A 72,089-nucleotide genomic window follows, 5' to 3' on the forward strand; every position below is an offset into this window, starting at 1 on the left:
TGCCTTCATGTCACATAAACAGAATAAATCCACCATGGAAGTTTCCCGCTGACAGGTATTGAATGTGATGTGTCCCATAAACTTCCACTGGTGTCCAAAAAAACGACTAGAAACACATCAGTGAACCACACTGTTGCACTGAGTGATACGTTCCTTCATTACCATAAACACACACTGCTGTTTATTTAGAGTCAATCGCACATACACTCACTAAATCCACTAAATGTGGATTAATCCGCCACTGAAAATAGTTCTCAGTAACGACACAATATATAAAAAACTAAAGTGGGCAGCTGTTTTAGTAAATTACTGAGCTTTTAATGAAAATAAATAAACCTCAGTACATCACCGTCATAAAGGACGTGTTGTGTTTTCTCCAATAAATGAATATTAGAAGACAGAGTTAATAAATAAGTAATAATTCTTATTTCCACTAGCAATTCCTGTCTCTTTCTCTCCCTTTGTGTGTGTGTGTGTGTGTGTGTGTGTGTGTGTGTGTGTGTGTGTGAGCGTGTGTGTGTGTGTGTGTGTGTGTGTGTGTGTGTGAGCGTGTGTGTGTGTGTGTGTGTGTGTGTATTGATTCGTTTACAGCGTGTCAGTCGTGTCTCTCAGCCTCAGTGTTTGCAGCCGTTGGACAGTTGACCTGTTATAACACTGAGAACAGTTACAGTGACTTTATGGGGAAAGCTTTTGGGAAACTTTGAGGCCTTGATAGCGAGTTTGTGGCAAAGACTCATGGGAGTTGTAGTTGTTAGATACTAGTAAGAATGATTTGGGTTTTAATCTTTGATGAAATGACAAAAAGATGAAAGTTCAACAATCAGACCGTCGTTTATAAACTCCAGCATGTTCCCAAATGATTGAATAAATCCTCAACGAGGGGGCGGAGCTTTAGTCAATGCCAGGCAGTGATGTCAGTGTTTTGTTTACACCAACGTATTGACTCCAAACTCTATCACTTCCTCCTCTGTCTCCTCTTCCTCCTCCTCCTCCTCCCCCTGCAGATGCTCCTTTACAGTCTTCCTCCCCCGTCTCCTGCCCCCCCCAATTACTGTGTCACTCCTCCTCATCCTCCTCTCCTCTCTGCTGTCCATCTCCTCTTCCACCGCCTCATCTCGTCTTCCTCCTCCTCCTCCTCCTTCTCACACTCTTTCACTTTGTTATTTTTCTTCCTCATCCTCCTACACCTCCCAATCGTTCACTCTGTCGCTTCTTCTTCTTCTTCTTCTTTTTCACCCATATGCAAATGTAATATATGTAAAAATTTCCATCCATTGAATATATGTATATACATCTAAAAATTAAATATCAAACCAAAGAATTTCATATATTGACATATATGCCTGGTGCATACAAATATGTATTGTAGACATATGACATAAGATGTACGATACGATACATATTAAAGTTATATCCTTGGCAAATATGTTATACCATATATATATTTATATATTAAATATAAACCTATATATATCCAGAGGATGTATACATGTGATAATAATACTTCAACTTATATACTTCATAAGTACTTATATTTCATAAAGTATTATAACAACAGCATCTCGATATAGGGACATATACTGTAAGTCATATATTACACTTCTGTATGGGCTCCCTCTCTCTGCACTGAGGAATGTCAGGTGGAACATCAAATGGCAGCTGAAAGTTTTAAGAAAAGACAGACAGACAGACAGACAGAAAGACAGACAGACAGACAGACAGACAGACAGACAGACAGACAGGTCTTCCCTCAGCAGACCCCCTGCCTATCTCTCTGACAGCTGATCAAAAGGAGAAAATGGGTCAGGCTTCTGTTCTTCTGTCCTTAATTACACAACAGTCTTTAAACAAAGCAACATCTGCCCAACTACCCATCCCTGCTCCTCCTCCCCATCTCTTCCTCTTCCATCTCCTCCACCTCCTCCTCTCCTTTACGCATCCCCTCATCCACCGTCTCATCATTCAAGCACAGTCAATTGTGTAACATTTTACTTGACACAGTGCACAATTTAACAATCACTTTCCAAGACATTTCCTGGAAAGAGCTGCGAGGTTTGGTAGGGGACGGTGTTTACAGAGTTCAGCTGGGTTCACTTCCAATTAATTCATTACAAATAACTGCTCGCATAAAACGTAGAGTCAGTGCACAGCAGGTCGGCTGAACAGGCAAAAATACACTTGAGTATGTGCTGAGGCTGATTGTGTGTACATTACACACTAGGTGGAATTATTAGTTATTTAATGGAAAATAAGTCTCTAATTGTTTTTTTTCTTGTTGTCTTTAACCTTAATATTTTATGATGATGGATGAGTGAATGAAGGGGAGCCTGTGAGAGAGGCAGACAGAGTTATTTAGCAGCCATTTGTCCTTGGAAGTGTAATGAATTGTAAAGTGAACAGGCTACAGGCCATAATGCTCTTTGGGTGCAGCTCCCAGGCTCATCACTCCGCCCAGAGACTGTCGATAGCGTCCCAACATGCACCGACACATCGCTGCAGTGTACACTACACAGCTGCAAACATCTGTCCAGCACCACACACACACACACACACACACACAACGGTCTGAACTCTGTGCTCTGTATGTTGTATCGTGTCATGAGATGCCGTGGTATCTTCTGTCATGTCACATCACAACATGTGTGTATGTATTTACATTTTTGATTTACTTCAATTTATGAAACAGCTTGAATTGACTTTACTAATAACCTAAGTGATGAGAGGTGGGGAATGGAGATTTATTTAGCGATCTATCTTTATTTATATTTTTTCTTTCTCCCTTGTTTAGTTGTCTTTTCATGTTTTGTAATTATTTTTTATATTATTTTTTTGTATTATTAAATAACTTTCCTTCATTCTGTAACTTGTTCTCATCGCCTGCTTGTGGGTGGAGCTGGGAGGGCTCTCAATATCTCATCAGAACACTTGACTGTACTTGTACAATACTTTATGTTTCGCCCCTCCGGTAATATGTCATTTTGTGTTGTTACTTCCTTATTCATGCAATTCAAAACAGTTATGACATGCCATGTTATTAGCATGTTGTGTTGTGCCATGTCATGTGCATTGCTTCATCTTACATCACATTATGTCACAGTTCATGTCATGTAATGTGACATTATGTCCTGACATTAGTCGTCATGCCTTGTCATTTCATGTTGTGCTATGCCGTGTCATCACATGTTATATTCTCCCACGTCATGTCACATTGTCATGTCACGCATCACACTACCAGATATGTCACATCATACTATTCTGCATCATCAAGACACGTATAGTCACATTATCTCATTTCAGTATCATATCAGTACATTTCCCATCATATTATTAGATGGTGTTTCATTTCATTTTATAGTGTCATGTCACGTGACATGACACTATGACACACCATCTCATGATAATATACCATGTTATGATATCATATGTCATGTTATGATACTGTGTCATCCTATATTATATGCAACCTGTCACGTTGCATCACGTCAGGCTGTGGTGTGTCACTGTTAATGTGAGATACACTACTGGTCTGGACCACCGATTTCCACTATTTGATGAGTTTCACTTTCTATTTGTCCTCAAGTTGCATTCAAGTGCTGTGGGGAAGTCCAACATTAAACACAAAAGTTGGAAGCTGGCACTTTGTGACGAATAAGAAAAGGGAAATGTTCAAGATTCGGGTCGTCTGTCACATTAGTCCTGGTTTCATCATGTGTTTGTTATGTGTTATTTCCTGTCACCTCAACAATCAGAGGCAGCAGGTGATGAGAGGTGAGACCAGATCAAATTTTAATGAACCCTGTGGGCAAATGGCTTCTCTGCAGGAGCAGCAGAGGACAACAAAAAGCAGCGTCCTCGGTTTGCTGCAAAGAATTCACAGATTAACGATGGATTGTGTCTTTTTCAGTGAAGGAGAATATGTGCAGGATGTAAATGTGCATCACTGACTCTCCACACAGACACTGCAGGATGCTTTCAGCCTCCCGGCCGTCTGCATAAAGGCTGAATTAATATCACATTCATTTCCCTCTGACCCCCATAAGTAGACTGCAAATTTTTCCTCACGCCTTTTTCCGCAGCATGAACATAACAACTCCCTACAGGAATTTTACAGCAAAATTATATGAATATTAATGATTGTTGTGAATTTTCAGTAGCTGATCATTTTCTATATTTCCTTTGAATTTCAAAAATAAAAACATTGAAATAAACTGCCTTTCTTTTTCTTTTTTCTCAGTTGTTTTATTGATTAAATGATTTATATTAAAGGATTTAAAAATAAAATGGGATAACTTTGATCAGTTTCGATGGAGGACACCTTGAGTACGTGCCACAAATCTCTGTATAAAATACGACAGAGAAAGCTGAGAAAGCTTTTTCACCACATGATCCATTCTGTAGCTTTTGATCATCACATATTCTTCAAAAGCAAATTGTAGATATTAAGATTGACACTTAAAGGACTTCTCATCCATGTTTGTCTTAAAAACAAATGGTCAAACTCAGTGGCTGATGAAGATCATGTGATATGTTCAAAAGCACCAGAACAGCTACTAAATGCACTGGGGACATGATACTGCTGTTTCTGATGAGAAGAATAAACTGTGAAACTCTCTAGCTACAGAAATACTTTGATTAATCCCATTAAGATTTGACCAGTAACAACAGGAGAAATCAGTATTTATATGCACAGAATGAATTTTCCTTTCAAAACCAAGAAGAGATTCAAACAAGGACACACACTCACGTGGTGCCATACACATGGTATAAATCTTTATTGTGATATCACAGAAATGTTATAGGAAAGAATCTTGATAACTCCAATGTGAATTTATAAAACTATCAATTAGAAATAAGGATAATATAGGAGAAAATGAAATGTATAATATGATCGCTTTACACTCACATTTCAGTCCTACAGACAAGTTACTACAGTTATATTAACAGAATATTATAAATACTGTACAATAATGATGTTTCATTCAAATCCCACCCGGAGCATCTTCACTGTCCACGCCGCTGCATCCAGCAAAGACGTTGATTGGCCAGCCGGTCCGGGAGCCACGCCCTCCCTATCCCTGCCGGCCACTATCATCGGCCGCTGCCCCATCAGTCAGGAGGGTGCAGCCCCTCCATCCGAGCCCGCTTCCCCCCCTCCTCCTCACGCAGCACGTTGGGTTGAGCGGTCGGCTAGGGGACCGTGGACAGCTCCCGTCTGAGGAGCAGAGTAACGCAAGAGGAGGAGAGGGCTGGATATGGGGGAGCCACCGCACAGGCCCGTATGATCGAGATAAAAACACTTTTTTCATGTGCACACACCGGGGAAAATACACAAAGACACGGAGCTGGAGAGGCCTTAGGAGGACGGGGAAACAACCGAGGGAGTGAAGGAAGAGGGGGAATACGACTACTGACCCATCCCGGCGCATCAGGGGAGAAGCGGCGAGAGAAAGGAGGAGAAGGAGAGATAATTCCGCTCGACCTGATGGACTGAGAGGACAGATGAATGAAGACTGCCTACACTAACGCCTATAGATGCCTGGCCAAGGATCTGGACGCTTACGCCATGAACACGGACATGACAATGGACGGCATTGGCAGCCTGCATGGCGGGGTGGCGGTGAGCTCCGTGGCCCCTGATGCTGAGCTGATGACCGGCCACAGCCCGCACCACGGCCGCGGGAGCTCGGTAGCAGCGGGGGGACACGGGGCGGCGGCGGCGGCAGCGGCGGCGGCGGCGTCCACCCTGCGGATACACCAGGACCTGGCCGCCGCCGCCGCGTCATCCCGCTCCGCCATGGTGTCAGGCATGGCCACGATACTGGACGGCAGCGGGGAGTACCGGCCGGAGCTGTCCCTGCCGCTGCACCACGCCATGAGCGTGCCCTGCGACACGTCCTCTCCCGGGATGGGGATGAGCGGCACCTACACCACCTTAACCCCGCTGCAGCCGCTGCCCCCCATCTCCACCGTGTCGGACAAGTTTCACCACCATCACCATCACCACCACCACCAGCGGCTCTCCGGGAACGTGAGCGGGAGCTTCACCCTGATGCGGGACGAGCGGGGACTACCGGGCATGAACAACCTCTACAGCCCGTACCACAAGGACCACATGTCCGGGATGGGTCAGAGTCTGTCCCCGGTGCTGGGCAACGGCCTGGGCTCCATACACAACACCCAACAGGGTCTCCACAATTACGGCACGGCAACGCACGGAGGCCACGACAAGATGCTGAACTTCGACGCGCACCACACCGCCTCCATGCTGGCCAGAGGGGATCACCACCAGCACCGAGGCCTCGGTGGCCCGGCGGGCGGGATGATGCCGCACCTGAACGGGATGCACCACCCGGGGCACCCGGCTGCCTCCTCGGCGGGTCACCACCCCCACTCCCACCTCCAGTCTCCATCCCACGGGCCCGTGTTGGCTTCCACCCGGGAAAGACCGCCCTCCTCCTCGGGGACGCAGGGGGGGAACAGTTCGGGGCAGCTGGAAGAAATCAACACCAAGGAGGTAGCGCAGAGGATCACGGCGGAGCTGAAAAGGTACAGCATCCCCCAGGCCATCTTCGCCCAGAGGGTGCTGTGCCGCTCCCAGGGGACCCTGTCGGACCTGCTGAGGAACCCCAAACCCTGGAGTAAACTAAAGTCAGGCCGGGAGACCTTCAGGAGGATGTGGAAGTGGCTGCAGGAGCCCGAGTTTCAGAGGATGTCGGCCCTCAGACTGGCAGGTAAGAGCAGAAATACCTCTCTGCCGGGCTGGTGTTGTGGTTTACTTTGTGCCTCTGGACAAGAAAAGGAATTTAAACTTACCACAGGAAAAAACAAAACGATTTTTCCCACAATCACTAATTTTCTTTGGTCTCTCCACCTTTCTCTGGCTTTGTTTTGGCGCTTCCTCGTGTTTCCTCTTCTCCAATTTAGGTGAATGAAATTTATTTAGAATCACTGGTGTTATGATTACCATTATTGATCAATAACAAAAAGAGATCGATACGAAATGACAAGGTCATGGGATTTCCCTCCAACAGTCCCCCCTCTCTCTCTCTCTCTGCTCTGTTCACTAACCCATATTTTATTTTCATGTCCTGCTCACAACACATTTCACTCACATCACTTCACTATCCTGCTCTTAATTGCTCTTCATTAAAGACTTAAAATAAACTGTGAAGATGTTAGGAAAAAAAAATTTTAAAAGGGAGGAAAAATAGGAAAGATTAGATTTGGGGGATTTTGCACAGAATTGAAGGATTAATCCATTTAACATTCAAGCTGTTTGTTGTTTTTGGATGATTTAAATCACTGGGATACAGTGTTTATTCTCAGTGTTGTGTTTTTACTTAAGGGACTGCATTATCCAGCTGGTGTTATTACTGCCATTAGCCCCTTAACAGCTCATTGTATTATGGCATGATCAGGGAGAGAGGTGAGAGAAAGCATTCAGAGATGGCCGCAGGAGCGTTTCTGATTGATTGTGAGGAGCTTGAAGTGATCAGAAGGCTGTGACACAAACATGAAGGTTTGTAGCATCAGTGGGTCTGGTGCCCCCTCTAGTGAGAGACTTGGTTTCTGTCCCAACAACATGCCTCTATTGTCTGCAGGGGACAGCAGCAGCAGCAGCAGCAGAATAAAAAGGATCAGGTGGCTCTTAAAGATCAGGTTGAGAGTGGATTATATGGAGCCCAGGCCATTGGCCAATTTGCAGGAATATTGTAACATAAACAGTTTTAATGTTGTTGTTTGTCATTTAGTTTTTAATCATATGTGATGTTTTTTTTATGCAGATTTTAAAATCTGCAGGTGATTAATGAAGCTTTCATTTCACATGGTCTGTAAAAGGCACAAGTGAAAAAAGAGCATTTGCATTCATCAGATTTATTATGAGGCTTTAACCAGTGTGAAAGAATTTGTTCTCGTCTTCAGCTCTTTTCTAACAGCACCGTTTAAATAAATCTGCTGTTAATGTGAAGCAGCTTAAAGACAACACGAGTTCAAGTTAATGCTGTTTCCAGTTTGTGACTTTCCCGGCGTTGTATCAACGGGCCTAAACTGAGTGGATTTCAGCGTGGTGTCCATGTTTCCTTTCACATTGTTTCCCCCTTTTGTTTTCAACTTATACTTACTGCCAAGCTCAGCATGTTGCACAGTATAAATACAATATCAGTTCAATTTCATGTCAGTTTTTCTTTATTCACTGTCCTGCTGCCTTTGTGTGGTTTTTGCTGCATGTGCATATATATAGATGTATATAAAAAACAAGTCATTCAGTGACACAGAAGATTAAAAACAAAAGCTTAATTAAAATAATAAAAAAAAGGGTCATCTGATAAAGAGAGGGAGGAGTGTGAGGGAAGTGTATAGTCAAAAACAGTGAAGCATGTGTTGAATAATCTTCTTGCATTAACAGGCCTATTGTTGGATTGTTGGATAAAACCTGTTTTGCTTTGTCAAATTATTTATTTATTTTAAAAACGAGGGGAAATGTTCTCAATCACCAGCAGAACGTTGACTGGACAGTGATTTCAGTTGCCGTTAGTTGTAAAACTTGTGGATGTGTGTGGGCCCAGATGGAATTAGAGCCTCGGGATCGTTGGGAATATCACCATCAAACCTGTTTTCCAGTTTGAGACAAACAGCAGACTGAGCAACTTTGCTTCAGAGTATTTTATTGATTGAGGGAAAATGGTTCAAAACTTGAGACTCAAAAGCAAAATGAAACAATCTGTTAAAATAGAGAATCGCAACATTGTGTGCGTATGTGAGTCTGGTTGTCAGGAACCGACAAACAGTTATTATGTGCAGACACACAGGAGGCCATACACATAGGAAAATGTAGGTACAGTGGCTGTGGTGGGGTTGGTCCAAAAGTACATGGTGGTGCTGGAATAAATATCACATTTATATCTAGTTATTTCTTTCTTTGAATAAAATGAGGACTATCAAATAATGCTGTCAAACAGTAACTAGCAGTGTTCCTTTCCTCAAAGATTATGCAAACAGCGAAGAGCGAGAATAATGTAAAGTGAGAAATCCACTTGACTTCCCCTTTCATTTTATATGTTACTGTTCAGTGAAAACCACGTATCTCTGTGTGTGATCTGGAGTCTAGTTTTCAGATAAACAGGTGGGTTGAAGCCAACGTCTTTGGCAAAAAAAAAAAAAAACCTTCTATAAGCCACTAAATGACCCTAAAATATACGTTTTCACGAAGCTTGAACTAGATATAAAAACAAGAATTTGTTTAGGCTCCATTTTATACATGGATGTTGGAGATACATGGTTTTCATTGGACTGTGCATTACCGCAATTATGACTCATGCAGAGTAGAGGCTGACTGTACAGCTACAGTTAGTAAAAGACTTCCATTATCACACTGTGATATTTTTTATATTGAATATTAAATGATTTTTTACATATTTTCAGGCAGCAATAACACAGTCCTGTGGTGTGTCAATATGGTATCACAATAAAAGCAATTAACCATTAGTATTATATACAAATGTATGAATAAATATCCTGTATATATATTTTAAACAAAACATACACATCAAAATGACAGCATAGAAAAATCTAAAGTATATAAAAATATATTTAAAAATGCAATGATGATTTAATGGACACAAGGTGAAGTTTAACATGTACCATGCCATTCCTAAAATATTCCTAAATGGAGAGTTATGGTGTGTGTCTTGATTTTAATGACTATAATACTAACCTTAGAAATGACCTGACTCATGTTGTCGTTGTATTTCATAAAGTATCAATAATTTTGCTGCTATAAGATAAAAACTTTATCGATCCTCAGGAAGGAAATGTAGCATTTCAGCAGCAGAAGAAAGAGATGAGAGACCGGAGAGGGAGAGAGTGGTAGAAAAGTGTGGCCTATAAAAAACAAATATCTGACAGAGTAGATACTGATACAGTATTTTATACAGAATATACACCCATCAGCCACAACATTGCGACAGGTAACTGGTTTCTAAGAGTTCATTCTGAACCATTAGTAATTTGATTTAAAAAAGTAATTTGTAGTTGCAATTATTTTCCACGGCTTCATGGCTTCACCCAGTCAAAAAACACACAGATCAGTCACAACATTAAAACCACTCAGCTGTTTTAATGTGGTGGCTGATCAGCGCACCGTTGTATGAATTGATTTTACAGCTAATTTACAAAGTGTATTCCCTATAATATTTGATTAAGGGAGATTTAAAATGTCACTGAAATAACTGTAATAATTCTAAAATGACCAACTCATCATTTCTTACTTTGTATTCAGTGTTACTCTCAGTATTAATTGATCTAATGTGTCTATTTTATTTTCTATTTAGTGAATAAAACAAACAGCAATATTTTTACTTAATATGTAATATTCCCAAATTATTCCTAAAATAACTGTTTTTGTTTTTATGACATCACAGACAGAACTGTACAATAGTCCTTCATTTTACCACTGGGTCTCAGTGTGTTTGTGGTGTTTTAATAGTTTAAGGAGATCGTGTCATATTCCAAATCAATTCTTTTAAACATGCACCACAGTGTCATGTGACATATCACCACTGAATCTTCTGATATTTTGTGGCTGCATCATATCACAGTATTTGGTCATAATATCTGTTCAGTATCTTTTTTTTCTTTTTTTTAGATTTAGTGTGGTTGTTTCTGAAGTGAGGCAGAAGAGGCAGGATTTATGGTGTAAATGGAACTTGCTTTTTGCTGAACAGATTCTTATAAAAAAAAAAAAAAGAATCAATCCAAAGCGGTGTTTTCTTTTCTTTTAATTTTTTTCATTTATTTATTTTGTTAATTAGTAGATATCCTGGTTGTCAGAAAACGGATTTGAAATCTGTATTTAAATGGTTCTAATTTCCTGGCTTGATTTGACCTAACATATTTTAAATGTGTGTTAACATGCTGATGTGGATATGGAGATTATCTCTGCAGGAGATTACTGTTTTTCGGAGCTGCTATTTGGTGATATAGGTTAATAGGAAATGACATGAGTGATGTTGAGTGGAGGGTGGAGCTGGAGGAGAGGGGGGGGGGGGGGGGGGCATTCATGCGATCTGCACCGCCGTGTGCTGTACGATGTCAGCATGCAGATACACACTGAACAGCCTCACACTGACAACAAGAAGCTCTCGCCGGCTGCTCCGTGTGACACGCTCTTTTGTTTTTTAAAGGGTCCTGCATCCACTAATCAATCCTCCAATTATTCACTCCAGCTGGATATTTATATATATATTTTTTACATTAGTGCCAGTACAATGCAGTACCTGAGCTCTGCTACAATACCAGATATCTTTCTTTTTCATTTGCTTCATTTTGAGGAACAAAAACACAAACTGGCATTGCACTTATGTTTTCACCTTAGCCATTAGGTCAATGAGAGACCTGTTGTTTTTAACTTTTTAATTTATGGGATTAAAGAACTAAAAACATTTCTGATTTACATTCTGTATCGTCCCAGCAAACTAGTCAACAGTGATGTCATCAGTAAAGCCATTTTTTTGTATTTATTGTAAATCAGTTTTCACAAATTTGATCATTTTATTGTCAAATTATTATTATTATTAATCTATGTTCTGAATTGAAATTTTAAGTAATAATTTTGGATTTATCTTTGGATCTATATCTATTGTGATTAATCAGATGATGATCAGCTGTGAGAGAAAGAAGGGGTGGGACTGAGTTTTGGTTTTTGTCTTGGCAAACGTGTTGGGAAAGTGTGAGAGACGGGGAGTCAGTACAGTCTTTGACCTCACGTTGGATTTTGTGGGAAGCGTAAATAAATCGGCCAAATGAAGGCAACAGAATGAGCGACTGAAGCGTCGTGGTTTGGGCTGTTTAACGAAGGGGATTAACAGATTAAAAGACGTAAAACGAACAGGCCACCACAGTCGTTATGTCATTATCTAAAAGAAAACTTGTATTGGGAAGTCTTCTGTGCAGCGACCCCCAAACCCCCGAGTCTGAAGGTAAAGAAATAGAAATGTAAAGGTAAGGCACTAGGTTGCAACTTGCATTATACAGAAACCTTTGATGAGTTAAATCCAGCCTCTGTTGCTGCTTGGCTAATGGTAGGATGAAGTTAGGTTTTCCTTTGTTAAGCTTTAAATGAAGGAAATTGAATCAAGTCACTTTTGGATTTTTGATCAATTCAGCAGTTGGTGCAGAGTTTTCCTTTTGATTTCAACAATAACCAAACGTGCTCAGCCTGGCCAATCAAAATGACTTAACTGGCAGTAAGACGTCGCTGGCTGCAGGATGGTTGGTGACTGCCTTGTCAGATAACAAGAGGAGTTTGGCTAGCGGCTAACATGATCATTCACAGCTTTTGCAGGTGACTTCTTCCTCATTGTTGTGTCTGCTCTTTGCAGATGTTCATGGTGCAGCGACAGTTCTGATTGGTTCAACTTTGACCAGTTCTGCACAGCCACCGACATTTCGAGGCTGTCCTGTTAAAAAAAAAAACAGCCCATGGGTCACCTGTGCAGCAGGTTATTATGACCCATAGTTACGTTTTGTTGCTAGGCGACATCTAGTGGTGGTAGTTATGATGACAGGAGCAAAGGGAAAAGTGCGGAGACGTAGTTTAAACAGAGACAAAGGCCACGTCAGGAGGAGGAGGTGGATGGATGAATATGACACATGAGAGCGCTGCTCCATTCCCATAACAAACTAGCTGTTCATGTTGTTGCTATTATCTATGAGCGTTCGACAAAGTTAATTACGTTGTTATTGCTGTAACCATGACAACAAAGATTGTCTAATGTTGAGGCGGTACTTATTTTAACCCATATTACGATCTTTTTCTAAACCTTACCAAGTCAGTTTGTCGTTATTATAGTAACCGTGATAACCGAGGTTCGGTTCTCAGGAGTCGTATCAGAGGGTTGAAAAACACAACCTGTGCGGTTGTTCAGGTTGGAGGATTTGCAGAACAGTTCATCACTACTTGAACTGAAAGATGGACAAAAAATAATCACTTATGTTTCTGAATTTCCAGAACTGAAACTGAACTGAAATTGGCCTCACATAGATAGATAGATAGATAGATAGATAGATAGATAGATAGATAGATAGATAGATAGATAGATACTTTATTTATCAACTAAGGGAAATTCAGATTCACATTGAGACCAGACAAAAAAATTAACTCGGAAACAGTGACTTACTGCTAGCTACTTTAGCATTGCAGCTAAGGGGGTGCTGTTTTAATTTCACAGTGGTACAAGACCCTCGTTTTTCCACTGTAATGTGAACACATGTGCTGAGTTAAGCTAAGCCTGTCCTAGACCTGTCTCGATAGCATATAAAAGAGACAGCTTTGGAGATAATGGCCTAGTGATTCCTCCATGTTTAAGATATTTTTTTTACATACAACAAAAATACTAATTGGTTCCTTTGAGGTTTTAATCTGGAACTGTAAATAATATGAAAATATGCTTTTATATTCAGTTGAACTCAGAGCTCTCTAAAATTACTGTAGAAACAGAGGGAGCTTCAATTCCTAGATCAACAGCACTACAAGAAACCAATAGAGCTGAGGTCAAAGGTCAGAGCTGCAACACTCAGACAATAGATCGAGCAAATATTCCCCTGACCCTGAGACGAGCACAGAGGAGGGAGAGGAGCAGCGTGCAGGGGGGGGATATAAGAGAGCTGGGAGATGAGGTTGTTTTTGGTTTTTGTCTTGCTGAGTCTGCTGTTACATTAGCTGCACTCACGTTCTGTATGTTCATAACAGGGGAAATAATAACGTGGTAATAATTATGTTGTGAATCCCATCACATCACATTCTCTTTGTCTCCACTCATCTCTCTCTGCATCTGTGTCCACCTCTATAACTGAGTCTCTTGATGTAATCCTGTGTAGACGTGAAATGGTTAATGGTTGATTAATCAATTAGTTGACCAACACAAAACTAAAGGGTTGTCTGTTTTGCTAAATCATCTATCCATTTACTTTATTGATACTTTGGGTTGGGGGATGGTTTTATGGGTTTGGCTCGGCCCCTTTAGGCTGCTCCTAGACTTCTGAATCCTCGCCCGCATCCCCACTGTTTTTACAGCGATTCAGTTAGAGCTGGTGTTGTGCTCATTGAGGACTGTTGCTGACTACCTATAGCTACATCCATGGAAAACTGTAACAGACACAAATGGCCAGAATAAAGATATTTCAGACTGGTTTGTAGTGTTGGTCCAGTCTTAGTTTTGCTCTCAGACCAGTCGAATGAAAGTAAAAAAAACAAAGACAGACTAATTTTAAGACAAAAGCATTAGACACCTTACCCCCAGGGTAACTCAGGCCAAAGACCAATGTTACCATGGTAACACTCAATGACACCTGCACTGACCAGTAGCAGCAAACAACAAAAAAACAAGAACACATGGCTCATCATTTGAGGTTTGCTGACATTGTCATGAAGAGAGAAGCCATTTTTTTTCCAAATCAGGTTTTTTATTTTATTGTTTCACTTTTCAAACACTTTTGTAACTGTTGAAATCTTCCAGTAGACAAACGTTCGCTGCTGTGGTAAATGGAGATCAGTGGTTGGATGTGGTTCCCCGGTCGGCCATTTTTGTAATATTGAAAAAAAAGTCTTAATTTACCCAGAATTCATTGTACCACAGTCTGGCTTAAGATAATCAAGAATGAAACTGCTTTGTACGACAGGATTTAGACGTCTATCTGAAGTCTGACTGTTGTGTTCAGAAGTCACAAACCGGGCCCCTGATGTGAACACAATGTCAAACTGAATAATGAAGTGAAACAAAATGGCATTTTAATCTGATTATCAGCCCCTTCGTTCCAAAGAATAGAAATCTTAATGCTACAGCTCCAGTGAGTGTTTGTCCCTTTACTGTTTCAACATGGCAGTGCCCCTGCACAAAGCCAGCTCCATAAAGAAATGGTTTTTCACAGTTTGATGTAGAAGAACTTGACTGGCCTGCGCTGAGTTCTGAGCTCAGACCCATTCAACACTTTCCAGATGACAGCCAGGTTACAAAATCTTGTCGGCATCCGCCCCATAACAACGGAGGCTATTACAGCAGCAGATTAATGCCCATGGTTCTGGGATGATATGTTCAATCACAGGTGTCCACAAACCTGTGGCCACCTAGTCTAAGTGCAGTACTGACAAAACAGGCTCCATGAGGTTTACAATGTGAGTGTACAGCCATTAGTGCACAGTAGAAAAACAAATCTGTATAAATATCACACCCTGTGTCTCCTTCTCCTTCTGCCTCATTGTGAATCTGTTTCTTTTACTTGCCATCTTTCTCCTCTCCCTTGGACCTGTGTCTTGCTCTCTCTCTCTCTCTCTCTCTCTCTCTCTTTTGGGGGGAGGTATTATGTGATTGTCGGGGGAATTGAACACAAGAGCAGAGGCAGCAGCGGCCCAATGAATTATTGATGGGAATCTCGGCGTGACCCGCCTCGGTCTGCTCACTTCACTTCTTCTTCACCTCGCAGCCGGGTTAACCAGGCAAAATGGAGGGGGGAGAGAGAGAGAGAGAGAGAGAGAGAGCGAGAGGGAGAGGAGGAGTCCATTGTTTGGTTGGAGGATGCTGCCTGCCTGTGACTGCAAGTGAATTATGGATGAAAAGAAAACGATGCTCAAATCAGTGTTAGAATAGCTCACATAAAGGCTGAGTACAAATAGCAGATTGCAGCAGAAAACAAACCTGGACTCTTATAGTTCACATGATAAATTCACATTCCCACAGCACTAATTCCATCAGTTCACCAACCGAGCCGTTTCATTCTATCTTCCTCCTTTGAGCGTAAATGCTGCTCTCGTTGAAATTCAAATCACTTTTACTATCCTGTATGATCATGTGTCAGTGTTGTGGTTCCCTGCAAGAAGCTCATAATTGACTTTTATCTGGTTTTAAGCCTCATACACTTTTTACACCTTGGTTTTCAACTCTATATTTGATCTAGGGCTGGGCGATAAACCGATAGCAATAATTATTTTGAAATAATTTTCCTCAATAGAAACATTAAAAATGTTTGATAAATGTTTGATATAATTCATTTCCATGTGTATAGCACTCAAAAATGAAAAAGATTTTGATTTCAATCATGCATATATTATCATATTTTGAATGTTTGTACATCACAGTTTTTAAATGTTCTGCTGTTTAGCAAGTGTTTCTCATGTTCTGACTAAATAGAACAGTTTAAAACCACAATTGAGTGTCTGGTTTCTTCAGCTTTCACTCAGGAGCAAAAATCAGCCTTTAAACCTGAAGGAAATAACAATGTGGCATTTATCTTGATAAATATTGATATTGACTGATATGGACATTTTTATCGTGATACCAATTTTGGCCATATTTCCCAGCCCTAATCTGAACCAGATGAAGGATTTTAGTCGTCGGACGCCTGGATCTGAAGTTATCAGAGAAACAAGCTGAGGAAATGTTAGTTGTGGAGAGGAGGACACCTCTGTGGATCATTCAGCTGCTGGTAAAAACCTGCTGAACGTCTGCTTCATAAGTTTTCAGAGTAACAATCAGAACAAAGGTTAGCATCAATCTCAGCTCCAGCTCTTCCCTGAGTCTCTGTCCTCCGTACAGCGTCGCTCAAACTCTGACTTTAAATGTTAAACTGCTTCATTCAGTGTTTTTAACGGTTAAAATCACAGGGTCTGTTTGATTTCCTGAACCACTGACACTGAAGGAATCCAAACCGGGAGGAGCTTACGGTAATGGTGGGGAAGACAACAACTCCCATGATACCACGCTATTTTGTGACATCACCCAACACCATCTTTTGATATTGTTTTGATTTAAACCCCTAGAGGCAGAAGTAACAGACTGTGTTTTTAAGTTGCAGTCATTGAAACTCAACCCTTCCTACATGTTTCACATTGAAGGCCAACATTATAAACTCTGAGCTGCTGGAAGACTTAGTGGCAATGAAGGAACAAGGCTCACTGATGAAGATGGGATTTGTCCACAAAAAGAAAAATATAGATTATCACATGACGTATCCTTTAATGTCCACTTAGAGTCAAATTGTTCAGAAAATCTGAATGACTGAACCTAAATATTTTCCATTTTACGTATCCTGCTTCAAGCAGACATAGTGCATTATTAATGAGTCGGACTCTGCTTTATGACACGGATTACCAGCAGTTACTCTGTGTGTGTGTCTTACAGTCTCAGACTGTGGGAATACAGTCTGTGTCCGTTTTCAGGGTTTGTGTTCTGACCTCTGCATATTCACAGGCTGCTATCGATCTGTAATAATGGATTTAAGGCTGCTGAGAGGAGACTTTTGATGTTTGTTTGTGTGTCAGCGTGAGAAGATTTGACAGAAGCTGTTATGCGGGCGCTGGGGAGTACGACTGCATATTTGAAAAAAAGTTGTATAAAGCCTTTTGTGTCTCCAGAAGGAGCTGTGTGAAGTTTGATAAATGATGATGAAGTCATTGTTCTGAGGCTGAAGACTACGAGTTTGAAAATGTAAAGAGTCTCGGTGTGTGCGAGTGAGAAAGAAGTGAGTTCACCAGACCTGTGTAGCCCGCTCCTCTTCTCTGGCTGATGCAACCAGCACAGCACACTAGGGATGGGCATTTTCAGTCATTTCAATATTCTAGTACTCTCATTACCTTATCAACGAGTACTTCAAGGAGTACTTGAGTATTCGCAATATATTTTATTTTACCGTCAAAAACGGAATACTGGAGGTCAGCGTCCGACCACGCCAGGTTTAACGCCTCATATCTTGAACTGCACGGTGTTGTCTTCTTTTCTATCAAAGTATTACCCGACATCACTTTCCCTAATCACGGCTGCCATGATGCACGTAACGCTACCTTAGTAGAACTAATGTAGCCAAAAAAAAAACACGTGCGCAGGTGCGCGAGTAATGAAACGCTTCTCAAATAATGACGTCAACAGCACACACAGTCCATTAGCATTTTGAGTAATATGGCCACCAGGTTTTGACAAGAAAGAGGAATGTGTGGAGTGTGAGTGTGTGAGTACTCTGTTAACCAATGTGTTTTAGTGCTTAAACCTAACTGAACCTTATCCATAAAGGATTAGAAAATGTTATGTTTATATTAATTATTTTTATATTATTTTAATATGTTTTGGAATTTAGTGACAGCATGATGCAGGAGTGAAGACTTGTTGCTTTGTGTCCATGAACTACAAGATATTACACCGTTACCACCTGGAATCTGTATCCTCATATCTTACCTGGATCAGGTAAAACACCTGTAAATGCACAAAGAATACACTGCAGTCAGAATGTGATCAGATCATCCACCGCACATCTAATAGTGTGTGTAAAAGACATCTTTACAGTTTGACCACAGTATGCTTGTCTTTGTTTGGCGTAGACCTCATACAGCAGCACTGCTTCAAGAAACAAGTTTCCTCAGTTCTGATTACTCTCTAACAGTACATGTTATGCTGATATTCTACATTGCTTCACTAGACCTAAGACAGTATATCCCCTTTTCCACTGCTCAAAAAACCTGCTAAGACCTGCTAATATTTGGATTTTGTTGGCAATGGAAAAGGGTTCAATCAGTTCAAATGGCTCTGCAGTAGATGCAGGTATTTATCGGCTCCAGCTCCAATTGGCATTGATGTAAACACAAGCCCCTGATGAACACGCTCATTTTCGCTCCTTTTCCTGCCCTAACATCCTCAGAGACACTGTAGACAGACCTGTCACCTGTCCAGCACAGTGCTGTTAAACCGGAAACACTGAGGCAACACTGCACCCTGGCATGAAAGAGTGAGCTGCAGCCTCGACATAAGTTTTAAAAACACACAATCACCGATCTAAGCGTCTCACACTGAGGCTCCGACACTCTTACAGTAACTTTTTGCAGTTGTGTCCTCAAACCGAACAGAAAGGCTAACTCAACTGGCAGTGCTTTAACAGGTTTACCTGCGTTTAAAGAACCCACTTATAACTGCTAAATTTAGTGGAAAATTTGGGGTATTACCGTACAATGCCGATGCCTTCTGCTATCTTTGTCAGTCATATTACCATCATCTTGCTCATTAAAGTGGTCCCACGAGAGTATTCCACATTGCTTCCTTTGACCTAAGACATTATGTGTTGTCTCCCAGCTCTGCCTACCTAATTTGCATATTGAAATCACAGTGTGGTCAGAATTAAGATACCAACTTCTGAGTAAATGCAGAAGTTAGAGATCAGATATCATTATCTAGCAGGTGAACAACAGGGGAAGATTCCAGCCACACATCTGCATGATTTTGCCTTTGTTTCATTTATGTAGAGACGCTGGCTGCAGCAAAGCACCGACCTCTTTATCAAATCTGTAAACTCCAAACATCAGCCTCGTGTGTTCAGAGTCTCCACAACCTTCACTGTAGCTCCCAATAAGAATATCAAAGGAATAGTGTAGTGATTTTTCGTTAAGACTGTCCACACCAATTATGGTGCTCCGGCGATGTTGGAGCAATAGAAATGCGGCTGGGGCCGTCTGAGCGGCTCGGGTTCAGAGGAGAAAATGGTCCTGTCGCTGCTTTATTACGGCGGTCAAATCAAACGTGACACCTGGACTCTGAGCTCATCGAGGCGGCGCACAATCAGCCAGAACTACATAATACAACACACAAACATATGCAGGGAGCTGCAGGGAGAACAGGCACACTATTCTCAATCATGTTTAAACCATATATGTTTTTATTAAAAATGAGTCTTTCTCAAATTAAAGCCTACATTTCCCATCAGTCCTGTTGTCTTGTGTGAGAATAACCATGCCAGGAAGAAATTTTTCTCCATCCTCCACCTCATCAACAGAAAGGTACATACCGTAAACCTAACACTGTATGTCACACTGGAATTGTGTATTATTCCGCTGCTGAAAATAGTCCCCGAACAAATGCACTATGCACAGCATGGATTTGAATTTTTTGATCGTAAGTGTGTTACTAACTGCAGACGAGGAGTTTGAAAGACTTGGGTCTTAGTGTCTAAGAAAATACACTATTCAGTTGCATTATGGGAAATTGATTGATTGACTGATCCCATCTGAAACTAAATTATTCTTTCTTCTTCCTCATATTTTAAACCTAAATTTAGAGTCAACATCAACTTCTGGATGTTTAATATTCCACATGTGGTTTTTATTATAATAATAACGATTAAGTCTTTTATTTTAGTTGTCTTTTTAACCCTCTCTCTCTTCATTTAGAGTTCCTGTGCGTGCACAGTCTAGTGTTGGATAATTTGTGAAATGTCTTGTTTTTTCAGGTCCGAAAACAGCTTGATGCATCTCAAGAGGCTTATCTTGTAAACAATACAATTTGTACAAGGTTTCAGTATGCATTCAGTCTCAGGTCCAATCAATATTGGAAACCTGTAGAAATCTAGGTCAGCCCTGACCTAGAATGGATGTGGATGAGAGAGTCTGGATCTGAGACCTTATTTGGGTCGTGTTGGTATTAGGAGGACCGTGTAGAGCACTACGTGATAATTTATTTACAATATATCCCAAACATTATGTAGGATTGATTTACTGATGTTTATATAGACCAAGCCCACTGGACATCACTCCAAATTTCTTTCTCTAGCTCTTTCTGTCATTCCTCTCTTATATCCTCCCTCTCGCCGTCTCTCCCTCCCTCAGGTTAATTAGTATTGGTGTCACCGTGCGGCTGAAATAACTCTGTCCGGAAGCATAATGAACGACGACAGGCCGGATGGAGTCGTCAGGCCGCAGGCAGGGTTTATGGTGAAAGACAAACAGTGCTACAAAAACACAAAATAAGCACAAGGTCAGATTTCTGGACCAAAATCATTTTTTCACCAAAGAAAATGACAAACAAATAAATGAAAATTTAGTAATCATCGATATTATTATTACAGTTGTTGTTATTATTATTATAATCCTTATTATCAGTAGTATTGATATATAATAATAAATCAATAAAATGTAAAAGTAGATAATAATAAATAGCATACATATGATAAATGAATAAAGATTATTATTGTTAAAAATATAATAATAATAATAATCATAATCATAATAATAATAATAATCATAATATAACAATTCTGATAGAATAATAGTAATAGTACCCAATGGAGATGAAATAAATGAATGAATTAAATATATATGTTATCATTATTAATAATAATTGATAAGACAACCAACATTATATGAAATCTAAAACGCGGAAAATTTATACACATTTAAAAAATAAATTAACTATTAAGTACTAATTAATATTGATTTAAAAAGAACGTGAAGTTAAAAGTAAATACATATTTTTCCTGTCCCGACTCATGTTGTTGTTCTCTCTTATTTCGGTTTCTCTCTCTCTCTGTCTGCGAGTCAGTGTGTTTTTCTGAAATGTGTGTGCGTGTGTGTATATATGTGTGTGTGTGTGTGTGTGTGTGTGTGTGTGTGTGTGAAGCAGCAGTTTGGGCTCGGCCGTGCGTGCGGATGGGTGATGTGGATCGATGGCTGTAATCCCGAGCAGATTAAAAGAGCATTAATACTGGCAATGATAACGTAAACGGTGCGGACCCAGATCTCCATTGATCTGCAGGAACCTGATCCAGACCAGTTCCTGGAAGAGATGGGAGAGGTGGGGTGTAGACAGAGAGAGAGAGAGGGGGAGAGAGAGCTGGCGGTAGACAACAGAGGAGAGAGAAAGGGAGAGAGAGAGAGAGCTGTATTTCGTTGGCTAAAACCGCAGAATAATAATAATTATAACAAACTGTTTTATGTACAATATTACATGCAAATGAATAACAAGTGAAAGATATGAGTGTGTGTTCACAGAGCTGATGGTCTCTAAAAGCTCCCTTATCTTCCATGGTGATAACTAATATCTTCCAATAAGAATGTTGGTTTCTTTTAACAGTGACCAATCTTTCACTGAACCAAGTAGTTTTATTTTAGAGAATAGAATTGAAATACTGTTTATGTGCTGGCATATGCATTTACTGCATGTCAGTTGTTGCTGAAGCTGCTTTCAGGTGAGGTGGTTTTTCTAGACAGTGAAATGGTTTGTTGGTTTGTCCCAGACCCGTTCAGGGTTGACAGTGGATTTCATATCAGATTGAAGCAGAGCAGTTAAATCAGTGAAGTGGTAAAATGAGATTTTAAGTTCCTCTCCAAAAGCTTTATCTCATTACGTTCCTATCTGTAAAATGCTGTGTTGTTCATGAAGTTTATCCCAAAGTGTCTCTGCACATTGAGGCTTTCCTCAGGAGGGTGTGTGATAGATTTAAGGGTGGCACACAATATAATGGTGCATGATGAAAGATAATGTGCATTGATGCGTCAGGGTACACCACTGTCATATTTCCCAGCACGTCAACTTACACTTATAGACACCAAAAAACTGCCATACTGGAGAGCTGACCTTTCCTTTGTTGTTCCACACCTCTGTTAAATGACACGACTGTTAAATGATGGGCTGTGTTTCCACCAATCATGGACTGTGTTTATATATCTGACTCTCCATCCAACAAATTTCTAATTGCTACGTTCTGGGAAGAAATGATGTGTGAAGAGTGAAGTTTGTGGCTTTGAGGACGAGTTAAACAGGAATTTTTTTGAGTAGTTCAACACCGTCTCGCACTCTAGCTGTGACGTTAACCACTCTAACCTCCTCCCATAGACACCCATTATAATTCTACCTAACTACAGGGACCAGCTCTGTCAGGGATGTCTGTCCATGACTGACTGAATGTCACCAGATTTTTATTTTTTTTCTTGCGACAAACTGACCAATCAAAATTTGGCCAACTAAGCCTCTTCTCATCGGCTAGTGTTTGGTAGACTATTAGTATGCAGCCCTGTTATTTAGTTTTTGTTTTCGCCTCTGTTTGACGTCTTTTTCTTTTTCTCCTGGTGTGAGTTTGTATTTATTCAGTTGACCTTTTGTCTTTCCATGTGTGCTGTTTGTGCTGTTAAAGTCAAAACCAAACCCAATTTATCAAGAAAACAAAACCAATTTTAAGGCTCAGATTGTTCTTAGTTCCCTCTGTGCTCACCTCCTGTAGATTTGGTGGTAAAAGCATTAAAAGCAGCCGGTTTGATGTGTATCAGACAGATGGGTTTGAAGGGAATCCTCCTCTATTTGATTGGGCCACATAACTGGATTCATTAAGCTGAATCTGTCAGTTATTGGATTATGTTTCATATTGGATGGATGGGATCCAATTGTAGATATTACAGCCTTTAATGGAGACAGGTTTAACAGGACAGAGCGGGCGGGAACATGTCAGAGAAAAAACTAAAGATAAAGACAAAATAAATAATTACTGGAAACAAAACAGAAAAAAGGAAGCCATATAATAAACTATAAACATGACATACATTGCTAAGAACGATAAAAAAAATTGAAACGGAAAGAAAATCCAGTTTTGGGCCAAAAGTATGTGGACACCGGTGTCTTTCATCTCAGAGCAGGAAATCTGATCAACTTGTATCGCTTTCTGCTGATCGTTTGGAGGCAAACACAGCGGCGAGCGGTTTACCAGGATGTCCGTTTATAGCTGCCCAACCTCCTTTTGATCAATCACAGATTACAATACAACCTATTGATCAGAGAACATTATCTTTCTTGTGTTTGTGCTCTGTTGGAGCTGAGCGCTGTGAGACAGAGTGGCCGCCAAAAAAAAACACTGCTGATAAGAAAAGGTAGAGAGGCTGGTTAACTCATCATCTATTAGGCTGTCAGTATTTGTATGTGTGTGTGTGTGTATGTGTGTGTGTGTGTGTGTGTGTGTGTGTGTGTGATGTCCAAACAGAGCTTCCCTCTGACTTGATACTGACTGACTGTTGACACTGTCAACAGTCAGCAGGTTAAAGGTTAGTGAATGTTTTCTCTGCAGCTTTTCAAACTTTCTCTCCAGAGACTTTAAACATCAAACTTTTATTTCACATGATATATGTTAATGTTTTTTTTTTGGTTGTTTTACTACAGTTAAAGTTCTCATAATGAAAAATACTGTTGCCATGGAGTCGATGGCTATATCCAACATGACATTTAAAACAGTTACTTATTTACACATCCAATTGCATTTATTTGTAGTTGTATTTGAGTTCACCAGATGAATGTAAGTGCAATATTCACTCTCTGTCAGCTCTGCTTTGGTCTCCATCAACTCCTTAGGGAAATATCAGGCTCCACTAATGTCTGTCTGCTGTTTGGTGCTGAGCAGGTGGTTTACTGTGGCTTTATTAGAGCTTTTTGGGCTAAGAACAACACAAATGAAAGCAGTGAAAGTAAAAGTTGAGGTCAGGAAAATAGAAATTAGATGAAAGCTGAGTAGAGTTGCAGACTCACATTCATCCCTATGAGTGACTCCGTTTACATGCCAGTAATCATGTGATCCTTTGTTAATATAAAAATACTGATTATAGCAGTTTTAAGTGTCTGAATTGTAAGTGTGAAATATAGTAATGTTGCAATGCTGCGTTATGTTGTGTCTGTTTTTATTTTTGAGTGTGTCTGAGTTTAACATCCTCCAAAACTATAAATAGTGTGGGATCATGGGAGTTGTTGTTTTCACCACCATCACCGTAAGCTCCTCCCGGTTTGGATTCCTTCAGTGTCAGTGGTTCAGGAAATCAAACAGATCCAGTGATTCTAACCATTAAAAACACTGAATGAAGCAGTTTGACATTTAACGTCAGAGTTTGAGAGACGCTGTACGGAAGACAAAGACTCAGGGAAGAGCTGGAGCTGAGATTGTTGCTAACTTTTGTTCTGATTGTTTCTCTGATAACTTACGAACGAGACGTTCAGCAGGTTTTTACCAGCAGCTGAATTATCCACAGAGGTGTCCTCCTCTCCACAACTAACACACCAGGGGATTAAAACCAGTAGAAACACTGAATAAAGCAGTTTCACTTTGAAAATCTAAAATACAGGGAAACATTTGGGATAATGTAAGAACACATGTCAAAAAAATATAAAACACAAGTCTAGTCATTTTTAGATATTTTAAATAAGATAGATATTCTAACTTTAAATGCTATTGTTATTTCCATGGAGTCTAACGTTTGGCTAGTGTTTAGCTAAGTTGAGCTTCAACTTAACGTTAATGTTAGCCCCTGATGGTTCCAAAAGTCGAGATTTTCATCTTTGTCACCTTTTCCATCCTGGATGAGTTGGCACACGCTCTTGGTTGAACTGCTCACAAGTCACGTCCGTACTAAATGGAATTTTAGAGGTCACATGCGAAAAAAGGTCAGGCACCGCAGCGCTGAGGACTTGGTTAAGGTTTTCTCCCAAGCCAGTTCATACATTAATTCAACATATATAAATTCAAGAGAAAGAATAATATATGGGACAGTTCAGAGAGGGTCAACAGTAGTTTACTTCAGTACAATAAATGCATGGCATCAAGACAAATAGAAGCAGGAACATGATGACTGAAACCTGGATTTGTAACTCCCACCTCGCTCTCATTTTACTATCAACTGATGTTGTTGTTGTTGTTGTTGTTTTTTATTATAATATAAATTTCTATTTGTTTAGCAACCTTCCAAATTGCAAAGTAGCAGATGAAAACTCAGCAGAGCTAGATGAGACTAAATGGAAAAGAGAGAGAGACAGAGAGAGAGAGAGGTGGATGACATCAAACTCCTCTGAGGCCATTTCTTCATCAGCTCAATGACATCACTGAGCCACCAGAGGCTGTGATTGGTCAGCTGCTTTCTCCTGGTAAACAAGTAGAGATACATTACAGTGTGTGTCTGTGTGTGTGTGTGTGTGTGTGTGTGTGTGTGTGTGTGTGTGTGCATGTGCGTGTGTGTGTGTATGTGTGTGTGTATGTGTGTGTGCATGTGCGTGTGTGTGTGTGTGTGTCAGCGGGCAGAGAGACCTTTGTCCGGTGATGTCATCACAGACCTTGTGGACATACAGATTATACACTGATAAAACCATCTATCTGCGCACACACACACACACACACACACACACACACACACACACACACCAATTCAGTGACACACATTCTGAATACTCTCTCTCAGTCCCTCTTTGTTCCTCACTAAAGACAGAATTATATATATAATTATCTGTATATGTGATGTAGCCTTTACATAAACACTAAGGTTGAATGTGGACGGAATAATTCACTTTAAAATCTTAGAACAACTGAATCAGATCGTAAACAGACCAAAGTAAAGCCTGAAATGTTGCTTATGATGTAATGGTACTCAGCCTCAGGCCCACAGGTTGGTACCGAAGATGTAAATCTTTGCTCCACAAACATATTATTTCATTCATAAAAAAAAAAAAAAAGCTCAGTCATTTCCCAAAACAGCTGGGCACTGAAGTTATTAACAAACATTATTCAAACAGGTGGAAACAGTGCATTTGTTGGGAACTATTTTCAGTGGCGGATTAATACACATTTGGTGCTCTAATGAGTTTTCACAGCGGCAGGACGGTGTATGTGACATTGACTAAATAATTAACCATAATGAGTGTGTTCATGGTAATGGAGGAACATGTCTTTAGAGTATCGCCAGCTTAATCTCTGAAGGTGTACATCTAAAGCAAATGAAAAATTGTGCAGGAAGTTTGGCAACTTTAAGGTAGAGTCAGTTTTTTTCCCCACTGTGCACTCATTATATTCACATCTTAAAGGGATAGTTCGGGTTATTTGACGTGAGGTTGTGTGAGGTACTCATGAGTAGTCGGTACATTACCTGCAGTAGATTCTAATCAGCGCACTTCCAGTTTGGAGATCCGACCGGGAGCACCGGCAGAATGGCAGAGCGACGTGCTGCTGTGTACGGTGCCACGAGAAAAACAACACCCACCGAAACAATACAATATCCGTTTAAATGTACACTTCATGTAAATTATTTTCAGCGGTTTATCTTCCTGTGAAAACAGCACTTTCATTTGGCACTACATTTTTCATCCGCTTAACTAACGTATTCCTACGCACAGGCACACTGTATTACGCCGCAGCTGCAGGTCAGCTGAGTGACTCAAAAAGCGGCGTAATACAGTGTGCCTGTGCGTAGGAATACAGTAGTTAAGCGGTTGATAAATGTAGGGCAAAAATATTTGGGCCTACAAAAGCACAGATATTCTACACGAATAGAAACGGATAATTGATTGTTTTCGGTGGGTGTTTTTAAAAGTGTCTAAAACATGTTTTTTTCTCTTGGCCCCGTGCACAGCAACACATCGCTCTGCCACTCTGCAGGGTGCTGCCGGTCGGCTTTCCTAACTGAGAGCGCGCTGAACAGAACCTACTGCAGGTAAAGTACCGACTATATGTGACTACCTCACACAAGCCCACGTCAAAAAACCCAAACTATCCCGCTGATAATGCAGAAAGAGTTAACTGATTCATTGATTAACCATTCAATAAAAGGTTAAATGTCATGATAATAATTAATTATTATTAATTATTCAAGTCACTAACTAGTCTACAGCTTTGCTAGCAGCTCTGTGAGGCTATACAGAGGTGCTTTGAGCTTACTGTTACTGTTACAATGCTAACATGCTGATGTTAAGGAGGTATAATGAAAAGCATGTTCACCATCTTGGTTTAGCGTGTTAGCATGCTAACATTCGCTAATCAGCACTAAACATGAACTAAAGCTGAGTCAGATGGGCTTGTCATTAATTTTAGTTAAAGGTTAAAGTTAAAATGTGTCCTCAGGGGGACACGAATGAAAGGTACCACATGTTATGGCAAACCAATCTGACAGCTGTCGAGGCTCAAGAGGAAATCTCAGGGGATCAGGAGGAATAAAATTTCATGGCTGTCCATTAAATTGTTGTTGCGATTGCAACAATTGTTTGTTGGTTTGAACAAACCAACAGACTGACTTTGCTATTCATAGAGGCACGTTGCTCATGTGACCAAACATATCCAAAGCTTCTCAGATGCAGATTTCCTGCTTATCTATGTTTCATTTCTTTGTGATTTTGAACAGTCGGTCCGACGACCTGAGCTCTGATGGAGATGACACAGAATCTGTCACTGTTCAAAACGTTTCAGAGGTTAATTGGAAAAACAAAAAATAATCAATAGAAAGGTGAACATTTGTGCTGCCTGACTACATGTAATAAACATACGCTCTAACGCTGTAATTTTAATAATATAATATTAAAATTAATATTAATATTCTAACAGATTCACTCACTTACTACTGTGTGTGTGTGTGTGTGTGTGTGTGTGTGTGTGAGTGAGTGAGTGAGGGGGAAATAGAGACAAACAGTGTGTCTTTAGTCTGTTGTTCCATTTCCGGTTATCTTGTCAAAACGGAAGAAGGAAAGTATCTTGGTGCATTAAGCACAACCACACACACACACACACACACACACACACACACACACACACACACACACTCACAAGCTCATAGTGGAGTGCTGATTGCTAAGTGCTACAATGCTGTGTGTCTCTATATACATCTCTGTGTGTGAGTTTAAGTGCTGAGATATGATGCATGTTTGCCAGCCTGCCATGCTAAGCTTCAGCATCTCGTCAAGGCTGCAGACTCTGTGATTTCCTGTCAACCAGACCTTTAGAAAAGCTCGTTTTACAGAGACAAAACACAGGGACACAGGTAGAAGGTGAAGAGACTTGTGCTCAGTGGACCTTCAGTATAATGGCAGCTGTTGAGTCTCTGGATCGAATGTGCTCTGTGGTCGGTTGCATTACTTTGTTGCTTGACTGAATAGCTTTAAATGTCTTGATTTGACCGTGTGTGTGTGTGTGTGTGTGTATGTGTAGCTATATGTACTGTATGTATGGAGAAACGCCCTCAATCTTAATTTTTTAATTTGCACTAAATATTTGCTGTAGTATTCACTTGGTTGGAGGAACTTTACTCATCTGGTCTTGTTTGGTGAAGCGGTGGTTGCTTTGACTGATAAACTCACCCAGTGTTATATGGTTGATTATATGGTAATCAAACGATGGATTATAATGAATTTATGGGATATATTTACCTTTGTTTTTAAAGAAGTGGTTTCATAAAGTTGGTAAACGGAGGACTAACCTTAACCCTTCAGTAATTTACCCCAAAGTAAAGTACCCCAACAATTCAAAGTCTACTTAATTGTTAAGTAAGAGCTTTTCTAACTGATTAATTATATGTTAAGTGTTAAGTCAGTTTGTTTTTTGTCTTTTCGAATTACTGGTTAAAATTAATTAAATTACACCTTTGTAGGTGTTTGAATCTGGTGGAAATTAAGGATTCATTCATTTTCAAGGGATTGTTGTCTGATAGTGAATCACTTCCAAACACCATCCTCGTGCTATTTGAGCATAAAATACACTTTTCTTGATGAAGGTTTTCGCACATCCAAATGTCTCGGGTGCAGGTGCGTTGGAAAGCATCACTTCAGTCTTGCGAAGAAGAATAACCCGCACACTGCTCTTGCTCAGCATCACAGTTTATTGATCATCCAAACATTTCGGTCTCTCGCGACCTTCGTCAGAGGTATTTCAAACAGTTCCAGGATCTTAAAAAGACTCCCACAAAATTAATGTTTTGTGGAAACGTCTTTCAATCACTGACAGTGATGTGTGTATCCTCTGCCATGTAACATTCCACATATGTATGTGTATATATATATATTTGTATATATACATATGTATGTACAAGGAACAGAAGGTATATACATATATAAGCATACAAAAATCAAGTGAGACATTACAGTATATTATCAAATCTACTTACAGAAATTACAATCTATACTGAATGAAAACATCAGTTTTGCAGCTTTCATGTATGTAATATGAACTGTTGGTATCTTGAGTGTATCAGTAAGATAGATCAACAGGAGATATATCAAGATAGATTGATCAATGAGAATAAAATACACTAAAACAATAATGACAGTAGCCTTTCACTTATTGGAAATATACATTTCTGGAGAGATCCTCTAACTGATCATGCGTTAAAGGAAGATCATGTGACTGAAATGAATCGCCAGCACTTCTAAGTACTGTACTGAGAGGTTCAGAACCTGACACAGTGTATTAAATGACGGTTAACATTTGTGATTATTTGGGGGAGAAGTCACCTGTGACACCGGAGTGAAGTGGCAGGCATTAACAGATGTCATATCTGATGAAGGATTTCATCCAAACATCGCTCAGCCCTGCCGGCTCATGACGGAGTGTCGAAGCAACCGAATGTGGCGCCACACACCAGCAGTGAAGTGTATGTCGAAGGGTGACTTTACTACTTACCCTGCACTTATATGCCCTCTGTGTAATGGATACCAAGGCTTAAGTGGTAATGGTGTAATAAAAAAAGAAACAGAGAGAAGGAAAAGGAGAGCCACGGAGAAAAGAGGGAGGGAGGAGAGAGACAGAAAGGTAGGAGGGGCTGGAAGATGAAGGAGAGGCAGAGGGAAGGAGACAGGAAGGAAGAAAAGCAATAGAGTGAGAGGAAAGAGAGAGGAGAGGGAAGACAATGGAGGAGGGAGTTAAAGAGATAATGGAGACAAAAGAGCGAAAATGAAGAGATGAAATATGGGTGATGGATAAGAAATAAAAGAGAAGAAGAAATGGCAGAGGAGATAATAGAGAAGAAAAATTACAGAGGTGAGGGACAAAGGAAAGAGAGGGAAAGAAGGTGATTGAGGGAGTAATGATGAAAAAGAGAGAACAGTAAAATAAAACGATGCAGAGAGTGTCTGAGGCAGAGAGAGACGGAGAGAGAGAGCTCTCCAGATGATGGCAGGCCTTTGTGCTATAAATCCTTTTTTCTTACAGAATGAAGCCCGTCTGTCTGAGTGTGGAGCCCTGACAGACATATATGACTTTATATTCAGCTGTATTGATCCCCAAACCTTCTGCTCTCTCTCTCTCTCTCTCTCTCTCTCTCTCTCTCTTTTTTAATTTCTATCTCTGCGCTCCATCTTTACCTCTCCTTCTCTACCTCTTCATCTCAGTCTCCCTCTTCACTGCTGTCTGTGTTCATCTGTCTGTGTCTGCCCATCAAAGACACAGACAGAGGGGGAAAATCATGGTGAAAGAGGAAAATGGTCAATTTCCCAAGAAAGAAAACCTCCCTGTTCGCTCGGAGGATCAGCTGTTAGAGACTAGAGCCACGGAACAGTCTGGTGTGAAGGAGAAACAACTCACACTCTTCACTGTGTTTATGGCTGTTTAAGTAATATCGAAAAGGTTTTACATGTAGTATGACCAATGCTTTGATTATTAGTGGGACTCGGTGCAGTCTGATGGCTTTGCAGCATTTTTCTTATGATTTTTCAAAGAATAAAAATCACAAACAAGTGTGCACACTCTCTCTTCATGATCCCGTGTGTTAAACAATGATAGTTAAATCCAGTATGGACAGTTTCCTGCATGAATAAAGTTTTGTCTTTACACTGCAGTCATCCAATGTGAGGTGTGTGCTAACGTATACACTTCACATACAGTGCCTGGCGCGTAGCAGGAATTTCAAAACTCCCCTTCTTTAAAAAACAAGTCCATAGGTCGTCTGTGCGGCAGGTTATTATGACCGATAGTTACGTTTTGTTGCTAGGCGACATCTAGTGGCCGTAGTAATTATGACAGGAGCAAAGGGAAAAGTGCGGAGACGTAGTATAAAGGGAGATAAAGTCTACGTCAGGAGGAGGTGATGGTGGATGGATGAATATGGCGCAGGAGAGCGCTGTTCCGTTCACATGAGAAACTAGTTGTTCATGTTGTTGCTATTATCCATGAGCGTTCAACAAAGTTAACCACCTTTTTATTATTGTAACCATGACAGCGAAGATCGTGTAACGTTGAGGAAGTACTTATTCTAACCCAAATCATGAACCTTTCCTAAACCTAATCAAGCAGTGAGCGTTATTATAGTAATCATGGTGGTGAAGGTAGGTTGGCCGCCATTGGTACAGTCTGTGTGTTTATTATTGTAACTGTGACAACCAAGGTCCGGTTTGCATACTGCTGTAGGGGACCTATTTCGGGTTGTATCAGAGGGTAAAAAAAAACAACCTGTGTGGTTGGAGGACTGTTTGGGAATTTCACACACTTCATCATTAAACGCCCCGGCTGTGTGCGCACCCTAAACAGGAAACCTGTATATATTCAGGCCGACACAGTACCTTTTATTTTCTGAACTCTCTAACACAATTCTGTCACTTTTTTGTGAGTAGCTTGTCCATTGAGAGCTGAAGTGAAACCAGAAGTTCCAGGTTCTGTCCCAAAAGTGAGAACCTAGTTTCAAATCACACTAACATTTATAACTACAGAAATGATTCAAAATCCCTGCTGAAGTACCTTACTTGTGTTGTGGTTCACTCCATTCATCTAGACAGGCATGGTAATGCTGTTTATTTGATAATTCTGCTTTAAGCTGTCTCCAAAGAACATTTCCCAGATGAACACCATTGTAGGTTTGCAGCAGCAGACCTGGAAATTACAGCTAAAGAAGATCACATTAGACAAGAGTGGATATGATTTGATCTCATGGATGAGGGAGAAACTGTTAAAATGATGTAAATACACACAGTGGAAAAACTTCATGGGACCTGTAGTTAAGTTTTGAATGCTAACAGAAGCTGGTGGAACAGCGTATAATAGATCAAATCTATGTATAATAGATTTGATAGAATTGTGAACTGTCATTTTCTAAATAGTCACTTAATACAGTTTTGTCACTATCTTGTGAGTAGCTGCTGAATCTCTGTTCCATATTGCATTGTTGGAATAAGTGTCTGTCAGCGACAGGACACATGCATGGCAATGTGGAGACTGAGGAGTCATGGACAAGATGCCGGGCCGTGATGTATCTTTGTGGTGAGGATGAAAACGGTCTGTAATGACTGCTGAGCTCCTCTCTCTCCCTCTCTGTCTGTAAAATGACACCGAAGCTCGCTGGCTCACTCACTTCCTGTGTTTAAACTTTCACTCAAACTCTATTTCTTTATATAGTTCATGAACAAAATTTGATAATTATAAATAAACAAAGATTAATTAAATTATTTTGGAATTAGGCCTGAGGAACACCACATGTTAAATTTTATTTATTTAAGGAGTGGGTTCCCAAGACCACTATTGACTATCAAGCAATTATTTGGGATTTTTTAATTATTTTTTTGGTTCCTTAAGTATTTATTACAAGTGCTGAAAAAATTAGTCATTAATTAGTTGAACATGGTTTCTTGCACTCTGGGAAGCTTCCTTCGATCTGAGGGCAGATTGGATGCTACAGTGACTCACTGTCGCCTCTTGAGGTACAAAGTGGTATTTCGAGACGTGACGGGCAGGCACGCTAACTTCAGTAGATATCTCTGCAACACAGGTGGCATTTCAGTTATAGACTGTAAATAAAGATGGACGTAGCCTTCACCCACAGGTGTCTGAAGAGCAGCTTTGGAGCTCAGGGTGAGCTGCTCCACCGTCGCCTGTGCCTGACTCCGCCCCTAAATCCAAGCTAATCCAAAAATGGGAAAAGAGGTGGGGCATGTGTGGAGCCGAGACTTCGCTGCATACCAGTTTGTAGCAAACATACGTTCACACACCTGTCACTTAAAGTGGCCACGCCCCCTATTAGCATAACTTTAAGCCTCAATAAAATGTAAACAGGTGAGTCATATGAACAGTTGTCATGAAGGAGGAAATTAGCTTGAGAGACAAGAACTGTTTTTTGTACCAGGCTGTAAACATGTTTATTTCTGCTGGAAAGTTGGACATTTTAACATGGGAGTCTATGGGGATTGACTCACTTTTGGAGCCAGACTCTAGTGGCCATTAAAGGAACTGCAGTTTTTGGTACTCTAGTGTTGGCTTCATTTTTCAGCCTTTTAGGTTGGTGCTTGATTTCAATACACAGATGTTTAAACTGAAACATTAACACATAGCACCTTTAACTGAAGTAAATTTGAAAATGTGACGTTGTGGGAGGGATGGTCTTGTTTTCTCCCTCCATCTTTCTCCACTACTCCCCCTCAGATCCCTCTCTTTTACTCCCTAACCTCTCTGTTTGCTTTCTCTATTTCTCTGTATTCACTTCAAATGGCTGCTTCAATAAAACATTACCTTGATGTTTCTATTGACGTTCAGCAGCCCTTGACTCTTAAAACCTCTGTATAATACATTGATGCGTTTGCAGTGAGTGTTACCAGCTCTTGAGACTCAGCACTTGACTCAACAAGACTCCATTCAAGTGAATAGAGGACAAGCTTTAAGGTGGAATAATGCCTCTCAGGAGCCATATTGGAAGACTTGACCTCTTGGCCAGCAATGGTTGTGAGCAGCTTATTGTGTTTTTGAAATGCACCTCTGTATAATAAAACTAAAATAAAAAACAATAGATGTGGTTAATTTCTGTAACTGACCTGCTTCCAGGGCCTTCTTTAGGTTTCACAAATAAGGAGATACTTCATCTTTTGGATCATCATCATCATCATCATCATCATCATCAGGACATTGAACAGATTGAGAAGAGGCAGCTCAGGCTCTTGAAATTTTTCAGTTTTCAGCCTAGCTGTAACATGCAGCACATTTGAACTGGGTGAAAAGCTTACTGAAAGACCACAGACAGAAGCAGTGGACAACTATGATGATAATGATGATGATGATGATGATGATGATGATGATGAGAATGAGAATGATTATAATGTTGATGAGAATGGCAGTGATGTAATGGTGAGGAGAATGATAACACTGCATGATTGTCATGATGATAATCAGGATGATCATGATGGCAATGGACGTAGTCACAGTGGTGACACTGATAGTGATGATGAAAAGGATGAAATCACTGCGATGTACTGAGAATGACTGTCACATGATTGATTGTGAAGGATAATGTTGTTGATGACTCTGCTATGTTGAGACTGGTTCTGTTTGTGGTGGAGATTGTGATGAAGCTTTTTCATGATAAGGATTCTTCTGATGGGGATGAGTGTGATTAGAATGATGATGGTGATGAAAATGAGGAAAATTGTGATGAGAATGATGATTGTGATGAGAATGATAATGATTATGATGAGAATGATGATGATTGTGATGAGAATGATGATGCTTGTGATGACAATGATGATGCTTGTGATGACAATGATGATGATTGTGATGACAATGATGATTGTGATGACAATGATGATGGTGATAAGAATGTTGCTGATTGTGAAGAAGAATGATGAGAATATTCATAGCAGTCAGTAGTGACGTTGTGTGTTAAGTACACCTACCAACACCTCTAAAACTCACTAACACAGTGTATCTCATACTGTATGTCCACTCCATACAGAAATATAAATGTAATTTCAGGTTTATGAGGGTTATTGTGTTAGTATTTCTTTACATAAAACAGTGTATTCATACACCCAGTTCTTCTGAGCAGACACCAGGAGCTCACCCCGTGTTTTAGAGTGGCTCACCCAGAGGTTCAGAGAATATAAACCATGGATCAAATACGCATCACAAACCCAAACCTCTTCAACACCAAATCATTATTTGTCAGTTGTTAATCAAATGAGTTGTTGTGAAGTTTGTTTGGAAACATGTTGCCATGCAGACAGTGAGCTTCTTCTTTCCCTGGTTTCTAGTCTGATTTATGGAGGTTTATTTACAGTGGTGTTTTCATGTCTGTGTGTTCAGGTTTGACTGAATCATGACTCAGATTTTTGTCTGATGTGAGTTTCTGTTGTTTTTGGTACAAAGTGAGAATGTGAGTTTTGGATGTTGATATTTGAGATGTTAAAAATGGTGTTATACAGGAGGCTGAACAAGATAACTGTGTAATGAAATGATCAGGATATTGATGATTGTGATGGTGATGACTTTGAATATGATGGTTTTCTCGTTGATTAAAGACTAGGACTGGGTACTGTTTGAAATTTTACACCGATACCGACACAGTACCTGAGATTCGATACTGATCCCAAAAGGATGCTTTACTTTGAGAAATATGTTTTCTTCCTGCAAAACCATGATTTTCATAAGAAACCAAATCCAAAACATTAAAAAACAAAACTTTGTAATATATCTTAAAACTGTGAAAAATATCCTTTAAATCAGGAACAATCTGATAAAAGAATGAATAAAAAACATTACTAATATGATGAGATATGATACTAGGTCTTTTAATAGTCCGTGACACATTTGGTCCGTACCAAAGAAACACTGTGGTTCAACACCGAGCCCTAATTAAGACATTAATATGTGATGATAATGAGACGAGTACAGTCATGGACAACATTGTGCTGAAGATGCTTTAATAAGGATTCAGCAGTGGTTATTCAGATCTAAATATGATGTAATGATGCCTGCTGATTACAGCAGTAATGTTGACGACCGTGGTTGTTGGTTTTTACGATGACTGCTATGAGACACGGGGAGGAGAAGTGGAAAGTGTAGTAGGCGAGTGATTCTGTTTTTTCTGCTGAGCTCTTTAGCAGTTAGAGACGCATTTAGCAACACACTGAAGTCTACCAGAGAGAGCTGATGAAAGACAGAGGAACCCTGCCTTATTGATCCTATTGATTCAACCCTTACCTTTAAAGAATACCCACCCCTCCCCCCCTCCTCTTACTCTCACTCCTCCTCAAACCGGTAAACCCCTTTTGAATAATATAATTGCGTATTTGATCCTCACTGTCACCTCGACCAGAGGAAAAAAAGCCTGATTGAATCACTCAAGCGTTGCTCTCTCTCCATTGACGGCAGACTGTGCGTTTGTGTGTGGGCGATTTTGATTGCTTCCTTTTTACACGTAGATGTGTCTGCACTTTTTTTCCTGAGAGAAAAAAACTTGTCTGGTGTGAACTGCTGCTGCGCTGCTTTTCATTAAGCTACAGTAAGCAGAAACCCAGAGGGGGGGTGGGGGGGGGTGTACGTTTGTACTCATCTATTTACAGTATTGTAAATAGTATTTCATTGCTTTATTATTTATTTGATGATGTATTTTAGACATTTGTTTTGCTTGTTGAGGACACTCTTCTCATGCCCTGTTGTGATGCAGGAAAAAGAAACAACCCTTATAGAACCACAGTATTCAGACAAGCACTGCCTCCCTGTATTTAAATCTGAACATCTGGATATCTGTCAGAACGCTTTACACACATATATCTGTTCACTGTTAGATATTTATATTTTATTCTTATAACGAGCAGCAGCCATGTTCGAATAAAGTCATAATGGAACATTTATGTAACAGACACCTGTATCTAAACGACATTACTTAATCACAGGGATTGTTGCTATATTACAAATTATTATTACAAATTAGGAACAATAATTTGAGGATTTCCAAATAGAATGAAATTCAGACTCCTCCCCACACAGGTGTTAATCCTGGTGTCTGCAGTACTGAAAATGATACTACCCATACAGAAATATAATATATGACATATGTGTTCTTATATCAAGAGTGATGTTTCCACATATGTCAGCTATAAGGTGATATATTATTATTAAATATGAAAAATTCTTCATACTTGTAGTGAAACAGCAGGTTCAGTAGGTTCAGTAGCAGTGATATTAAATGTAGTCATGACAATAGAAGTGGTGTTGGCTACTGTTTCACTTTGTTGCGTTCATGTCCTTCCTGGTATAAATAAAGGTTGAATGTATTGAGGAGATATTTTGGGGGTCAGAGAGGAAAAGGAGGTTGATGTGACTGAACTAGAAAAGCTGTTAACAACAGTATAATTAATAGTCCACCCATCACTCTGTGAGCTGACAGTCAGAGATCTTATCACAAAGATCATCCAGTAAATAGTCGGATCCAAAGTCCAAGATTTGACTCTAGTTTAGACTTAGAACAAACAAAAACAAACCTCTGACTCATGTTTATGTCCCTTTGATATAATACTATGAATAATACTTTTTTCAAATCTGTCAATAGCAATTATAATAATCCAGTGCTATAAAATAAAATTGGGAACAAAGATAAAATAGTAAAATAATAAAGTACAGATTTAGTACAATTGACTGAAACAAGGTTAAAAATAAACAGCGCCACATGCAGCTACAGTAAATAAAGTGTGTTTTAATGTGATTTAAAAGAAGAGGCTGATTTTGATGCTATTGTCTCTCTCAGTTCTCTGGTGGTGCAAATGATTCAAAGCATAGCTCTCTCTCTCTCTCACACACACACACACACACACACTACACATTCACTTAATATAGTGATATTCAGAGATCAATAGTGCCACCTGTCAGTAACAAATTGCATTACAAGCACAACAGCTTGACTGGTGAGAATGTGGAGGATTAATATTCACAACATTTCACTCATTTACCCAGAGAACAGAGAAACAGAAGCGAGAATGAATTCTTATATGTGGTTCAACGGTAAGTAACAGTTTCCAAACATACCAAATACGTCAGGCTGAATTTGGGGGAAATATTAGCATAAGACATGTAGAATATTCCTGTTTGAAATGAAATGATGAAGCCATAAAACGTGGCCTGAATGTTTCACTCAGTGTAAACAGCATCTGTGTTTTTACCATGCATGATTTTAAAGCTTCACGACCATCTCTGATGAGACAGCGGCAGGGAGCAGCAGTGAGACAAACAGCTGTAATCTTTCATTCTGTTGTCAGGTTGCTAAACGCTGTGATAAGAGGCTGAGAGGAGACAAGAGGAGAGGGATGTGGCTGTGGCTGTGTGTGTGTGTGTGTGTGTGTGTGTGTGTGTGTGTGTGTGTGTGTTTACAGCGAAGATAGTTTCCCCTTACATAATAGTTTTGTTACTGAATTGAGTCCTTAACCTGATTTATATTGATCAGGCTCCGACTCGTGCATACTTAATTCAGAGAGGTAATCAAATCAAACGCACCCAGGCCTCCTCCTTCTCCTCACTGACAGACTGAGATAGAAGCAGCAGACACATTAGAGAGGGTGTTATTGTTATTGTTGTTGTTCTGTTTGGTCATAAAAACATCCATGAGAGCATAAATAACACTTTAGACTGCACGCATCACAGGTTAGATAAATAAAAGAGATGAATTCTTCTACATCTACGTTGAATGAACATTTTAAAGGCTCAGTCTGTATTTTTTTTTTTTGACCATATAATTACAGGCACTTTATCATAAATCTTATATTTTTACATCTTTCTCCAACTACACTATAATAAACACCATAAAAACAGAACAGCACCAGTGTTTATGAAAATCCAGTTGGAAGAATGAGATAATTTGATTAAATTAATTGAAATGTAACTTTGCATGGACACAATGTTAGATTTCTGTCATTGCTCTGTCGTCATGTTAACGTAAGCAGGTAGGCTCCTCACTGACTGTGAGACCTGAGGGCATGATGGGAAACTCTCCCCTGTGCTAATTGGTGTGGAGGTTGCGTCAAGAACATTTCATAGAAACATTTCATCGTCTGTTTCCCTGAAGAGTTTTATTTTATTAGTTGTGTTTTGTGCTACGACAGTTTCTTCTGGTGCTAAAATAAATCAGAGACACTGAATACATTCAGTAGCCTAAAATACAAACAGCTCTCCCAGACGTTACTCTAGTTTACCATGAAGGAGTAGTCCTAACCACAGCGGCGCCGGTTCCAGTCCAACCTGTGGTCCTTTCCTGCGTATCCTCTCTCTCTCTCTCTCTCTCTCTATCACTGTCACTATCAGAATTAGGGCAAAAAATGACTTAAATAAAAAGTGATGAATCTGGCTGTGACTTGTCGTTCAATACACAACTGTGACTTTTGAGCATGAAAGCGTTTCAGAGTCCCCTGGAAACACCTGCGTTGTGTTGTGAGTATTTGCAGCTCGTGTGTTTCAAACTGATGAAGCTGTTTTCTGAAGTCGTTATTGTTCTCTCGTCTTCTTAAGCTGCAGTGCCATGAGCTCTCAGGCTGACAGGCAGGGTACAATATAAGAAAACAGTCAAAATGGAACTAAAGTCATCGACGAAGCGACTTCATGCCAAGATAAGCGCCTCACCTGAAACACAGGTGGAGCATCACATGGAGGCTGCTGCCTTGTGAAGCGTTTTTCAGTTGAGAGACAGACAAACAACAAGCGGCATCATATATTGTGTAGAGACAAACAGAGAGACACAGAGGTGTGTTAGATGTTATTACACTCGAAGGGATTTTCTGTGATTAGAAGCAGGTGTTATTGGTTATTGGTTAGTGATCAATGGACAATGAAGGAACTGATCATTTTAAGCCTTCAGAGCTGCAGAGATGTTGTAGCTCGTGTTCTAATGAGTGAAATGCCTGAACTGTGTTGGTTGTATTGGCTGAGTAATGACACAGTGGAAGCAGACAGACAGACGGACAGACAGACAGACAGACAGACAGACAGCAGGTAAACGAACATCAGATGTACACAACAATATGAGCTTCTGACTCGACCTTCTGTGTGTTTCATATCTTTCACTGTTGAAACTAGACCTTGTTTCAGAGTTTATTCCTGTCCTCAGAACTCATAGTTTGACCAAATACACCTAATACAATGTCCGTTCACTGGCTTGGAAGGAGTTTAGCACAGTGTGCTAACCAGGAAAGACAGTGGAACTTCTGTGTAGCTTTGACCGTTTTGCTAATATCTGCTAATTCATGACTGGGTGATGAAAAACAGTCAAAAACAGTCCAACAACGACTGTGTTAATCTGTTTAAAAAAATGACACTCACACTTTTATTTTCTCTCTTCTTCCCATCACCCTCTAATTCCCCCCCCCTCCTCGCACAGCGTGCAAACGGAAGGAGCAGGACACGGCGAAGGACCGCAACAACACACCAAAGAAGTCGCGGCTGGTCTTCACCGACCTGCAGCGGCGCACCCTGCTGGCCATCTTCAAGGAGAACAAGCGGCCGTCCAAAGAGATGCAGCTCACCATCTCGCAGCAGCTGGGCCTCGAACTCACCACCGTCAGCAACTTCTTCATGAACGCCCGACGCCGGAGCCTGGACAAATGGACAGACGACGGAGCCAGCCCGGGCGCCCAATCCTCGGCGTCCAGCACTTGTACCAAAGCGTGATAGTAGATGGCGTGGAAGGGAGGGAAGCGATAGGGAGGGGTTTCGATTGGGGTGGGAGCAACGGAGATGCGTGGGGTGGGGGGGGGGGGGGACGGGGACGGAGAGGTCGGGGGGTGGGATGGGGTGGGGTGGGGTGGGGTGAGGGGCGCGGGTTGAGGTTTCGTCCGGTCGAAAGCGAGGAGGAAAACCAAACTTTTTACATTTTTTTGTTTGTTTGTCTGTTTTGCTTTAGTTGAGGGTGACAAACAGAGAGGGGCTGCTCACTGCGACGTCTTGTTTGTAGCCAAACCGCCTTTTACAAATCCATCCTAAATCCATAAAGAAGCCGAAGGGTAAACTCAACTTTCAAACACACAAACCTCACCAGGGGGGGAAAAAAAGAAGCTTTTGAATCATAGACTTTCACTGTTGATGTCTCTTGTAGGACAATAAGCTGACACACTAGCCCAAATACCAAAGACTAGAAGACGATGTATGTTTTCTATTATGCAATATAAGCTAGGAACCAACCAAACAAGAAACCAATGAAAGCTTTATGACTGCAGAATGTGTGAGAAGCTCTGGGATAAGATAAAAAAAAAAAAAAAAAACTTTGTCGTACTTTGACCCTCAAATGTCCAAAACAGGGCAATGACACATCAGTTCGGGGGCAGAGTTCTCATCCAGATGTCGGGTTGTGGAGATTGCACAGCCAAATTTAGAAAGCTGTCATAGCTGAATTTGTACATTTTTGGTCAGTATGTTCAGCCGAGGCCGAAAAAGAGATAAGAGGTTTTGATTAAGAGAAACTAGACCATGTTTCAAAGTTCATTCCTGTCCTTAGAACTCATAGTTTGACCAAATACACCTAATACAATGTCCGTTCACTGGCTTGGAAGGAGGTTAGCACAGTGTGCTAACCAGGAAAGACAGTGGACCTTCTGTGTAGCTTTGACCGTTTTGCTAATATCTGCTAATTCGTGACTGGGTGATGAAAAACAGTCAAAAACAGTCCAACAGTGACTGTTAATCTGGCTCTGCAGTCTCCATCTTTAACCGTCAGGTTTACAAACAGTAACTGAAAAAACATCAGAGTCTTGTTTTCCCTTGAAACTTGACAGAATTGAAGAGTTGTCTTCTAAAAAAGTTCTTTATCAATTTTTAAAAAACGAAATATGTACCTGACATCGACCTCTGAGATATATATGATCAAGGCGGTAGATGGATGATTATTGTTACTTAAGTGTTGACTTCATCGACTTTCTTTTACAAAACAATGAGATTTCTGTCACTTTATGGACAAAACTCTTCAATTTTACCAAAGAAAAAGCAGCGTGTAACGATATGACTCTTTAAAGGGGGCAGTGAGGATTTGTAAGGTTAGAAAATGGCAAGATATGCAAGCACAAGCAAACACACCTACACACACACACACACAAACACACACACACACACACACTCTCATACACAAACATTCACCAAGGCACATGCAACTTTCCTCATAATTTGAGCCGACATGTAGAATTACAAGCTTACTCAGCATACTCAACATTCAGTGAAGTGTTAGTGTATTATATATGAATATATAAAACGTATGTGAGCACAATCTTGAAGCACATTTTCTTTGCAATAGAACTGGGACTCTCTGCCGAGTGGTCTTCACATCTTAGAAAACTCAGGATGCCATTTTTTCTAAACAGTGGCTGAAATCCATTCGGCATCTGTCATTACACACTGTAACGTACGGATGTACAAACACGCACGTACACACACACACACACACAGACACACTGTTACTGACGAGCAAATACACTTGCTTTACAGAAATACACACACATACACACACAACTTTAAAGAGTCATTTCCCAAACGTTTTTCCAGGATTCCCTTCCTGACCGAAACATTGTCAGCTAAACCAAAGCTAAGCTCCAGTTTACCCCGGCTTCACCCACCCATCATTTGTATTACCACGGTAACTCATCCATCGGGGCAGCAGCTTTCCACCTAGCATTTTAGCATTAGCACAATCTTTGTTCTCAATTAGAACAGAGATGCTATAAAAACTGGTGCTGTTTGATGACATTTTGAACTATTTAAGACTAAAGCATCAAATGTAGCCTGGATTTACTCAAAAACAAAAGGCTTTATCTGTGACTTCTCCCTGTTTAGATTGTTGTAAAAATCATATTAGTATGGACACATAACTATACAACAATACACCACAACACACATGTATAAAGAGGATAAGTAATCCCTAACAAGGCATTTAAAAAAAAAATCGGTAAAATGAAGAAACTCCACTAATTGCGCCTTCGTTAACCAAAACATATGGTCAAGTCCAGAGTTTGGACGGTGTGGGCTCATCGCTGCTGAAGAGGTTCTTAGTTACAACCTGCTCAGATTGAACCTTTTGGTGTAAATCCAGCTGTACAGCTAAGATGCTCTTTGGAGGCCTCCAGCTGCCATCACGTACATCACAAAACACAAACCACAAAAACTCCCACTGCATCAGCTGACAGACACAACAGCAGAACCAGTGACCGGGCTGAACCTGCGGAGGACGGGCTGTCCAGGCGGATCAGGGCCTTTGTAATAGTTAAAGAGGACAATCTAAAGACGATGCCTGGCAGGTCCGTCTCTTCCAAAGGGTCAGTGGGCTGGAAAACAAGAGGACAGGTCTTCACGCTGCAAACAAATCATTCTGATTAGGTCTGGAGAGATCAGCTGTAATCCAAAACAAATTCACCACTATTAGGTGAGAGGTTTTTTTTTGCTTTTTTTTTTGCTTTTTTTAGAACAAAGAGGTTGAACCTTTAAGATGGAATTTGTTTGCAGCGTGCGAGAGTTGGATGCTTGGTAAAGAGGATGGGCAGCAGACAGACAAGTGGACTGAGACACAGAGAACAGCTCTCTGACTGCCTTTCTGTCCAGATACATTTTTTACCCAGCATCCCTCACAATCAAATCCCACCATTGATTTTAGTTTGATACGTCACACTGTACAGCCTTTCAACATGATGTAAATACTAATGAACCCTAAAAACCTCAAACGCACCACCTCCTGCTCCGTTTTTACAGCCTTTACCATACGCAATCACCTCATCAATCATCCCTCACTCAAGCTATCAAACCAAAAAAAAGAAACAAAACCAAAGGAAAGGCGTCAGTCAGCAGCCCCTGCTCCTTAGAAACCCCAGGCTGAGTCCTGGCCTGGTTAGAGACAAGCCAAAGGCTTCAAGAACGATTTAAAATAAAAAAAATGGACACTTGAGACTTTTTCTATTTATTGACAAATCGAAACCAAAGAAAACCTTTTTCTGCACCTAACTGTTCCAACAAACGGAAAAACTAACTGAAGATGGAAGAGAATTATTACCAAAAAATGTAGAAAAAAAAAAAAAAGAAAAAAAGAGTGGTGGCGACGATGTCGAGGACGGAGGGCGACGACGATGACGACGAAGAGGAGAAGGAAGGAGGATAGAAGGAAGGATGACATCTTGAGAGCGGAGGAGTAGCTTTGTTCTGCCTGATATTGAGTCAGGCCATCTTTAAGGGGAAGCAAGTTGGGGACTGAAAAGGGTAAAACCACACGGGAAGGAGGGAAGGAACGAATGGAGGACGTCGTCGACCATTTCTTCCCTCCGACCCCCCAAAAAGGCAGAACATTAATGTGTCTCTCACGGTTGAAGAGTGTCTTTAACGTGTGCCTATGCAGTTTTTCAAAGTAAAAAAATGGTTAAGAGAACAACAGAAACCTCATCAGCTAACAAACCAAAGATTCACCGTTAACTCCAGTAGCAGTCTTCCTCCCCCCGACAAGAAACATCTTAACTCTAGCAAACCACATGTACGCACAGCCGCAGCATGACGTGCATCCATGCTGGGTTTTTAATATTTTCCACTGAATATTATTCCACCACATCAGTTGTACACTTTCTATGTTAGCATGCAGGCTAATCAAGCAGCATTTCTTTCATCCTTTTACCTTAATTAAAACAGTGACCGTTTCTTTTAACAATAGCTAGTATTTAACTTGCTAATGTGCTATCTAGCTTAACTCCCCTGTACAGCACGCTACCTTCCAAGGCTAAAACATCTGATATTTTGATGGGATGTTCCTCCAGCATGGCGTCACATGCAGCCATCACAGTGTATCCTTCACACCCACAGACGTGACCATGACCACACATTTTCACCAACTTGCTCAAAAAGAGGAAAACATTTTTTGCTCTTTCCACCAAAAGTCATTCCCTGATCCACAGGACAAAGTCTACCTCCAACAATCTCCAGCAGTAGTAACACAAGCTGCCAGACAACAGCACAGGGCCGGTTCATTTATTTATTTATTTTCCACAGTTTCACATTCGACCACATGTTTTCACAGATTTGAGCTGAAAGCAGCTCGGTGCGTCAGCATGGAGTAAAAAACATAAACCAGTTGCTGACTGTTACTCAAACGCTTCCACCTTCCATTTGTAACTTCCACCCAGTCTGGAGATTTCAAACCGGCCACCTTTTCAGGTTACGCTTGCTGTTGTCCAGCGAGCTTCCTACTGCGGAGAGAGTGACAATGTAATGCTTTGTGAAACGTACAGTACATACCAAAGATTTTCTGCTGTACAAACAGTAGCACACTGATACCTTTTCTTTTATCCATTCTCATTTAATAGTCTAGAACGGCTCCAGATCTGTGATCTAGGTCGATGAATTTCTTCTACATGAAGTCACTCACAGCGTCGTTTAACTCACTGCATCTGAATCTCTACTTTTCAGCCCAAACTTATAAGAAACCAGCTGAACCAGAAAGACTCAGGCTTTGGATTGTTGACCTGTTGTGACATTAAGCATTTCATGTAACTGAAAAAAAGAAACAAACTTCTGAGAATTTTACAGGAATATTGAATAGAAGTCAGGCTTTCTCACTCTTCTTGTTTGAGATAGGGAACTTAAAGGAGCTAGTTACAGTTACATAGCTAACGTTAGCATTAACAGCTGTTTACATCCAACACAACGATGGCTGAAGCTCTTGGCTGTTAATGCTAACGTTAGCTATGTAGCAGTGGCAAAACCTTTTGCTCTTTTAATCATTTGAATTTGAAAACAGGAAAACAACCCACAGAAGAGGTGTGTTACCAAATCCCAAAAAACCAAAAAATGAATGGGGACAATCCAGGGAACGAAAGTCTGCTCAGCTGAGTTTTGGCTAACAAGAAAAAGCACTGCTGGTTTGGGTGGAAAAGTTTGACACATACGCCATGTTGGAGGAAGAGCCTCACTGAGAGACTGATGTGTGGACACGCTAACTGTCCATAGCTGACAAACCCATGTTAGTTTGTTCTTTAGGGGGGAGGGACTATGCTGCTGCTCCATATATACAACGACAATAATGAAACAAAACCAAAAAAACACTACGTCAACATCCGCTGAGAGAAACTGCTAAAATATCGGTCAAATAGCTTTATCCTTAGTTTTCTCTCTCTTTCTGTATGTAAAGCTTCTAGTCCAAAGAAATCCTCCACCCACTTGACGCTCCTATCCTGCTGACCACGCCCAATGGAGGGGCGTGGCTTCTGGCTCAGGGGGTGGTGGCCATTTTCCATTCCCACTTGCAGTTCTGTCTGGATGTAACACAGGCTAAACCTGCCAAACCAAAAAAAAAAAAGGAGGGGGAGGGGGGATCTGAAACCAAAAACCGTCCCAAAGAGGTTTTCATCGCTTGTTTGTTTTTAAGTACTTAAAAATTATTTGCCAATACTTATGTGTCAACTAATACTACCACTACGTTCCTTCCTAGGTTTTTGCAATATGTGATTTTTTTTTATTTAATGTAATTTATGTTTTCTTTTTAATTGTGAATTAATTTAAGCGAACAAATTTTGTTGCCAAATCTCCCTCTGAACCCTTTCCCTTGATGATTAGCTTTGCCAAAGTTTACATTGTATGTTCCCTTTTCTTTCTGTTCGACGATGTATTTATTTATGAGGTGTTTTAGAACACACTAGTTTTGTACTTAATAATAATTTAATGTTATTTAATTAGATGTAATTGTTTTTTGATGAATATTTATGAGTATTTAAGAATGTTAGTTGCATCAAAGATGCAGTGCTTATGCCAGGCCTGTTAATTTATTCTTAGTTAGCTTTACTTTAAAAAGCAAATGAAATGTTGTGTTATGAATGTTTAGACTTAATGACAGAACAATGTAGGAATGTCAGATTAGACTTGCGTACTTCTGAATGTCAACACTTGCTCTCACTCTTTAGCCGATCTAGTTTTTTTGTCCTGGTAATGATTTTTCTTTTCTTTTTTTTTTTTTCGAAAATGAAAACAATCTCTTTATGACAAATAATAGCGTACCGAATGATGAGCACTGCATCTGTTTTTCTTTTCCTCCTTGTGATTTTTATGGCTAATTTATTGGTGGTTTTTGTTTTCAATTTGTTTTGCATCCTGCTGACCATTGTTGAACAAGCAATGAATTTCAGACTGATGTTCTTGTGACACTTGATCAGGTGAAGTAAGGGCCACACGCTAAGATAAACTGGCTCACCAAAGATAACTGGAATCCTTGAGAGGCCAATAAACTGTGTGTTTACATCCACGCAGCTCATACCCTGGTTAAGGTCTTATTCGTACGTTCACTTTACAAAATCATGCATAGTACACACGTGTGAAAGCACCGTCTGTTGCTCCCATAAGTGATTTTTTTTCCCAGGGAATCAATATCAACAATATCAACTCTAAGGCAAAATCATTCCTCTATTTGCTGCATTTTAAACAGATTTGAACTGCATGCCGTGTCGCAAACATCTGCGTAACTAAATTCAACGGTATCAAAAAAGCTTTTATAACACTGTGTTAGGCCAAAGAAGACACAATACAAAAAAAACAAATTCTCATTTTGTGATCACCACTCTAAAACACCTTTAAGGGAACATGAGCACCAGAAACTTTAAAGAGTAACTTAACATTAAATCCATATATTTGAGTTATTAAAGTACATGTACAGTCACTTCCGTACATTATCTATTGAGCCATTGTATAGTGTTAATTGGAAAAGAAGTTATTTTCCCTCCTGTTTTTCTTTTTTCCAGAGAAAATCTCATACATCATCTCTATCAGGGTGTGTCAGGGATTTTGCATCTTTGTGTTCAAGCTAAAACACAGTGTTAAGTTCTGGTTTTCCATCGGCACCAGGCAGTTTCTGGTGCATTCTTCATACACTCCATATTGGTGGTCAAAACAAAAACATGCTTCCTAAGCCCTTCTTCAAGATTCTGTAAAAACACTGAGCTTTAGAGCAACAACATATTTAATCGGATTCCGTATCCCAGATCAAATCTGCTCATTTCCATTTTATTTCCCCACGCGACGATAAGAGCTTATCCAGGTTATTGTAAACAGGATGTGATGCTGGCACACACACTACCTCTACAGTAAAATACCTGCTTCATTATCAGGATTTCGGTGTGTGTGTGTGTGTGTGTGTGACTGCGTGAATGCAAACACACCTACTTGTTTCACTCGTTAGGAAGGAAATCTGAGAAGTCCCTTAAAGCTAGCTGCTTCCACGACTGACTCTGTGAGTGTGTAAAAAGAAAAAAAAAAAAGAAAAAAAAAACCTTTCTATTTCAATAGTGAGAACCAGAGAGGCTACCTCACTGACTTTCCATTTGTCCTTTTAATCGTGTTGATGAAACCAAAGAAACCAAAGATTTTTTTCCTATTCAGTACGGTCTGCGCTCAGCTCCACGCTTCTGTGCTTTCTCTTCTTAATGATGACGCCACATTTTGTCCTCTTTTCTACTTCCTCCTTTTCTCTCTTCTTCTTCTTCTTTCCCCTTGTTTCCCTCTGTCTCCGTCTTTTCTCCTCAAAAAGAATAAGTGTGAATGGGGGGAAGAGGCGGGTGTAGTGTGGGGGGGTCAGGTTGAATGCTGAATATCAGGGAGCACAGGCAGAAAAACACATTGATTATTGATGCATAGATTGAGAGTGTTGAATCAATAGTGTGGACATTTGCGTTGAAATTATTTATTGGACCTTGTCAGTTTGGGCAACAAGTTTTAGTGCAGAACAAATTTTAATTTCAAATTCAGCAATATGCCACGCAGCAAAAACGCTGGTGGAGACTAAGAGAATAAAAGCATCCCAAACTTAAATGTAACCAAGAAAAAATACGTTAGTAGCCATGAAGATAATGAGACCTTTACACTGAGACCCAAAAAACTCTGCTTTGCACTGAAATATGAAAACTGCGGGTTGATGAACTCCATTGATAGCAGGGGTTTAATGGTGCTGACTCTAGAAAAACAAAAAGTAAATACAAAAACCAGTCAAGTTCAAGCAAGTATTATAGAAGTAGCGATGAATCTGTTGGTGTTCTGTTCTGCAAGCTTTCCCCTTGGCTGTTTGTATTTCCAATAACATTCAACCTTGTCTTGCTAACAGTAATTAGATGGGTACTTGTTACCAAGTTTGTGCTGCATAGCAACCAGAATGATGCAACGCTGAAGGTGTTTGAGCAGCAGGAAACCTAATAAACTACTTGTGGTCCTTATAATTGTCTGTAAAGTCAAACTACTTGTGGTCTTTATCTGCAAAGTCATACTGAAAGAGGAACGTTAATATTATTGATATAGTTTATCCCGCGGCGACCTTCAGTATCTCGATGATGGACCAAAGAGCACGAGCGCGGCTAAAAGACACCGTGTAGAACTACTTTATTCAAGATGAATACGACTTACATGTCTGAAGGGATAAACGAGACAGTAGAGATCTGAAGATATACACACATACACACCAAAAATACAGGACTTCCCAAAAAAAGACCACAGCAGTCGCAGAATGTTTCAGTGCAAAACATTCCCCATCGCCCCAAAACACAAACAACAAAAACATAGAGAAATCAAATCTTAATTGTAGGTGAACATCTGGGTTCTGCTCTGTTGTCCCTACTGCACGCACAAGACCAGTAACACAACCCTGAGATACATGATGACACTACAGTAGTCCATGAACCTTTTACTGATCACTGATCACGCCTGGTTGGAAAGACGGGAACTACAACTTGGCTTAAGTTTTTTTCTCAGCATGAGGGCTGAGGAGTCACATTACAATTCAATTAATCAAACTGCGAAATTGTTTTTCATACCAGCAGCAATATGCAAGAAGGATCAGGGTCCCATACTTCCGACTGTGCCATTTTGCTTCCCCTCTCACAAGCTTTAAAATCAACCAGGGAAGCCAAATGGTGGAGGAACAAATCTACGGCTTCTTAGAGTGGGAGGGTTTCTGCTGCCACACTTTGCTTTTTCCCAAAACACAAGGACACAGATAGCGCTTTTGTTGCAAAGTATGAGATAACCTTGGATGAGTGCCTTGCTTGAACCAAAGCGAAGTCTAGACCTCTCTGTTGTTCTATAAACTTTCTATTCCTGTGAATAATAAATACCTCAGCGCCGGGGGGGGGGGGCCACCGTCACTTGGCTCGAGCGCCTGAGTTTCCTCTCTGCTCTCTGGTGCTTTGCAATGCAATCAACGCAAAGAAATCCAGAGCGAATACCAAAGGCTTCCTCTTCTGTTTGACTCTTCTCTTTTACTGTCCCTTCTTTTTTTTTTTCTCTCTCTCTCTCTTTTTTTTTTTCGAGCTGAGTTTCCACGAGAAAGGATCTGGTTTTTCAGCTCTGCGTGGCCCAGATCTAATCATCTTCTCTCGCTAGCTTTTCCCTCTGTTCATACACAGATACGAGATGATGGGGCTTGTTTAAAGTCTGAGCAGCAGATGAGGGCGAGGAAATTTAGATACGGAAGAAAACAGAAATGGAAGAGCTTTGTTTTGGTTCGTTTTTTTTTGTAATCGCTATTAAATTGTTATGTTTTCATATAAGTTGGTTGTGTTCTTGATGAATTTCTAATTGTGATCACAAGAAAACACTTTTCTGACATTATCTTTCCAAAAATAATAATTATTTGATAATCATGACATAACATGCTGTGAAACCTGTTTTCTCATGATCACCAACCGGGATGATGACAACCATACAATATATGTTATGTCTTGATTGTGATTTTTTTTTTTTCTTGATTAATAATTTTGTGGTCTATTATCTCTGTCTGGTACTGCACGACCATCAAAACAAACATGAAGTATTTTAGTAGGAATAAATCTTTGACCCCAGCTTTAGTGGAAACGCAGCTCGTCCCCTTCCCTTCCATCCTCCTCCTCTTTCCTCAAATGGTTGCAAAGCTTTAAATGGTGGAAAAACACGGAGACAAACTTGTGAGCGTTGTGCGCAGACCGTGCTCTCTTTACCGAACTGTTGCAGATATACCTCATAGACACTAGTGGTAGGATGATGTTATAATAGCATATGTCATAAATTATTCACTTGCTCTTCTTCCTTTTTTTGGTAACTGTAACTTAAAAATGAAACAAATGTGGGGAAAAGCTTTATACATTTTTAAGTTTGTTTTTTTTGTAATAGTTAAAAAGGTGCGCTAAAACCAAAAATGAAAAATGCTTGTCTTCTTCTATGCTCTCTTTCTTGTTGATGTATTACTGTTTTCTCTCTGTCCCATCTGCCGAGGATTGAGGGATTTATGATTTACAATCTGATTTTATTTTTTTGATCTCTGGTTCTTTTGAAGGGGTCATTGTCCCCTCATGTGGATATTTTTGGGATTGGGAACATTGTTGGAATGATGCCAGAATGAACTTGTTTCAGCCCAGAATAATTCCGGCTTTTTTGATCCATCGATTTCATTTTAAAATCCAACCACGTTCCAATTGATTTTCATGCATCATTTTTTAAACTCTTATTTTAGTGTCCTTCCTTTCCTGTGTTAAATTTGCTAGCATCACACTTCCATTATCCATACCGCAGTGCTATAGCCCAGATTTTATGCATGAGTATATTTACAATTAGCTAGCCGTGTAATGCATTGTGATTCTTATTATTAACCTTATTATTAGCACCCTCTCATTTCATTTCACACACAGGACTTTGCATTGCATCTCGCATTAGTATGACCTTTGACCTGCTGATATAAAACCTGCTAATTTGCTTCTGTTGAAATCAGTTTTAAAGGGTGAAGCACCAGCGTCTCTATGAGAAGGGATCGTGACGTTTTCCACTGAGCTACAGTTAGCTACGAAATTTGCCAGCGAACTCTGACACCAGGCGTTCGTTTCTGTGACGGTGACAGTTAAATTAAACATCATGCGCGGGTTGGGCTTGACTACTTCCTGTGGTGCACAGCCGCCACAGCCTGGCTCATTTTTGTTGTACTTCATTTTTGCGTGTTCAATCCTTAGGAAGGTTCCCAAACCTGAGAATCACAAACAGAGACGTTTGAGGGACTTTATAGGCTACATCTATCGACTGTTCAAACTAAAAATTTCGGAAGCCAGGAAAGGCCATGCTGGCAAATATTTTTTTTTATCCCCTTATCTCGAAATAACAGAGCTTTGTTATCTCGTTATCTCGAGATAGCGGCATTTATCTCGAGATAATGAGATAATACCGTTATGTCAACTATTCCTTAATCTTGACATAATAAAGCTCCATTACGTCGAGATCATGGAATAATTATCCGATAATCTCCAGAGAACAAAGCTCTGTTTTCTTGTTAGTCTATACCCTTATAGTCCATTAGTATAATTACCAATGGAACAGTAATTATACTTGCAAAAATTTTTTATCCCATTTTATCAGGATAATGGGATAAAAAAATATTTGCTAGTATGGCTTTTGGATTTTCCCTTAAAAATACAGTAAGTCCTTACTCTTAATTAGAAGAAGCGTAGATGTTTCCCGATTTAAGACTAAGACTAAATTGGACATAAATTATTCTCTTCTCTCTTTAATCATCTTTATGCTCACAAATAGAACATTTTAGCCACTGGTGGGAATAAAGTGCGATTTATTGCAGCTGTAGTTGCAGCTGTTCAACAACACAACAAGAGAGAGAGAGAACAAATGGGCGAGCGAACAAAAGGAAAATGAGACAGAATGACAAAAAGCTGTTTTCCTTGTCTGGTATGAAGTTACCTCAGTATCCAGACAAAACATTTTTATTGACAAGATCAAGAGTGAAAAATCACACATGGCCCTCAGTAACTCAGTAACTGCGTGAACTCCGGCTATGAAAAGTTACATCAGTGTTCAAGATCAACGAGTTTGACCAAAGGCCAAAAGAAATCCCACTGTCTTTGTATTGAAGTTCATGCAGTGTTAGTTAATGGAAAACACAGCACTTCCAGTCCTACTTGTCTTCCATCCCTGATTAGCTTCTGAGCACCAACCATCGGCTGCACTATACAGTAGATACAGTATTTGATCATTAATGCGATAAATGCTGAAAAAGTGTAAAGGTTTGTAGCTGTGGACGACCCGATCAAAGTTAAAGCTGACATTTTCTAAAATCACAAACAGGAAAGTTATTTTATTGTTCTTTCAAAGAGCTTCCTGTTATAAGCTCATTGTGCCCTAATATATTTAAATCTAAATTTAATTCAGATAATCAGCAGAGCTGCAAATGAATAGATCTTATCTCTATAATGTCTCACAACAACAACTGACATCCCATAAGATTTTTTTTAACAATATAACAATAACTTGCACAATCACAATAATAACTTGAACAAAAAGATAATTTGCATTGCAACATAAAACAATATCATCTTTCATGGATCGTAAATCAGCATATGTATTTAGTTGCACTTTCCATGTAGACTGATTAGTAGTCAGACCAAAAACAGTTTTGATTGAAACATAAGCAACAACAAAAGTGAAGGGTCAAAGGTCAAGGGTCAAAGTGATAGCTTCATGACGTCCGTTTTTGAACAAAATCACAATCAGTCCACTTTTTAATTCACTGCAGGCACCTAAAGGCTTCAAGCTAAACTTGTCAAATGTAATTAAAGCATTTTGTCCCCAAAAACATAATTTTGATCAAATTATCCAATCAAAATCACACACTCTCCCGCCTTTCTGTTTACTGTCTTTTGTTTGTTTGTTTGTCTTTTTGGGGTTTTTTATTACCATTTTCTTTCATCGTTGTCATACAGTAAATCAAAAATCAAATTATGCATTTTTATTTTTTACATTTGGTTGGAACAGAAAAAGAGAAATGACTGAAAACTTGTGGTGTGGAATAAAATGATGATCAAACATGAAGGAGATATTTGGAGAATTAATGTTGTTCCACTCTATGTATAAAAGAAGAAAAAAAATCAATAAAGAAATCACAATGGTCTTATCCATGTACAGCTGATCCTCCTCTTATGTTTTCTTTACTAAAAATACTCTGATGGGAAACAACTGCAGGTTCATAGGCTCTTACATTTTCTATTATGGGGTTTTAATGGAATCTAGAGAGTAAATGGTGACTATTCCCTCTGAAATAGTATTATGTCATGTATGGAGTTTTATTGTGACAAGACTAGGTCTAAACCTAGTATATATCTGGACTGCTTATGGTCAAATCCTGATTTTATAACTGTGACGTCATCTGACAAAATCACCAAAGACGTGAATGAAAGACAAACACTGAGCTGTGATTTCAGCTGGATTTACTTATAAACACTCAAAGAGAAAGTTAGAAAAAACAGACTATCTTTCTTATTTAGTCTTTCACACAGAGCACAGCCTCCGTCTGGATCCACAATAGTTTAATCTTTATTTACTTCAACTCCAGAACGTAACAGATTTTTATTAGAGGCAGGTCTTCATGTGGAACTCCCTCTGTTTGATATGTAGAGTTGGTCATAGTCGTTAGTGCGAAGCCTCGTTACCGATGACTTCTCTCTCTCCCTCCCTCTCTCCTGCTCTCTCTGCTCTGTGTGTCTTATGTGTAGTTATTCCTCTGCCTCCTTTAGTTTGCTGTAATGGAGTCGAGGCTCAGTGTATTGGAAGCGCTCCTCCTCTTCCTGAGTTCCCAAGGAGCCGGGAAACCAGAGCAATTCAGTTGACTTCCCGTAACAAGAGGTGTAGCCCTGAGCCGGCATCCATACACAGCCCAGACCTGAACCAGGTTTATACCCAGACTTACGCTCAGTTGGCAACAGATAAAATTACCTATTGGGGGGGTTTGTTGGCAAAATATAGTTATGTGACAGAAACTCAGAACTCAGTGACAAGGCAGTCCACTGACCAGTGGTGGAAATATGATCAGTCAGTCAGTCAGTCAGTCAGTCAGCAACATTCCGGATGATAGGGCCGGCCTACTGTTCTACTCCAGCCAAAGACACATAAAACAACATTATAAAATTTCGTTGTAAACCACGGCTCACCAGCTTTAAGGTCTAGATCATTCTTTTTTTTTTTTTTTTTGCTTGTAATTTATACAAGGTAAAAAACATGAAAAGAAACAAACTTTGGACCACTGACAGTGACCTATTTTATTTTCTTATGTATGAAGACTTTTTGTACAAAGCCAGCAGTCTTTGATGTTGTCAAAGAGAATTTTTTTTTTTCTTTACAAAACTTAGGGGATTTGTATGAGTTTTCACTCCAACCTTTCTTACATTGGCTGCTGCCGTGTCTGTTTACCACCTCCCGACCACTTCTTCCTTGAGAGGGCGAGCGAACAAAAGGAAAATGAGACAGAATGACAAAAAGCTGTTTTCCTTGTCTGGTATGAAGTTACCTCAGTATCCAGACAAAACATTTTTATTGACAAGATCAAGAGTGAAAAATCACACATGGCCGTCAGTAACTCAGTAACTGCGTGAACTCCGGCTATGAAAAGTTACATCAGTGTTCAAGATCAACGAGTTTGACCAAAGGCCAAAAGAAATCCCACAGTCTTCTGTCTTTGTATTGAAGTTCATGCAGTGTTAGTTAATGGAAAACACAGCACTTCCAGTCCTACTTGTCTTCCATCCCTGATTAGCTTCTGAGCACCAACCATCGGCTGCACTATACAGTAGATACAGTATTTGATCATTAATGCGATAAATGCTGAAAAAGTGTAAAGGTTTGTAGCTGTGGACGACCCGATCAAAGTTAAAGCTGACATTTTCTAAAATCACAAACAGGAAAGTTATTTTATTGTTCTTTCAAAGAGCTTCCTGTTATAAGCTCATTGTGCCCTAATATATTTAAATCTAAATTTAATTCAGATAATCAGCAGAGCTGCAAATGAATAGATCTTATCTCTATAATGTCTCACAACAACAACTGACATCCCATAAGATTTTTTTTAACAATATAACAATAACTTGCACAATCACAATAATAACTTGAACAAAAAGATAATTTGCATTGCAACATAAAACAATATCATCTTTCATGGATCGTAAATCAGCATATGTATTTAGTTGCACTTTCCATGTAGACTGATTAGTAGTCAGACCAAAAACAGTTTTGATTGAAACATAAGCAACAACAAAAGTGAAGGGTCAAAGGTCAAGGGTCAAAGTGATAGCTTCATGACGTCCGTTTTTGAACAAAATCACAATCAGTCCACTTTTTAATTCACTGCAGGCACCTAAAGGCTTCAAGCTAAACTTGTCAAATGTAATTAAAGCATTTTGTCCCCAAAAACATAATTTTGATCAAATTATCCAATCAAAATCACACACTCTCCCGCCTTTCTGTTTACTGTCTTTTGTTTGTTTGTTTGTCTTTTTGGGGTTTTTTATTACCATTTTCTTTCATCGTTGTCATACAGTAAATCAAAAATCAAATTATGCATTTTTATTTTTTACATTTGGTTGGAACAGAAAAAGAGAAATGACTGAAAACTTGTGGTGTGGAATAAAATGATGATCAAACATGAAGGAGATATTTGGAGAATTAATGTTGTTCCACTCTATGTATAAAAGAAGAAAAAAAATCAATAAAGAAATCACAATGGTCTTATCCATGTACAGCTGATCCTCCTCTTATGTTTTCTTTACTAAAAATACTCTGATGGGAAACAACTGCAGGTTCATAGGCTCTTACATTTTCTATTATGGGGTTTTAATGGAATCTAGAGAGTAAATGGTGACTATTCCCTCTGAAATAGTATTATGTCATGTATGGAGTTTTATTGTGACAAGACTAGGTCTAAACCTAGTATATATCTGGACTGCTTATGGTCAAATCCTGATTTTATAACTGTGACGTCATCTGACAAAATCACCAAAGACGTGAATGAAAGACAAACACTGAGCTGTGATTTCAGCTGGATTTACTTATAAACACTCAAAGAGAAAGTTAGAAAAAACAGACTATCTTTCTTATTTAGTCTTTCACACAGAGCACAGCCTCCGTCTGGATCCACAATAGTTTAATCTTTATTTACTTCAACTCCAGAACGTAACAGATTTTTATTAGAGGCAGGTCTTCATGTGGAACTCCCTCTGTTTGATATGTAGAGTTGGTCATAGTCGTTAGTGCGAAGCCTCGTTACCGATGACTTCTCTCTCTCCCTCCCTCTCTCCTGCTCTCTCTGCTCTGTGTGTGTTATGTGTAGTTATTCCTCTGCCTCCTTTAGTTTGCTGTAATGGAGTCGAGGCTCAGTGTATTGGAAGCGCTCCTCCTCTTCCTGAGTTCCCAAGGAGCCGGGAAACCAGAGCAGTTCAGTTGACTTCCTGTAACAAGAGGTGTAGCCCTGAGCCGGCATCCATACACAGCCCAGACCTGAACCAGGTTATTACCCAGTCTTACGCTCAGTAGCAACTGATAAAATTACCTATTGGGGAGGTTTGTTGCCAAAATATAGTTATGTGACAGAAACTCAGAACTCAGTGACAAGGCAGTCCACTGACCAGTGGTGGAAATATGATCAGTCAGTCAGTCAGTCAGTCAGTCAACAACATTCCGGATGATAGGGCCGGCCTACTGTTCTACTCCAGCCAAAAACACATAAAACAACGATATAAAATTTCGTTGTAAACCACGGCTCACCAGCTTTAAGGTCTAGATCATTCTTTTTTTTTTTTTGCTTTTAATTTATACAAGGTAAAAAAACATGAAAAGAAACAAACTTTGGACCACTGACAGTGACCTATTTTATTTTCTTATGTATGAAGACTTTTTGTACAAAGCCAGCAGTCTTTGATGTTGTCAAAGAGAATTTTTTTTTTTCTTTACAAAACTTAGGGGATTTGTATGAGTTTTCACTCCAACCTTTCTTACATTGGCTGCTGCCGTGTCTGTTTACCACCTCCCGACCACTTCTTCCTTGAGAGGGCGACATGTCTGTTTATTCATGGCTTTTCCTTGTTTACCTCAATTTACTTGCTGCAAACTGATTTCCCTACAGCAATGTTTAAGTTTCACGCCTTTCCTGTCACCTGCTCATTTTCTCTCCCATCTTTTTTTACCCACTCCTTCCATCCATCAATCCACCTGTTTCTTTGTCTGTCTTTAATGACTCTATCACCTTCTCTGTCTCTTTCCACATCTCCTGTCCCTTCATTCTTTTCTTCTCTGTCACTCCTCTCCCTCTACTCTGTTTTTTCTCTCTGTGTGTAATCATACAAGCATCCATCTCCTCTCATCAATCTACCTCGTCACTTCTCCCCCTTTAAACTACCCCTCCTCCTCCCCTCCCCTTTTAATCACTCCATCCCATCCTCCTGCTCGTCTTCCTCTCTCTGTTGCCAGGGAAACAGCGGCCCATTCTGTAGCTGTTAATCCGGTGACATTGTCTTTCTATTACCTGAGGGTCAGATGCCTGATAAGGAGGACAACGTGTGGGAAACCAAAGAGTGAGTGATTTTAAATGTTGGCAAAATGTTGGTTTTGATTAACAAAGCCTGCAGTGACAGAACAGCCAGCAGGGGAAATGTGACTGTGGTAAACAGATATTGTCACTCATATAAAATCTGCAGGGATATAAACAACCTAAACCAGCAGCAGACCTGCAATAAATCTTCTCTTTGTGGGAGTTTTTTGTTTTTTAGAAACCATCAGACAAGAGCTGATTCAACCCTATGGTCGTTGTGTTGTGGCTGCGTCACGGTTGCCTTTAGGGTATATTAAATATCCACACATACGCACTCAAACGCTGGAGACGTAACAGGATAAGAAAAAACCTGAATGTAAACTTATGGAGGACCAGTGATGTCACAGGAAAAGTAATAAAGCATTTCCTTAATTTCAAATTTTAACTATTGACAATCAATAAATAGTTGAGATTTAAAAATTGATTAACAAGCAGTCATAACCAGTCATATCATATCCATAGGGTTTTACCAGCACTAAAGGCCAGAGTGTCACGGAGAGGCTAAATGGAGAAGTTAAATGACTAAGCAAATTGTTTATTGAGTGATTTATGCTGTTTTTTGTAAATCAATTTTTAAATCTGAAGTATTCATTGATGGATTAATAGCTCATTTATAAATCCTTTTTACAATTCCTATTTTTAATGCCTATTAAAATATGACATTAAGGAAATGTTCCATTACTTTTCCTGTGTCAACCTGGTCCTCCATAGAACTTTAGAAAAACTCATTATTTTGTTACATATTCAAAATAAAATGATAAAATCACAAAAAATGGATGCGCTCGGTTGAGACAGAAACATTGGCGTATCGATGAAAGTGAGGTAATTACCCATTTACCCATTCATTTCATCCTCATTAAATGTTTCTCTACTCTTCCTCCCATGCGTTAGTTTTTATCTACCTTTCCCTCTCTCCGTCCTGCCCTCTTGTCTTTCATTCTTCTCCCTCTCTCTTCTCCCAAATTCTTTCAAATTTTTCTCTTACTTTATTCCCCTCTCTCTCTCTCACTCTCTCTCTCCCTCCCTGTCTCTCTCTCTCTCTCCCCCTCTCTGTAGAAATCAATGGTTGTTCTCTAAATAGGAGGTCACGGGGGTTGCAGGCGCTTGCGTCCCGGCTTTTCAATTACTAGCAGCCTGCAGTCACCACAACACACACACACACACACACACACACACACACACACCTTTGGTCCTGAACAGCCCTTCCCCCCAGAGCTGCTTGGCCAACAGAAAAAAAGAACAGAGTAAAAAGAAAAGATTTCAGAATTAAAAGGAAAACGATTTGGGTGCCGAAAAGAGAGGAAAGAAAGAAAGAAAGAAAGAAAGAAAGAGGTGAGAGGAAACGCGTCAGTTATAGAGGAGAGGTAAGATGGGAAGATCGGGATCAGAAAGGAGACATGAGGAGAGAAACAGCAGAGGCCTTTCTGTCTGTCCATATTTAGCAGGTGCATGACTTCAGTCACTTTACACCGGTGAGCCGAAACATTATAACCACACCTGCCAGAACTGTTCTGATGCAGAGCAGCATGCGCTCAACAAGACTTCTGCAGGTGCTCTGTGGTACGTCAGCAGCAGGTCAGACTTTCTCCAGCACTCACCACCTCTGACCAGGAGCACCCCGACCCAGTCGCCTGACCATAACAACGTGTCACAGCTGCTCTGGTCTTCACCCAAAAACGTTGACTCCCAGAGCTGACTGGTCACTTTCCATGTCCCAGACCTTGACATGCACCATTAGGAGAGAATCGCTATTCACTTGATCTGTGAGTGTGAGAGGTAAGGCATGGAAGGAGAGAGGAGAAAAAAAGAGGAAGAGAGAGGTGAGGAAAAAAGGACAGAGAGGAGAGGACACGAGGGGAGGAAAAAAAGGGAGGAGAGGAAATGAGAAGAGGAGGCAAGGAGATAACGAGATAAAAGAGGAGAGGTGGATGAAGAACATATCTCAGGAAAAAAGAGAAAACTAGAGAAAACAAAGAGACAAGGGAAAAAAGAAGAGATGAAAAGGAGGTCAGGGAGGACAGGAGAAAAGGTGAAGAGAAAAAAGAACAAGCTGAAATGGAAAGAGGAATTGTAGCTGGTTCAGATGAGGAAGAGGGGGGGAGAAAAGGTGTGGGGGAGTGGGGGGGTGGAGGGGGTTGTTCACCCAGCCCGGCGCCCTCAGGGGTTATTGGGTCGTGGACAGCCAATCTCTCTCAGCTTAATCAACAGCAGCAGAGGTGATTGCAACACCGCAGGGGACTGCTGGGAAAAAAAGACGGAGGGAGGGGGAGGAGGAGAGATGGAGGGGGAGAGAACGAGATAGGAATGAATGGGAAGGTGTGTGGGGTGGCGTGGGGTGGTGGGGGCTGTGCTGTAAGATGAGGAAAAGATTGGAAAAGGGGAAAAAACGGGGGTGAGGATGGAGAGAGGGAGAGGAGGTGGAAAGATGAGAGGGTGGAAGAAAGAGGACAGAAGATTGGAAAAGATAAGAGTGGGAAAAGGCAGGGGGGGAGGGAGGAGGAAGAAGAGGGAAGGTAAAGGAAGAGGTGAGAAAATAATGGGACGACAGGAGGGAATAAAGGAGAAAAGAGCAGCAGAGCAAATGAGGAGGAAAGAAATGGGACACAGGGAAAGCTGGAAAAAAGGAGGAATGGGAAGATGACAAAAGAAGTGAAACAAAGAGATGGAAAGAGAGGGATATGAAGAAGGGAAACAGGGACAGCGAAAGATGGTAAAGAAGGAAAGAATATACGAGAATGGAGAGATGAAAGAGAGGAGGAAAACAATGCTGACGAAGTCGTGCTAAACAGGGAGTTCACCATGTTCACCATCATCTTAGTTCAGTTCTCATTAGCACTAAATACAAAGTACAGCTGGGAATGTCATTAGGTTAGAACTCAGCGTTGTACCAAATGTCTGTGTCAGGTAAGTGAACCAGCCCAGTATCCTGAGTTCATGTTCGATGAAGCTGCCGCACAGGATTTACCTCCAGTCGAGGTGTAGAAACATCTTGGAGATGACTGATATAAATGGGATCTGAGATACACTGCAATTGCAATACAAAGGATCTGAATACTCGTGTCAATAGGTGAGTTTCCATTAACCTGCTTAATGTGCAATTTGAAACTGTGAACTGAAAAACAAGTACTGGAAACACGTGAATTAAAAAAAAAAAAAAAGTATGAGGTGGTTTTTTAGACTGTTCAACAAAGCAATATTTTGCAAAATTAATAGGGAAACACTTTTTACGTATTCACGTCATGGCACGGTGGTCTCATGGTCTCATGCCCCAGTGAGCCAGTTCCAACTGAGAAGCAGACTGCTGGAAATCTGTCGTCTTGTTTAATTGGAATGATATGGCAAAAGTAGAAAACCATGGACTGTAAATAAAGATGGATGAAGCCTCAGTGACGTCACCCAGAGGTGTCTGAAGAGCGGTTTTGGAGCTTAGAGTGAGCTGATCCACCGTCGCCAACTTGGCAGTGTCTGACTCCGCCCCTAACTCCACACACGCCCCACCTCTTTGCCTATTTTTTGGCCTAGCCAGGAGTTAGGTGGAGTCAGGCAAAGAGTCGGGTGACATCATGGAAGTCACGTCCATCTTTATATACAGTCTATGAGTACAACAGGCTGTGGAGGTGGGGACGTCAGGGCGATGGAAGTATTTGAGTTCCCTAATAACCGCACCTTAAAGTGATGGTTTGGGTTATTTGACGTAGTCATGCACAGTCAGCGCTGCAGTAGATTCAGACCAGCGTGCTGCCAGGTAGGAGAAGCAGCAGGAAACACCAGCACACTAGCAGAGCGATGTGTTGCTGTGTACGGGCCCAGCAAAAGAAACGTGTTTTTTCTGCTTGCCCCGTGCACGGCAGCACAACGCTCGGCCTCTGTGCCGGTGCGCCGGGCTGCGTCTTTAAACTGGCAGCGTACTGATCCAAATCTACTGCAGGTAACACACTGACCGTGCATGAGTACCTCACACAACCCCACGTCAAATAACCCAAACTATTACTGTACCTACAACCATAAACTGTAGTTTATTTATGTTGCAGTGAATGTTAAAAAAATTTGGTGTCACTGAGCACATAATGTGTCATTTCTGTGTCATTCTGATTGGTTGGTTTTGAGACATGGGTCCTAGTAAGAGTCATTGTGACAATGTGGTACCAGACTTCTGATAATCACAATTTGGACACAGGCTTTCTTTGGTCTCCTAAGCTGTTAATAGGCCATCAGTGGATCAGTGTGATGTATGACCATCACACCAAGAATTTTCATTCAAGATAGCCCAAAGCTGCACAGTGTACAGGAGCCTTACACGAAGAAGTCACACAGTCAGTAGTTTTTTCTTTTCAAACTGTATTTTATTTTAAAGGAAGACTCGTCATTGGGTGTAATCGTGTGTTAATATCATCTCAAATATTAAAAAAAACCATGACTGAAGAGTGGAGACGGATGGTTTGTGTGATGTGGAACACGTCAAATGAACAAAAATAAATAAATTCAAATTACTTAAAATACGCTGGCGCTGCAAGAAAGCTGTAGCGATTTTGTTATATATACACACACACACAACTCAAGTGCTGCACAATGCACTTTGAGCTAAACACACACACACACAGAGCAAAACAGTGTTTAAAAGAACAGAGTTGTCATAAACTGACACACAGGATAATTGAAAAAAAAAAACATGTTTGTGGAGGAAAAACCCAGCCATCACAGACATGAGCATGTCCTCCTGCTGTGGCATTAAATCTTTGCCATTTCTGCACAAATTGGACTTTTTCCAGGTTTCAGAGTTGTATTAAAGTGATAATTTGGTTTTTAGAGAATTTTTCACTTATCGATTTGCAGTTTGAAGGTAATGTAGAACATCGAGACTAGCTAAGCTCATTTGCTGAATGTGTTTGGGCTCAGCGAGCAGAGAAATCCTTAAAGCTGCCACTTGAACCCAAATGAGCTGAGTGTTGCTAATGTCACTATTTATCCTGCCTTCAGTTATGCATGCGACATGAGACATTAAACAAAGGAGACCCTGAGTTTGTCAAACCCTTGGTTAAGTATTCCTCAAAAACCAAACCATCCCTTTGGAACCTGTGGAAGAGCACCGAAAGTGTTTGTACTGAATGAGACGTGTCGTAAAGTGCATATCTGTATGCATACACAGTGGAAGCAGAAAAATGTACCAAGCAAAACAGCTGTACAACTTATGCAAGCATTGTTGGAGACTACCAATGGACACAACACGCAGCCATGTTGGAGGACTGCTAAAATGTCAAACTGGATGTGTCAGATGTGCTGGTAGGAGGCGAATGAAGCTACAAATGAAGAGAAAAAGACTTCAGTCAAATTTTAACATCTGTCTTCCAACATGGCGTCTTGTTGTTGGTAATTAGTGGCAACCATGTCCAGCCATTATGTGGTAGATGGTATTATGTTTACTATGCTGACTGGAAAAAGGCAGAGTGAGACGAGCTCCTCCCAAAGCGAAACGCAGACGGGGTTTCAAATGTGTTCAAGCAGCTCCACTGACAGTAAGTGCTCAAATGAGAGATATTATCAGTCTGAGTCCCATTTTTCTTTTCTGAGCGACTGTTTCAAGCTCAGACTATCACAAAGTTCAGCGTGATTGGACAGTGACATAATGAGAACATCCAATTAACCAAGTAGCACAGTTTGTAGCCAATTGCACAAGTTAGCTGGTGAGCTAACTAGCCGTTGAGAGAGCAGTACAGCACGCGAGTCAATAAGCTAACTAGCAAAGTCACAGCGTGAGATGTGATGAAGTCATGTTCATTGTTATGCAGTAGAAAAAGAAAACATGCCAATATTATTACTATATTGAGAGTGTTTGCACATTGACCCAAAATAGTTACCTCCATTTTTAGCCTTGTAGACACGGCACATTGTTAATTAGCTCATTTTGTCATGTTACATATTTGTAGCTGTTCATAAACAAGTGACACCAGCTACAAACAGTGTACAGCCACTGAGTTAATTAGCTCGTTTACTATATTAGTTTAATATTGATATTTGTTTTAGATGCCACTGCCAGTGACGTAGACTGTGCGGACACTTTGTTAGTTCCTTTCATCAAGTGGAAGATCTGTAGATGTGAGGAATCTTTCTTTCCATCAACAGAGTTGTGGTGTGCAGACTGACAGAAGCCGTGAGCCACAATGAGTCTGGTTGAAACAGAAGAATTAAACAGTGAGTGGCTGAGAAGCCAGGTAGCTCACTAGCTCACCTCTCTCTCGTTAGCAGATTAGAACAATAGCTAAATGTATCAATTTAAATTACTGCAATCTGGAATAAAAAAAACTACGGAAGCCAAGAAAGGCCAAACTTGCAAATATTTTTTAATTCTGTTATCAAGATAACAGAGCTTTCTTTTTAACGAGATAATTACCGTTATCTCAAGACAAGCTCGTTATCTGCAGATAATGTAATAATTATCCAGGGTTATACCATTATCTCAAAATAATGGGATTATCTGAATTATTATCGGCATGATTATCCCGTTATCTCAAGATAATCCTGTTATCTCGAGATAAAGGAATAATTAATTTTAATTATTCTGAGATTCCATTATCGAAATAATGGAATAACTATCTCATTATCTCGAGATACTGGAATAATCATCCCGTTGTCTCGAGATAATGGAATAATTATCCCGATGTCTCGAGAAAACAAAGCTCTGTTATCTGGAGATAACGGGATAAAATAACATTTGCGAGTATGGCCTTTCTCCGCTTCCGTATAAAACATCTCAGTCAGGATCTTTTTCTCTGAATTGAAACACAAGGAGAGAGCTGTCGATGGCCCATGTCACAGCAGGAACATGCAAAGTCAGATTTCAGGGTTGATTTTTCCTGTCAGCATTTTGGTTAAGCACATATAAAATTTACATAAAGCACAAGTCCAGTATTTCTAGTTAGCCAGTGTAAAAGGCACATTGTTATGGCATAACCGAACAAAAACAGTAGAGGGGGAACAGGGTCAGAGGTCAAGTTACTGTCCATAAAATGTAATGTAAGGTTTGACTTTGACATTCACACGTTATTAGGGCGTCTCATCCCAAGCGAACACGAGGGCAGGTGGAACCCAACCAGCAACCTTGAAGATATTTTCTGTAGCTGCAGTAACCACTGGTGAAGGAAGATGCAGCATTCTGTATGTCAACCTACTGACTAGAGTGAATTTAAAGGTTTTTCAGTTAGTTGCACTGTGATCAAGGAGGTGTGAGTGGACAAAGAAACTGTGTTGAGGCTTAAGCTGAGGTCACAGTCTATCAACAGGGAAACTAAGCTCTTATCCTACACTCCACGTATTTAAGTTTCTGACACATCTGAGCTACTTCTCTACATTGTAGTTTTTAAAAGTATACGTACTGCATTAAGGGACAACTCCAGCATCATTGTAGTTTGTCATAGCGTAGTCACTGTAATGCTCCTTTATGCTTTTCCCTCATTAGTTACTATTTTCTGCTCCTGTCACACCTGCTGGGATGTGAGGTCTATAAACTGATGGTGAAAACATTTTGTCTTATCGACAATAAAAGCACCGTTGGCTAAATGCTAAATTTGTTCCTAAATCATTTCGCTATCGATCAATCAATGAAGATCAGTAATGAAAAGTAGCATCTGCACATAATTAGCTTTGAGGCTCCACATGACTTTAACTAACATGCTATCAACCGCCATGGAGCGCTACAGACTGTTTGCATGTAACGATACAAAGCTGCGTTTTCCCTTTTTCAACAAGCTCACAGCGTTAGCTGTCGTCATCTTTGCTTCACTCAACATTTGGAAGGGCCCATCGGACTGTTTGTGTTGTGTTCGACTCGGAAATTGGAAGCCAGCAGCTCAGCGTTAGCTCTGAATGACTTACTTTTCATCTGATTTCATACCTGCTACTCACTGCTGTGTCTATTCAGCATTATTGAGAGGAGTGGTTGTAGCCAGTGTTAGCTGTCTCACAGTTGTCTGTCAGTGGAGATGAACTCTGATAAGCTGGTAAGTGGACCTTTGACCTTAAATTCTTTTGTTTAACAGATTAATAACTTAAACATCAACAAGCGCTGTAGCATTAATAAGGAAATCAAAAGCTGTAACATTTACTCCCATGTGTTTTCTCCCTTCAGGGCCCTGACGGATATCATTTCTGTAATAATGACTGAACTTCCTTCTTCTGAAACTACGGTACAACGGTACATTTCTGTTGTGTAGGAGCGTACAGAGGCTCCAGCACCGTTCACTACCTTTGTATTATTTTAATAATGTGTTGCACTCTCTGATGCATGCGTTGCGTGTGTGGATTTTCCGCTCCCCTGCACTTTAAGTAACCAAAACAAAAAACATAACTTCATCGGTTTTAATTTAACAGCTAATTTACTTTGTCTTCAATCCGCTTTGTTAATATCCATTTACTGAGCCAGTTTCTCTCAAAATGAGGAACAGGCAGATGAATACTTAAAATGAAGTGACAACTGCCTCATTTCAGCAGAGAAGAGAAAAAAAGAGAAAACAGTATAAAAATAAAACATGTTAATGAATTTGTATAGTAATAATGTAATTCTCCTCGCTTGTAAACCATCTCAAAATACCCTGACATTTTTTCATGACACCCTGAGAGGTTCAAACCCCTTACGCTTAATTTTTCTTTTTTTAAATCTCTGCTGTACGACATTCTGGTTTACTGAAATCATGCAGTGTCTCTTTATAAACATTAGCTCCGTTCAGCACCAACATAGATTGAGGAGTAATATAATAACTGACACTTCTATTCACATTATTAAATCTTCGTGAAGTGAATTAAACAAGCTTAATCTGAATTGAAATATTGAAATCACTCTTTTCTCTCTTAAACTCACTGGTATCACCTGTCAGGCAGCAGCATTTTGAGCAGCATCAACCTCCTCCAATCACATTGCAGGGATTGCAGCAGAGTGGGTGGGGTTACGAGCTGGAGGGCCAATGGCGTGAAGCGAAAGGTGAGAAGACGGGGGAGACAACCAGCCGCCCAACCAGATCCGTTGTGTGCAGTGTCGTCGTCCTGTTCGACTGTTAATTCATTCAACACTAGCGAGAAGAGAAACGGGGTCTCTGGTGGAGGTTTGCAGGGGCTAAGTGAATGGAATGTAAGCAAGGGAAATGTAATAAAAAAAAACAAAACACGAAAAAACGAATAAACTAGTGCAAGGCTTTTTTCCTGTAGCTTTGATGTGTTGTGAGCAGTTTCTGCAGAGTGTCAGTTCTTTCATCGACACAGACTTTAATCAAATAGAATCTGCAAATCCTCGCAGAGTGTTTATATTACTTCCAGCAAGTTCATTTAAAATCTAATGAGCAATTTGTGCTTTACTGATGCGAAGTGCACATTTCAAAATCATGTGGCATCTTTTGACATTCTTCAAAATGAATCTGTGTTCAGTATTTTGAGTTGACTTTGCCCCATTTAAACAATAAATCTGGTGATGTTCAGTATTTTTCTTGATGTCAACAAATCCCACGAAAAGACCAAAACCAACAGAATTTATTTGCAGAAACCATTTGCTCTGTTCTTCATGTTAAATTTTCCATGTGAACTGACACTTGCTGGGGAAACTGCGTGTGTTCATGTGTATGTATGAAGCGTCTGTGTATTGAAGAAGGCCTTATGTTTCTTCACAGGTAGCCCCGCAGCAGGAGAGGCATCAGAGTGTGTGTGTGTGTGTGTGTGTGTGTGTGTGTGTGTGTGTCTGTGTGTGTGTGTTTGTTATGTGTTTCTATGAGAGTTTCTGGTTGGCAAAGAAGGCCTTGGTCTCTCCGCAGGTGGGGTTTGTACACAGCGGGCAGCGCAGGGTCAGCTGGCGGGAACACGGCTTGTTGGACTTCAGGTGGGACTGGACCAGGTCTGCCAGAGCCTGGACAGAACAAACGACACACACATTCAATATGGTGAGGGAGAGATTAACAGAGACCCTCGCTTCATCTGTGAGACCTGGAGACTATTTCATTCACTAACTATTTCACGTTGCTTTTACTTTGCTGGTTTTCAAGCAATGCGAAGCTACCGTCACTAATGCCCGACACTGACGCAAAGATGTTTCACATTAAAAGCATTTCAGCAGATCCAAGGAAACCGAGGGACATAATCTTTAGTTTCCTGTTAGGCTTTTAATTTGAAACACCTGCAGGAAGTGTTGAGTTTCATTTAGAGAAACTTAATAGCGATCATAAAAAAGGTGAAGTGAAGAAGTAAATAAAAACTATCCTCCTGTTAAAGGAATAGTTTGACATTTTGTGAAATGCTAAATAATTAGCTCTCTTGGTTAGCGTTAGATTGATATCACTCTCATATCTTTCCTCTATATATGACGCTACTGCCAGGAGACAGCTTATATTAGCTGAGCATTAAGACCATTTCCCTGTTTCCAGTCTCTCTGCTAAGATAATCTAACCTGCTGCTGGTGCTAGCTTCACATTTACTGTGCAGACATTAACGACATTAAACCAACCAACTCTGCACAACAGAGTGAATAAACGGAAATTGTACATTACACTGAATTTACCATGTGTGCTATTAAGAGTGCAGTTAATCCCACCTCCCTCCAAAACAGAGGAGGAATATTAATAATGAAAGAGAAAATGAAAGGGTAAGACTATGAGAGAGTGAAAAAAGTAAGCTGGTTGTACAAGTTAGTAATCTGAGAGTGGATTTATCAAAATGAACCTCCACCACCAGCTACAGTGAAACTCATGTTCTGATGAATGTATTTTTCTTTATTTTCCAGAGGCTGCTGCAGACGGAAGCAGACTGAGAAACTAAAACCACACGAAGGAAACCATCCTTCAGTAACTACCAACTAATCATCCTCTAGGATATTGATTTATACACTCACTCTCTCTCTCACACACACACACACACACACACACTCAGAGACTTGGTGAGAGGTCTTTGAGCACGGCGGGTTTGACCAGCTAGCCAGTCGGGCGGTTCAGTTCTACTGTAGTCAGCTCTAAAGGTTCCCATTGATCTGCCCCCTTCCTTTAATAAACCCCCCACACACACACACATACATACACACACACACACACACACACACACACACACACACACACACACACACACACACAGCTGTTACAGCTGGAGGAGTTGCCTGTTGTGAGAAAGGTTGCAGGGTTGAGGATAAAGGGAAGGAGGGAGGTGACATGGGAAAGGAAGAAGGTATGGAAGGAAGCAATGAAGGAAGGAGGAATCCATTTGCTGACAATTTATCTCTTGCCTTACTTCCTTCAATCCGATTCACTATGTACGTCTCATTTACTCTCTTTTTTTAATTCAATTATCTTTCTCTTCAAACTGAACGTCTGTTCTAGTCTGTAAAATACAGAAATGTTCTTAATCTGTTGGAAAAGGACTTTAAAATGTGTTGTGTTTGTCCATGTTTATAGACATGAGTGGGCTCAGTGTGTAAAACGTACCTTCATGAAGAGAGGGTTTCCATTCAGTGACTCTGCTCTCCTGATGTTCTCCACACCGCACTGAAGACAGAGGAGGAAAGACAAAAAGCCGCCCGTTTTTATAAAAAAGTGAAACACACCACAGTTAATAAGAACCACATCAAACTAGTTTACAGACAGTTTATTTATACTGAGAAAATATCATTAAATAAAGTTCAAAATTCAACCGACTGAAGATAAAAATAGAAAATTGGTAGAAAAAAAATAGTGGTCATTTTGTCAGTTGGCATTTTGGAGTGGTCCAGACAGCGCGCGCATGTGTGTGTGTGTGTGTGTGTGTGTGTGTGTGTGTGTGTGTGCGCACATGCTGTCTGGGACTCACCAATTTGAGTTTTAAACACTACAGTGAGAAAGTGTTTGGAAAGTGAGGATGTGTTCCTCACAAGTATAGAAGTAAAAAAAAAAAGTGCTTGCATCTTCATGGCACCAGTCACATTGATCCGTGGTCACCTCACTGGTGCCTTTACACAGACCACCCCCCACCCCCACCACACCCCCACCCACACACAGGAAACATGGATGAAGCTGACACATCTGACAGACGTTTGCTTAACCTCTACATCATCTCAGGTTAAGATCCTATGACTTTGTCCCATTACGAACTCTAATCTTCGTCCTAATCCCAAATCACGGTCCTACAACAAGGCGATGGTAAAGTCACAGTACGCAGTTTTTCCCCTCATCTTTCCATCTTTGGGAGGATATTAGGTCTTTATAAACACTCACAAAACAATCATTTAAAAATGTATTTATCCTTCATCAATCTGCACTCAACAGCCCATAATGTGAAAAGCGAAAACTGAATTTTAGACATAAGCATTCAGACCTTGGGCAGTGATTACAGCCTCTAGTTTTCCTGGGTCAGACGCGACAGGCTCTGCAAATCTGGATTTAGGGATTTTGTGCCGTTCTTCTCTGCAGATCCTCTCAGGCTCCATCAGGCTGGACGGGGCCGTCAGTGGATAGACGTTGCCAGGTCTGACCAGAGATGTAAGACTGTGTTCAAGTCAGGGCTCTGGCTGGGCCACTCAAGGACATTCACAGACTTATCCCTAAGCCGCTCCTGTGTTGTCTTGGCTGTGTGCTAAGGGTCATTGTCCTGCTGGAAGGTGAATCTTCACCCAGTTTAAAGTCCTGAGCTCTGGACCCGGTTTTCATTAAAGACATCTCTGTAGTTTACTGCATTCAGATTCCCCTCAACCCTGACCAGTCTCCCTGTCCCCCCCACAGCCTGATGCTGCCTCCATCACGCTTCACTGTTGTGATGGTGTTGGGCAGGTGATGAGTGGTACCTGGTTTCCTCCAGATGTGACCCACAATCTTTGTTTTTTCAGACCAGAGAATCTTACAGTCCTGCAGGTTCTTTTAAACTTTCACAGAGGAGAGGCTTCGTCTGGAGACTCTGCCGTAACGCCCTGACTGGTGGAGAGCTGTGGTGACGGTTATACTTCTGGAAGTTTTCTACCATCTCCACACAGGATCTCTGGAGCTCAACCAGAGTGACCCTCAGGTTCTTGGTCAACTCTTAGTCCGCAGCTGTAAGAAGAGTCCTGGTTGATCAAAACGTCTTTGTGTAAGAATGACGGAGGCCACTGAGCTCGTGGGAACCTTCAAGGCAACCGAATCTTTTCTGTATCCTTCCCCTGATCTGTACCTGAACACAATCCTGTCTCTGAGCTCCATGGGCAGTATATCAGATCTGCATTGTCAGCTGTGAAACCTGATATAGACAAGTGTGTGTCTTTACACATCATGCCCAAATCAGCTAAGTTTACCACAGGTGGACTTCAGTCAAGGTGGAGAAAACATCTCAAAGATGACCAAGGAAAATGGAGGAGCCTGAGCTGAACTTCAAGAGTCACAGCAAAGTGCTTGAATACTTAAAGATGCAGCATAACAAAATCTCTGAATACTTTCTGAATGTACCGTTTTCTTTAAGATTTACACAAAACTGAAACCGAAGGCTGCCTGGAAGGAAA

General features: G+C 40.4%; 2 protein-coding genes across 4 annotated transcripts in view; one reads left to right on the plus strand and one right to left on the minus strand.

The window, feature by feature from the left end:
* The first annotated feature begins 4,842 nt into the window (after positions 1 to 4,842).
* onecut2 (one cut homeobox 2) lies at positions 4,843 to 40,944 on the plus strand. Its single transcript, XM_056402832.1, has 2 exons — positions 4,843 to 6,731; positions 40,637 to 40,944. Exons 1-2 carry the CDS (start codon positions 5,504 to 5,506, stop codon positions 40,924 to 40,926), a joined length of 1,518 nt encoding a protein of 505 aa, XP_056258807.1. The 5' UTR covers positions 4,843 to 5,503; the 3' UTR covers positions 40,927 to 40,944.
* A 22,010-nt stretch (positions 40,945 to 62,954) lies between these two features.
* The window catches only part of fech (ferrochelatase), a 22,296-nt gene continuing 13,161 nt past the window's right edge, over positions 62,955 to 72,089 (minus strand). For all 3 annotated transcript variants that reach the window (XM_056403720.1, XM_056403719.1, XM_056403718.1), the window contains 2 exons: positions 70,072 to 70,131; positions 62,955 to 68,510 (listed from right to left, as the gene is read on the minus strand). In XM_056403720.1, the coding sequence (XP_056259695.1) occupies positions 68,373 to 68,510; positions 70,072 to 70,131 (198 nt within the window). In that variant the 3' untranslated portion in view covers positions 62,955 to 68,372. The remainder of the gene's footprint in view (positions 68,511 to 70,071; positions 70,132 to 72,089) is intronic.

The sequence above is a fragment of the Seriola aureovittata genome, chromosome 18 (assembly GCF_021018895.1).
Source record: "Seriola aureovittata isolate HTS-2021-v1 ecotype China chromosome 18, ASM2101889v1, whole genome shotgun sequence".
Classification (NCBI taxonomy): domain Eukaryota; kingdom Metazoa; phylum Chordata; class Actinopteri; order Carangiformes; family Carangidae; genus Seriola; species Seriola aureovittata.

Excerpts from the sequence above, each read along its gene's own strand:
- onecut2 (XM_056402832.1), top strand. The coding sequence starts at position 5,504 with ATGAAGACTGCCTACACTAACGCCTATAGATGCCTGGCCAAGGATCTG. Across the intron at positions 6,732-40,636 it reads GTCGGCCCTCAGACTGGCAG|CGTGCAAACGGAAGGAGCAG; the intron begins GTAAGAGCAGAA and ends CTCCTCGCACAG.